The sequence below is a fragment of the Pristis pectinata genome, chromosome 8 (assembly GCF_009764475.1).
Source record: "Pristis pectinata isolate sPriPec2 chromosome 8, sPriPec2.1.pri, whole genome shotgun sequence".
Taxonomy (NCBI): domain Eukaryota; kingdom Metazoa; phylum Chordata; class Chondrichthyes; order Rhinopristiformes; family Pristidae; genus Pristis; species Pristis pectinata.
In genome coordinates, this window is record NC_067412.1 from 5,736,663 (window position 1) to 5,808,751 (window position 72,089).

Here is a 72,089-nt window from a genome sequence, read left to right on the forward strand (position 1 = left end):
CTTACAGTCAATATACTTACACCCGTGGTGGTTTGCTGTAGTCACAAACAAGTCCCTTGAGTTTGGTTAAATTAGTAAGAATTGGCAAGTCGTACATAGATCACAAATCTATGCAAGCACATAGTTTGCAGAAGCAGTCCATGGACATGGTCCATACACCCACGACTTTGTGGTTCCTTCAGTTTATTTGGGCTTACAGAGACTGAAAGTTCAGTGAATTTTAATAACCAAAATGAATCAATTTTGGCAAACAGCAGAAAAAAAAATAAAAGAACACCCCGAACCGAACTAAAAGTTCAAGTCGTAAATAAGAGATTGCAGTCCAGATTCTAAGCAAGTGGTTGAATCTTGTTAAAGCAAACTGATGGGCCAACTCTCAAATTGCCTCAGTGACATTTCAATGCTGCTACTCTGAGTATCCAGGGAGAATATCAGGAAAACACATTTACAAACTCGTAACTCTGCCAAATTACATTTATTTCTGAGCATTGTTGAGCTTCAATTGTCCATTGCCAATGCAGCGTTTGAATGTGTAAGGAAGTGAGCCTGACACTGAAATATTTAAAGACCAACTCATTGCCTCAAATAGACATTGGTTGCAAACAAGGTCTTGGGTATCAGAGGAAAACCTTTGCAATACCGTAGTAAATCCCCAAATACAAGTTCCTCGTCTGTTTTGTAAAGAGATTTCTTGTGTGCACGGTTGCTATCCAGCAAAAGCAACGTGTTTTATGCAGACAGGATAATCTTCAGATCCATTGTTGTTGTTAACGAACACATCTGAGGTGCTTGTGAGATATAGAAGCTTATAAAACAATGAGGGACATACAGTAGATAGGGTAGATAGTCATGGTTTTTTTCCTCAGGGTAGTGGAGTCCTCAACTAGTGGGTATAGGTTTAAGGTGAGGGGAAAGATTTAAACGGGGTTATGAGGGGTAAGTTTTTCCACCCAGAGGGTGGTGGGGATGTGGAATGAGCTGCCAGAGGAGTGGTTGAGGCAGGTACAATTACAATCTTTACAAAACATTTGGACAGGTATATGGATAGGAACGGTTTAGAGGGATATGGGCCAAACGCAAGCAAATGGGATTAGTTTAGATGGGCACCTTGGTCGGCATGGACAAGTTGGGCCGAAGGGCCAGTTTCCATGTTGTATAACTCTGTGAATCTACATGTGTCCTTTTCGCTTAAGCACTTAAAGCTTCATATTTATCCGCCAATAGTAGCAGCTGCTATCTGACATTTAATTAAAGTAAAGTGTAGGAACGTGGGTTTTCATTTATTTTCCACGTGGTTGAGTGTTGGACTCACAATATTTTTGTTATAATTTTATCTCCTGACATTTTTTCCTGACACTTATGGGATTGTCTCTTATTTGCAGTTCCAGGAGCTCAAATCCAGGCCTCAGCAACAACTTGCATTTCCTTAGTGCCTTTTACGAAATGAAGACATCCTAATAAAAATAGGAAATGCCGGAAATACTCAGCAGGTCAGGCAACATCTATGGAGAGAGAAACAGAGTTAACAGTTCAGCTTGAAAATTCATTTTAAATTTCAGATTTTCAGCATTATTAAACAAAAATTGCCAGTGGTTCAGTGGTTAAATTACTGGATGAGTAATTCAGAGGTCTGGACCAACAACTCAGAGACCTGAGTTCAAATCCCACTACAGCAGCAGCAGTAGAATTTAGTTTTTATTAATAATCTAACATCTAACAAAAAAACTGGTTATAAGTAATAGAACATAGAACACTACAGCACAGTACAGGCCCTTCGGCCCACAATGTTGTGCTGACATTTTATCCTGCTCTAAGATCTATCTAACCCTTCCATCCCACGTAGCCCCCTATCATGATAAACACAAAACTACTGGACTGTTGTTTAAAAAGAAACATCTACTTCACTAACGCCTTTTAGAGAAGGAAACCTGTTGTTCTTACCTGGTCCGGTCCCTGTGTGACTCCAAACCCACCCTACGTGGTTGACTTTGAAATGGACAAGCAACTCCCTCATTTCAAGGGCAGCTTGAAATGTGTTGGTCTTTTCAGTGAGCTCTATGTCCCGAATAAATGAAATGAAAGGAATTAGGGCTGGTGACCACAAAACATTGCCAATGATTTTCAGCAGGTCTTAAATGAGCAGCGAGAGGGATACTGCCACCTGGAAATTACCTTTCCACGTACAAGTTGCAAGTCTACATTTAACAGATTTAACTAGTCAAATCTTCAAACAATTCCAGTGGCAACTAGCCTCCAGGAGTCACCAGGAATTAAAGGTTAATTTCCTCCACACGACCAGGGGGCATCATTTTAAGGTGATCGGAGGAAGATATAAGGGGGATGTCAGAGGTAAGTTTTTTACACAGAGAGTGGTGGGTGTGTGGAACGCACTGCCGGCAGAGGTTGTGGAGGCAGATACATTAGGGACATTTAGGAGACTCTTAGATAGACACATGAATGATACGGAAATGGAGGGCTATGTGGGAGGGAAGGGATATTAGAGATATTAGATATTAGATAATAGGTCTTAGAGCAGGATAAAATGACGGCACAACATTGTGGGCCGAAGGGCTTGTACTGTGCTGTATTGTTCTATGTTCTATGTGCTTTGAGCAATCCCGGTAACAAATTCCCCCCCGCAAAAAACTTTTTGTTTTCATTTATACTTTCTAATATTTTGGCTTATCATTTCTACTATAGGTGCGGAATTGGTGTCTGATAGGGGGGTCAAGCGTTGACCAATCAGGTAAGCGTTGAAGTTCTAATTGATCACGGGAATGCGGGACAACACAAGGACGGACAGGTCAGCCAATCAATGGGAACAGAGCAGATGAAAACAGGAAGTAATGTAATTAAACCCCTGGCAACACGTCCAACCAGATTTGAGTTGGAGATTCTGTGCTCTTATAGGTCTCAGGCTTTGAAGGATACTTTGCAATAATTCAAATAAAGTTTAAAAGTAATGCTTTCAACTGTTTTACTGTCTATTATTTAGTATCTAGATCTAGTATTGCTTAACAATAAAGACCTAATTAATAATATTGTGATTAAAGTTCCTGATGGAAGAATAAGCATAATATAATAGAATTTTATATAAAGATTGATAGTTATTTAGTTCAATGCAAAGCCAGGCTCTTAAATCTAAACAAAGCAAATTGGAAAAGGATGAGTCATGTTGCTGTGGTAGGATAAGAAAATATAAGGTATGACAGTGCACAGGCAGTGGCTAACATTTAAAGATATTCATAGTTTATGAAAATCACACGTCTGTTTAAGGCATAAAAATTCATCAGGAAGTGTTGACCAGCTGTGGCTAACAGGAGAACTTAAATAGTCCTGGATGAGAAGAATGGGTTTTGTAATGTTGACAAAAATAGCAGTACGACTGAAGATTGGGAAATTTTCAGAATTCAACAGAGGACCCAACACCTTGAGAAGCAGAGAGAAAATTGAACATCAGAGTAATCTGTAATACCCCCGCCCTCCACCGTTTCCAAGGAAGTGCAGGTTGGTGGGTTAATTGGCCGCTGTAAATTGCCCTTGGTGCGTAGTAGGGTCTGGGGGGAGTTGTTGGGGGGAATAAAATGGGATCAGTGTGGATGGCTGGTGGACCAAAGGCCTTGTTTCCGTGCTGTGTGACTCTGTGACCCTCTGAGACACAGTGTCCATTCAGTGGGTGTCGATCTCCCTCTCCATCAGCTCACTCCAGAGACTGAGAAAGAGAAAGACTTCTTCTCCCCTCTCAGATGGATGCTAAAGATCTCCTTGCACTGTTCTGAAGAAGAGTAAACGTGTTCTCCCTATGATCCTTGCCAGTGTCTATCTGTCAATCAATATTACTGGATTATTCAATCATTATCTAATTGTGGGAGCTTGCTGTGCACTGATTGGCTGCAAGTAGAAACACCTCTATCACAGTGTTTTAAAAAGCCAGTGAAAGAGCCACAGGTCTTAGAGTCGTACAACATGGAAAGACTCCAAACTGAGCAGTGGACACCCGTAATAATCCGATCTTTCAGCATTTGGTAAGTGGTTTATTATTGTCACATGTACTGAGATACAGTGAAAAGCTTTTGTTTGCATGTCATCCAGACAGATCATTCCATACATAAGCACATTAAGGTAGCACAAAAGGAAAACAATTACAGAATGCAGAATAAAGTGTTACAGCTACAGAGAAAATGCAGTGCAGGCAGACAATAAGGTGCAAGGGCCATCATGAGGTAGATTGAAAGATCAAGAGTTCATCTTTAAGATAAGATAAGATATCTTTATTAGTCACATGTACATCGAAACACACAGTGAAATGCATCTTTTGCGTAGTGTTCTGGGGGCAGCCCGCAAGTGTCGCCACGCTTCCGGCGCCAACATAACATGCCCACAACTTCCTAACCCGTACGTCTTTTGGAACATGGGAGGAAACCGGACCACCCGGAGGAAACCCACGCAGACACAGGGAGAACATACAAACTCCTTACAGACAGTGGCCGGATTTGAACCCGAGTCACTGGTGCTGTAAAGCGTTACATTAAATGCTACACTACCATGCCTACAAGAGGTCCATTCAAGAGCCTCATAACAGCGGGATAGAAGCTGTTCTTGAGCCTGGTGGTACTTGTTCTCAAGCCCATAGCTTTCTATGCCTGGGTGAATCAAGGGTTCATCTAGACGAGGAATACAGAGCTTGCTGAATGTATTTTAGCAGCAGGTCTGTGTTTTCTGCAGTTTGGTCTCTGTTGTAACACCTGAACATGTGTGTTTAGGAGAGTATCAGCCAGTGTTCATCCCACAATGAGGTTTGTCAAGGAGGATGCATACAACCTGTCAAAGGCCCCAATGCTGTTGAAATCACAACACCGTCTCTGCATACCCAGGTATCTGGCAAGACCAGGCAGCATCTGGTCGGCACTCTGCCAAACCGGGTTGGCGCTCTGGGAACTTGCGAAGCTCCCTCCACAGGACACCCTGTGGGTCACAGCTGTGTTGTGGCACCATCAGACTGGGAAGAGCCTGAGACTGTTAATTCATGTACAGTTTCATCTGAAGTATCAAAACATTGAAAGAAATCAAAAGAGCAATCCCTCTGCAAGTGGCTACTTGGAGTTTAGTAAGTGCATATAACATTTTGGGATCTACAGCCCATCCCTGGATAATGACCAGCTTCCATTTTTACAGACATCCAGAAGTAGATTTTGTCTGTAAGTCAGAAAATGCACAAAAATCACTGGATACGGTAATCGTACCTCCACAGTATTGTGATGAGTGGCATCTGATGCAGATAAGACCAGAAGTAAAGAACAATAGAGCAACACAGCACGGATACAGGCCCTTCAGCCCAACCAGTCCATGCCGACCACGGTGCCCACCCAGCTAGTCCCAATTTCCTGCATTCGGTCCATATCCCTCTCAGCCCCGCCCCTCCTGGCAACATCCTCATAAACCTTCTCTGCACTCTTTCCAGTTTAACTGCGTCTTTGCTATAACAGGGCGACCAAGAACAATACTCCAAATGCGGCCTCACCAACGACTTATACAACTGCAATGTGATGTCCCAACTCCTGTTCTCAATGCCCTGAGTGATGAGGGCAATTACTAAAAGTGGATGGAGAGCGAGGAAACTAGTTCTGCTGTTCATAAGAATGAATGTGTGTACGTACGTCGGACTTTTGAGCTTAATAATATTATGGGAGCTGGTTTGTATGTAGGGGTGTCCGTAAATCAGACAGTCGTAACCAAGGGACAACCTCTACTTTGTGCTTCATTGGAAGGGCTGTCGGGTTATAACCACAACAATATCTGCAAGATGCAAGAGCTCTAAAACAAACTGTGTACCAAAACAAACAACGCAGTTGCAGGTATGGCTGCTCTCTCACAGCTCCAGTGACCTGGGTTCGATCCTGACCCCTGGTTTCTATAAGATTCCCCCCTCATCCATCTGAACTCCATCGAGTACAGGCCAGGGACATCAAACGTTCCTCATACGTCAACACTTTCATTCTCGGAATCATGCTTGTGAACCTCCTCTGAACCCTCTCCAGGGCCAGCACATCCTTCCTTAGATATGGGGCCCAAAGTTGTTCACAATACTCCAAATGTGGTCTGACCAATGCCTTATAAAGCCTCAGCATTATGTCCTTACTTTTATATTCTAGTCCTCTCAAAATGGTATTGGTATTGGTTTATTATTGTCACTTGTACCGAGGTACAGTGAAAAACTTGTCTTGCATACCATTCGTACAGATCAATTCATTACACAGTGCATTGAGGTAGTGCAGGGTAAAAGCAATAACAGAATATAGAGGAAAGTGTCACAACTACGGGGAAGTGCATTGCAGGTAGACAATAAGGTGCAAGGTCAAACAATTCCATCTCATCGTATAAGGGAACTGTTCAATAGTCTTATCACAGTGGGATTGAAGCTGTCCTTGAGCCTGGTGGTACATGCCCTCAGGCTCCTGTATCTTCTGAATGCCAACATTGCATTTGCCTTCTTTACTATTGACTCAACCTGCAAGTTAACCTTAAGGGAATCTTGAACTAGTGCTTCCAAGTTGCTTTGTATCTCTGATTTCTGAATTCTCTCCTCAATTAGAAAGTAATCTACATTTTATCTTCCTACCAAAGTGCATAACCCTACATTTCCTATGCTGTATTCCATAATCCCATTGATGAAGACCCCACTCCCGTAGGGTCTTCAGTGACTCCACACCCCAGCCATATCTCTCTGATGAATACTGTGTTCACAGACTCAGGTGGGAGATCTTTGGCTGTGCGCTCATGAGCCTGGACTGCTCTCACTGTGGAGCTCACATTTCCTTACCACATAAAAGTAGGCCTTTCTGCCCACCAGCTCGAAGGGCAAACACATCAATCCCATTCCCCCATGTACTTCCCTACAACCCTCTCCGACTATCTGACATCCTCTGACAATTCGCCTACATTGGGAGAAATTTACAGTGGCCAGTTAACTGATCAATCTCCACCAATAATACATGAAATTCATTTACCCTTGCCACATTCCCATCAACTCTGCCCAGATACCACTGTGCGACAACTTAGCTGGCTTCAAACTGCTTTTATATAGAGATGCAAGATGCTGGAACCTGCAGCAACAAACAATCTGCTGGAGGACCTCAGCAGGTCAGGCAGCATCCGTGGAGGGAAATGGACAGTCAATGTTTCGAGTCGGATGGGTCTCGACCCGAAACGTCAACGGTACATTTCCCTCCACAGAGGCTGCCTGACCTGCTGAGTTCCTCCAGCAGATTGTTTGTTGCCTTTTATAGATATGTTTTTTGTTAACTTCTTGGGATATGGACAGTGCCAGCAAAGCCAGCATTCATCGCCCATCCTTAATTACTTTCGATTCACCCTTTTAATTTAAGTGTCTGTGTTGGTCGAAACTGTATTTTTCCACAGCTAATTTTATCACAAGAGCCCTGTAACTATAAACGCTCCCAAAAGCTGGAACAGTTTCAGATCACTCAGGCCTGAAGGATTACAGCTGTTTTGTATCTCTGAAGTTGTAATTGGATAAAATGACGTACACAGTGTTACAAAAAAAATCCCCCATTTAATTGTTCATCTAAATCACTTAACTCCTGCATAATTGAACCATTCCTGCTTTGGTCCAAAAGCTATCCATGCTTGGTGGCCTGCTTCACAATTGTCACTGCAATGAGATTCCAAAGAGAAAATTGTTTTCAAGAAAGGAATAGTCATGAAATTATTCCCTTCCAAAACTGTCTGTTCAGAGTCATAGAGTTGCTTCACACAAAAACAGGCCCTTCGGCCCAAATCGTCCATGCCGACCAAGTTGCCTACCTGAGCTGGTCCCATTTGCCCATGTTTGGCCCGTATCCCTCCAAACCTTTCCTATCCCGGTACCTGTCCAAATGTCTTTTAAAATGTCTTTTTCTGAAGAGCTTAGTTAGAACCTTAAATCATTCCACCACTGGCATAAGTGTCAACAGTACGTACCACCTACAAATTCGGCCCATCAAGTCCGTGCCATCTGTCAAGCATCCATCCTACGTGAATCCTATTTTATTCTCCCCACTTCCCCATCAACTCCCCCCAGATTCTACCACTCGCCCACACATTAGGGGCAATTTATAGTAGGCAGTGTGGGAGGAAACCCGAGCATCCGGGGAAACCCACGCGATCACAGGGAGAACGTGCAGACTCCACGCAGACGGTGCCGGAGGTCAGGATTGCAATTGCTTGCCTGGGCGATTCCAACAGCACCTCCCAAACTCACGGCATCAGCCAGCAAGACAGATAAGTCCAACAGGCCCATGGGAACAGCAGCACCTCCAGTCTCCCCACCACGACACACACCATCCCGATATGGGAATATATGGCTGGTCCTTTGTTATGGCTGGGTCTAAACCCTGGAGCTCTCTCCCCAGCAGCACCAGAAAGACTGTGGTGGTTCCAGGAGGTGGCTCATCACCAGCTTCTGTTTAAAAGAAAAGTAAAATGGGATGGGCAATAAATGCTGCCCTTGAATGAATAACTACAAACTCAATCAGCAGGAAAATCTACCTTTAGGCTAAAAGACATGGCTTCAATTCATTAAGGAAGGGTCAGGGCTGACTCGAACTGAGGGGACCGACCCAAGGCAACAAGCTGAGGACATAAAGGAAGGTGCCTGCTGGAGGTCTCGTCTCACTGGCACTCTCAGCTCTGAAGGTTAGTGATTCGAGCCCTGGGACTTAACCCTGCGCGATATACTGAGGCGGCAGTAGAGTGATGCGTTACTGACAGCACAGCAGGTGCTGCATTACGGAGGCTGCAGTGGTGCTGAGATACTGAGGTGGCAGTGGAGCGCTGTATTATGGGCAGGCATGGTAGTGTAGTGGTTAGCGTTACGCTATTATAGTACCAGCGACCTGGGTTCAATTCCCGCCGCTGTCTGTAAGGAGTTTGTACGTTCTCCCCGTGTCTGCGTGGGTTTCCTCCGGGTGCTCCGGTTTCCTCCCACATTCCAAAGACGTACAGGTTAGGAAGTTGTGGGCATGCTATGTTGGTGCCAGAAGTGTGGCAACACTTTCAGGCTGCCCCCAGAACACTCTTTGCAAAAGATGCATTTCACTGTGTGTTTCGATGTACATGTGACTAATAAAGATAGCTTATCTTATCTTATTACTGAGGCTGCGGTGGTTGTTGCAATACTTGAGGCTGCATTGGAGTGCAGCATTATTGAAGCTCCAGTGATGTGCAGCATAACTGAAGCTGCAGTGGGCTGCTGTGTCATTGAGGCTGCAGTGGAGTGCTGCATCACTGCGGCTGCAATAGTCATTGCATCACTGAGGCTGCAGTGGTGTGCTGCATTACTGAGGATGGTTGCTACATGACTGTGAGGCTGCAGTCGTTGCTGCATTACTGAGATGGGTTTCAGCATTACTATAAGACTGTGGTGGTGTGCTGCATTACCGAAGATGGGTTGCTACATTACTGTGAGGCTGCTGTGGTTGCTGCATTACTGAGGATGGGTTGCTGCCTTACTGTGAGGCTGCAGTGGAGTGTGGCATTACTGAGAGTGCCTTTTTTTCTGTAGAGCAAGGGCATATTCACCGGATGCCAATGACTCCACAGCTCCATTCCCAAGAACCTTGTCGACTTTTTCCTTTACTGACACATGCATGGGTCCCAGCTGACAAACTCTTTGCCACTTCCAGTTGCTTTTTCCCGTAAAGCATCTGTTGTAGTTCGGACTTGCACCTTATTGTCTACCTGCACCGCACTTTCCCTGTAGCTGTGACACTTTACTCTGCATTCTGTATTGTTTTACCCTGTACTACCTCAATGCACTGTGTAATGAATTGATCTGTATGATCGGTATGCAAGACAAGTTTTTCACTGTACCTCAGTACATGTGATAATAATAAACCAATACCAATTTATGGGGAACCCTCCTTGACCTCAGCCCTCCCTGTCTCTGTAACCTCTTACATTCCTCTGCCATCCCTGTGCTCCTCCAGTTCTGGTCTCTTGCACACCTCCAATTGCACTCATCTTTCTGAACGGCAGTGCAGCTTCAAAGGGCCGAATGGCCTTCTCCTGCTCCCCTCTCACGCCCCTGAGTTCCCATGTACTCCACCATCAGCAGCCGTGCCTTCAGCTACCCAGGCCTTAAGCTCTGGAATTCCCTTACCAAACCTCTCTGCAAAATCCCCCTTAAAACCTACCTCTGACCATTCAGCAACCAACCCTCACCCCTCCAGATGTGGCTCGGTGTCACATTTCATCTGATAACACTCCCCTGAAGTGCCCTGAGGTGGTTTTAGTAAAAAGTTGTCTGTGAATGCAAGTTGCCAAAAGACATTAATGCAAATCTTCTCTCCCAACCTCTCTGCAAAACTCAAAGGATTTGTTGGATCATCAGTAAGTGAACTATTTTTGCAAACTGGAACTTAATTACACTTGGGTGCTGTTTCCCAGAACAACCTCCCATGAGGGCAGATGTTCAGGAACTTGAACCGTTGAAGTAATTCCTTGGGGTGTTAACGAGCCCAACCTTGCCTTCTACATTTTGAAAGGATTTGATCTGCATATGTTGCCTCAAGGAATGCAGGTGTCCCCAGTAACCACTGCCAGCTTTGGATTTAGCCGTGCCTTTTTAGTTGTGGCAAGATCCGATTGACATGGAGACTCTTCTCTTGGGGATGGGAACTCCCAGTTATGGAGAGCAGATCACTAAGCAGACGAGGCATGGTCTCCCCCCAACCCCCCCGCCACCCCCCCCCCAGGTGTTCCAGTTTCCTCCCACATCCCAATGGTGTATGGGTTGGTAGGTTAATTGGCTGCTGTAAACTGCCCCTACTGTGTAGGTGAGGGGTAGAATCTGGGGCGGGGAGTTGTTGAGAACATGGGAAGAATAAAATGGAACTAGAGTAAATGAGTGCTTGATGGTTACAGTACACAGTCAATGGGCCGAAAGGCCTGTTTCCATACTGTATGATTCCAGGACTCCATTAAGGAATACAAAGTTATGCTACTAGGGTAGATTGGTAAATTGGTTTATTATTGTCACATGTACCGAGGTACAGTGAAAAACTTTGTTTTGCATGCCATCCATACAGATCATTTCATTACAACAGAGCATTGAGGTAGCACAAGGGAAAACAATAGCAGAATGCAGAATAAAGTGTTACAGTTACAGAGAAAGTACAGCGCAGGCAGACAGTAAGGTGCAAGGCCATGATGAGGTAGCTCATGAGGTCTAGTGTCCATCTTATCGTATTGGGGGACCGTTCAATAGTCTTCTCCAGGAGCCAGGTCGGTAGTTCAGTCAGTCCTGGAGGTTGAAAGAATGCCAGACCTGTAAGCAGATTTAAAAGAACATTGCTAGTAATTCTTAGAGTCATAGAATTTAGATTTAAGAGATTATAATAGAAGTAATGAGTAGATCTGCAGAGAGCAACTTGAAATGAGTCACCACGCTCCGACGCCATCTTGCTAACTGTTATGTTGCAAGGGTGAGAGAAAGCAAGGTTGGGAAGAGCCTCGTGTAGAGGGTGAAGAACACTCTGTGCTTGATAGCATGAGTGGTCTATCTCTATGCTTTGGACTCAATGTTATCAGCTCCTTTTTCAAAGTAAAGTTAGCCTCAGCGGGAACAAATTGTTCCTCCCGTCACCGCGATGAGCAAGTGTGTGGGGGCAATTAAAGGTTGCTCTGACAGATTCCATCTGGGAGCTCTGAAAGGACAAGCCTGATGTGAAATTTATAGTCAAAATCAAACTTTTTTTAAAAATCCCTTGGAAGATAAGGATCAACAGCTGCGCCGGTGAAATCTGTTTCCTATTTGCATTTGGGTAAGATTTGTGTTCACTTATACTGTACATTTGAAAGAAAGTCCATCACCTTCAGAGAGTTACAAATCTTTCTACAGGAAGCAAGTGACTTTTGAAGGGCAAATAACACGTCATTTATTTTTAATTAACAGGGAATTTACTGTTTGATTTGATTTTTTTTACGTTTAGAAGCCTCCCTTTGCTGAATTGTTGGCGCAGTTACCACTCACTAACTGATCCAGTCTGCCTCCTTACTCCAGCTCTACAGTATCTTGCGTTTGTAGACTGTGAGGCAGAGTAAAGAACAAGGAGGTGACGCTAGTTCTTTAAGTAAAACCTTGCAAGGCGACAACACTGAGGTGATCACCACACGACCCAAAGGATGTGACTGTGTCGGAGACGAAATTCATCATAACATTTCCAAAGCTGGACAAGGATAGTTATGAGGAGAGATGTGGTTTGCTTCCTTTCTATGGAGATTTAATTGAGATGTACGAAATTATGAGGACCATAGGCAGCGTTAACAGGGAGGACCTTGTTAGCTTTGTAAAGAGGTCAATAGGACAGAGAATTAAGGTAATCAGCGAGAGAATTAGAGGGAAGTTTCTTCCAAAGAGGGGGTGGAAAGACTGGAACTCACGGCCTGGAAGGGTGGTGCAGACAGAAGGTTCAGGTTGAAAACGTCCCAGGCCGAGGACTTCACGAGCAAAAAGCTATAGTGCTGGGGAGTAAGGAAAGTGGTAGGAACACGTCGCTCTGCATTTGGCCCAGGTCGTTTGTCTTTGCACCCGTGCAGGCGCGTACGTGTGCGCGTACACGACTTGACGCGGACTTTGATGTGGACACAGGGAACGGAATGGTATCACCTGGGGAATGAGTAATCCACTAGAGCAAGAAATTACCTGGGGATAGGAGGAACCCCCAGGAGTGAGGAAACCCCTTTGGAAAGAGGAATTACCCCGAGTGTCAAATTACCTAGGAATGATAGGCATCTCCAGGAGGAAGGAATCTCCTGGGAATGAGGAATCTCCTGGGAATAAGGACTACATAGAACACAGAACTGTGCAGCACAGGAACAGGCCCTTTAGCCCACAATGTCTGTGCCAAACACGATGCTAAATTAAATTAAATCTCTTCTGCCTGCACATGATCCGTATCCCTCCATTCCCTGCATATTCATAGAGTCATAGAGTACTAATGAATGGAAACAGGCCCTTCGGCCCATCTAATCCATGCTGACCTGATCTTCTGTCTAGTCCCATCTACCTGCACCCGGACCATATCCCTCCAAACCCCTCCCATCCACGTACCTATCCAAACTTCTCCTAAAAGTTACAGTTGAATCCACATCTACCATTTCCACTGGCAGCTGGTTCCACACTCGCACCACCCTCTGAGTGAAGAAGTACCCCTTCAGATTCCCCTTAAATATTTCACCTTTCACCCTAAACCTATGTCTTCTAGTTCTAGTCTCACCCAACCTTAGGGGAAAAAGCCTGCATGCATTCACCCTATCTATACCCTCATAATTTTGTACACCTCTATAAGATCTCCCCTCATTCTCCTGCACTCCAGGGAATAAAGTCCAAACCTATTCAACCTTTCCCTATAACTCAGGTCCTCAAGTCCCGACAACATCCTTGTAAATTTTTTCTGCACTCTTTCAAGCTTATGGCATGTGTCTTTCTAAAAGCCTATTAAATACCACTATTGTATCTGCCTCCACCACCACTCCTGGCAGCCTGTTCCTGGCACCCACCATTCTCTGTGTAAAAAACTTGCCCCGCACATCTCCTTTAAACTTTCCCCCTCTCACCTTAAACGCATGCCCTCTAATACTTGACATTTCCACCCTGGGAAAAATATTCTGACTGTCTACCCAATCTCTGCCTCTCATAATTTCATAAACTTCTATCAGGTCTCCCCTCAGCCTCCAACGTTCCAGAGAAAACAACCCAAGTTTGTCCAACCTCTCCATTTGATTAGTTAAGGGGTTAACGGTTATGGCAATAAGGTAGGAGAATGGAATTGGGAAAAAAAATCAGCCATGATTGAATGGTGGAGGAGACTCGATGGGCCGAATGGCCTAATTCGGCTCCTATATCTTATGGTTTTATGGTCTCTCCTTAAAGCTCATACCCTCTAATCCAGGCAGCATCCTGCTAAACCTCTTCTGTACCCTCTCCGAAGCCTCCACATCCTTCCTGTAATGGGGTGACCAGAACTGCACACAGTACTCCAAGGGTGGCCTAGGCAATGTTTTACACAGTTGCAACATGACTTGCTGACTCAGTGCCCCGACCAATGGAGGTGAGTATACCATACGCTTTCTTTACGAATCTCCTGGGAATGAGGAAGCTCCTGGGAATAAGTCATCATCTCTGCATCATGAGGAGTGGGTCAACTGATGCCTGGGTGGGAACCCACGCAATATCCCTCTCACTCATATTCAAAGTCACTCAATCGCTTAACTGTGGTTTTATCACACGATCCTGTTTGCATCAACGGTACTGAGGTCAAAAAGATAAAGAGCTTCAAGTTCCACCAAAAGCCTGTCCTGGTCCAACCTCATGAACGCGACGGCCAAGAAAACTCACCAGTGCCTGTACTTCCTCAGGAGTCAAAAGAAATTTGGCATGTCCCCTTTGACCCTCATCAATTTATAATGATGCTCCATAGAAAGCATCTGATCTGGATCCATCACAGCTTGGTATGGCAACTGCTCTGTCCGTGACCGTAAGAAACTGTGTACATGTGCGCACAGGTGCAATGAAAAACTTATTTGCAGCAGCATCACAGGAACACAGCATCAGATAAGCGGCTTTCACAGGAAAAACATAAATTAAACATAAATTATGCACAATTTTTACAGGAAAGAAACACAATTAGAGCAAAAACAAACGAAGTCCATTTTAGTGCAAAGTGATCAAAATGGTCATAGTGCTGTTAAACTGTAGTGGTGATTAGGGTTTTGCCGGTTGGTTCAAGAACCAGATGGTTGAAGGGAAGTAGCTGTTCTTGAACCAGCTGGTGTGGGACTTCAGGCTTCTGTACCTCCTGCCCGATGGTAGCTGCAAGAAGCTGGCATGTCCCGGATGATGGGGACAGCTCAGCAAAGAAACCAGCCTCCCCTCCATGGATTCCATCTACACTTCTCGCTATCTTGGTGAAGCAGCCATTATAATCAAAGAGCCCACCCACCCCGGGCATTCTCTCTTCTCCCCTCTCCCACTGGGCAGGAGATACAAAAGCCTGAAGACACGTCCCACCAGGCTCAAGGACAGCTTCTACCCCGCTGTTATAAAACTATTGAAGAGAAACAAAGGACTGCAGATGCTGGAATCTAGATGAAAAACACTATGATGCTGGAGGAACTCAGCAGGCCGGGCAGCATCTGTGGAGAAAAGCAGGCGGTCAGCGTTTCAGGTCAAGACCCTTCTTCAGGACTGAAGATAGGAAAAGGGGAAGCCCAATATATAGGAGGGAAAAGTACGATAAGATGGACTCTTAACCTCACAATCTACCTCATTATGGCCTTATTGTCTGCCTGCACTGCACTTTCTCTGTAACTGTACCACTTTATTCTGCATTCTGTTATTGTTTTCCTTTGTACTACCTCAGTGCACTGATGTGATGAAATAATGTGTATGGATGGCATGCAAAACAAAGATTTTCACTGTACCTCCGTACATGTGACAATAATAAACCAATTTTCCAATTTATCTAATAGTGAAAACTGATCATTAACCTTTATTAAACCTTCACTCACTGCTGTAATGTAAAATCGGAAACCTTTCCCTGGCTGAGTTGTACCATTGGCCGTGTGTTAAATCCATCCCTCCTCACCACTGAAGTACATTCATTGTAGAAGCCTTTTGCTTTATTCCTTCCCCATTTCTTGCTCCAGTTCCCGGAAATGTTCTGGATTCTCAGCACCAGGGAAAGCATGGCTGCCTTGCTCTGCACATTCTGCTGTTTGTCTCTCTCCATAGCTGGCCTGAGATTAGTCAGGGAGGGATGGAGAGGCAGACTTTGATCTGGATGTCTTAAAATCCATTTTCTTTGCATTACCTCCCACTCCAAAATCACACATCACACACACAAAGGGCTGGAGGGAACTCAACAGGTCAGGCAGCATCTATGGAGGAAAACGAGTTCCCTCCAGCATTTTGGGCATGTTGCTGCTGATTTCCACCATGGGCAGTCTCTCCTGTGCCTTCACAACAGCAGCACAATGTTTTAGAAAGATCAAATGAGGTGACATAATATTCTGATTTAATACTGGCATTTAAGAAGCTGTTAGACATATGAACATGTACTGAATGGAGGGATGTGGAGAAAGCAGGCACCATAGCGCAGCGGTTAGCGTAACACTATCACAGCGCCAGCGACCCGGGTTCAGTTCCCGCCGCTGTCTGTAAGGAGTTTGTACGTTCTCCCCGTGTCTGCGTGGGTTTCCTCCGGGCGCTCCGGTTTCCTCCCACATTCCAAAGACGTGCGGGTTAGGAAGTTGTGGGCGTGCTATGTTGGCGCCGGAAGCGTGGTGACACTTGCAGGCTGCCCCCCAGAACACTCTGCGCAAAAGATGCATTTCACTGTGTGTTTCGATGTACATGTGACTAATAAAGATACCTTATCTTTTCTTATGTGTAGGCAGAAAAGGTTTAGTTTAATTTGGCATCGTTTTCCGCACAGACATCAGGGGCCTGTTCCTGTGCTGTACTGTTTGATGTTCTTGGAATGGTTAACCAACAATATTGAAGATAGAAGATGATCGCCTGGATTTATTTAGGTGGGGATCTGCTGTTGTATTGCAGAACAGTGTGTCTGAGCGGTGGCTGTCCCTAGGGGTAACGCTGGAAGCAAATAGCTTCCTATGTTCGTTCTCTGACGTGGGTCAAGGGGGGGGATCTGAATGAATCAGCTCACAACTCCAGTGGCTGTCAAACCAAAGGGAAATGTTTCTTGCACTGTTGTCAGAACCTATATTTTTATATCCTTCCTTCCAGCCTCAGTTTGAAGTTGTGACGTGTGCCAAGCATATTTTCCAAGATTCTTTGTCAGGTGAATTATCAGAGCTTTTGTTTCGTCAGCGTTAACCAGCCTGGGATGCTTGGGGCAAATCATCAGTGTGGTGGAGTCTCTGACAGAGGATGGAAGTATGTGTCGGACATATTCCCAACCCTCTCCCTCATTACCTACACCTCTCCCCCACCAAACCCAATGAGGAAGGACCAAAAGAATTTGCATTTGCAGAGTATTGGGAGCACTGAACACCTCAGCAGGACAGTGGTGCAGCCAGTCGAGCTTCTGGCTCACAGTTCCAGTCACCCAGGTTCAATCCTGACCCCAGGTGCTGTCCATGTGGTGTTTGCACGTTCTCCCTGTGACCGCAGGGGTTTCCCCTGGGTGCATCGGTTCCCTGCCACATCCCAACAACGCGCAGGTTGGTAGGCTAGTTGCCTGCTGTAAGTTCTCCCTGGTGTGTAGATGAGTGGTAGAATCTGGGGGGAATTGATGGGAATATGGGGGGAATAAATTGGGATTAGTGTAGGATTTGATGTAAATGGGTGGTTGATGGTTAGCTCAGACTCTTGACCTCACAATCTACCTCGTTATGACCTTGCACCTTATTGTCTGCCTGCACTGTACTTTCTCTGTTACTGTAACACTTTAATTTGCATTCAGTTATTGTTTTCCCTTGTACTACCTCAATGCACTGATGTAATCTGTATGGACAGCATGCAAAACAAAGTTTTTCATTGTACCTCGGTACATGTGATAATAATAAACCAATTTACCAACTAAAGCTTCAGGCGGAAAACTCCTCCTCACAACCTGGAAAAAAACAAGTTAATTTTACGTTGCGAAATAGCTGGGGGAGGGATGATTAGGACAAGGGATATACCCCTGATAGGGTGAGGTCAGGGTTACCAGGGTGATCTGGTTATTGGAATTGGAATTGATTTATTATTGTCACAGGTACCGAGGTATGGTGAAAAACTTGTTTTGCATATCATTCATACAGATCAATTCATTACACAGTGCATTGAGGTAGATATTTATTTATTCATTGGTCACATGTACATCGAAACACACAGTGAAATGCGTCTTTTTGCATTACTGAGAACATGCTGGGGGCAGCTCGCAAGTGTCGCCAGGCTTCCAGCGCCAACATAGCATGCCCACAACTTCCTAACCTGTACATCTTTGGAATGTGGGAGGAAACCAGAGCACCCAAAGGAAATCCACGCAGACATGGGGAGAACGTACAAACTCCTTACAGACAGCGGTGGGAATTGAACCCGAGTCGCTGGCGCTGTAAAGCGTTATGCTAACCGCTACACTACATTGCCTGCCCTTTGCCTTTGCATCTGGATGCTGGTGGGATGCAAGAGAAATCCTGTCCTGGTTGTCAGAATCATAACCATACAGCATGGAGACAGACCCTTAGACCCACCAAGTTTGCATTGACTATTGAAGTCAAAGTGGAGTTTATTGTCACATGCCAAGTACATGCGTGCACAGGTGCAATGGAAAACTTACTTGCAGCAGCATCACAGGCACACAGCATCAGATACACAACATTCACAAGAAAAACATAAGTTAGACATAAATTATACAAAATTATACAAGAAAGAACACAATTGGTACAAAAAAATTGTAGTGCAAAGCAGTCATAGTGTTGCTATCCTGAGATAGTGATTGGGGTTCAAGTCTTCCTTTACACTAACCCTATACTGATCTCATTTTATTCTCCCCCCCCAATCCCATCAACTCCCTTCAGAATTTACCACTTGCACACACATCAGGGACCAATTAACATATCAACTCTCCCGTCTTTGGAACGTGCAAGTTGCCCGCAGTCAGCACCGCAGGTCAGGATAGCATCTGGGTCGCTGGAGCGACATGCAGCGGCTCCACCAGCTGTGCCAGTGTGGGGGAGAAAGGGGCAGAAGTGGGGTGTGGGGAAGGGAACAGACATTACAAGAGGGCTGCCAACAGTGGAGGAGGGACAGCCATGGAGGAGGCACACCGGAAAGTCACCTGAGACCGAGAAACTCTGCGAAAGGAAAGGAATCCAGGGTAGGGAAGGGGTGTAGCCAAGAAAGATGTGGGAGCCCAGGGTCTATACTGGTTGCTAAGCTGTTCCCTGAAATGGAGGTAGGAGGTGTGATTGGTCTGCAGAATAGCACAGATCCTCCCCTTTTGTAGGCACACGAGAGACTGCAGATGCTGGAGTGTGGGGCGATAAGCAATCTGCTGGAGGAACTCAACGGGTCACCAAGTCTGTGTTGACTTTGGCTGCCTCCATCTCTCATTCACCTGTCTCCCAACTCCACCCCTTCTCCCCTCCCTTACCTGGTGCCACCTGCCTGTCACCTGCCTGGACCCCTCCTCAGTCCACCAATCGCCTCAGACTCCCATCTCACCCCTCCCCTTCTCCTCTTTACAATGGCCACCTCCCCTCCCCACTCTCAGTCCCGATGCAGGACTCGACCCGAAACGTCGACAGTTCCTCTCCCCCCACAGATGCTGCTCGACCTGCTGAGTTCCTCCGGCAGACTGTTTGTTCTTTCCCTTTTGTTCCCTGCATCCCTCCTCCCCTTCTCGCTGCGTTTCCAAATCTGTTTATCTCAAACTTTTCCCCGTTCTGCTGAAACGCTATCGACCTGAAACTTTAAGCGACAAACACTCTGCTGGAGGTTACTAACTCAGCGGGTTGAGCAGCATCTGTAGGAGGAAAAGAATTGCCGACGTTTCAGTGGAGACCCTGCATGAGGACTGAGTGTGGAGAGGGGAGATGGCCGGTATAAAGAGGGGAGGGGGAGTGGTGAGACAGGGGCCGGTAGGCAATTGTTGCACTGAGGAAGAGTAAAAGATCAGCCACCTCCGCTCTCCGCTCTCGGCCGATGCAGGGACTCAACCCGAAACGTCGACAATTCCTTTCCCCTCCCCACAGGTGCTGCTCGACCCGCTGAGTTCCTCCAGCAGATTAGTTGCTACTCCAGATTCTAGCATCTGCAGTCTCTCGTGTCTCCGATCTGAGCCCTTAACTGTTTCTCCCTTCACAGATGCTGACTGAGCCGCTGAGTGTTTACAGCATTTGCTGTTTTAACTCAGATTTCCAGTATTCTCCCATTTTCTGCTTTGTGGGACATAGGAACCAAGAAAGCTGTGACCACTGAGCTCTAGACTGTTTTGCTGTTCAATTAGATCAAGGCATTTCTGTTTCTTACACAATCCACCAGCCTTTGTTGTCCCGGTGATGCTTGGGGAGGTATTTTAATCCAGGTATTTAATGTTATTTATACTTCAATTAACCAACCACAAGCCTGCAAAGAATGTCTTCCATCAAAAACCATATGGACTAGATTTCATGGTACTACAGTGGCTGCTGCAAGCTTGGGTGGTAAGATCTCAAGTTTCCCAGGCTCTGGTCAAATGTTACCATTCTCCCAGATTCAGGAATGGCTTCATCTGGGATCTGTAGGGCAAGCTGCAAAGCATTCTTGGTCAGTGGACACTACAAAACAAATTTAGCAGGAGATACTCTAAGAGTTTTTTGAAGAGGTAACCAAAAGGGTAGAATAGGGTAGGGCAGTGGATACCAGAGAAACAAAGGACTGTAGATGCTGGAAACTAGATGAAAAACACAATGATGCTGGAGGAGCTCAGCGGGCCAGGCAGCATCCGTGGAGAAAAACAGGCCGTCAAACTTTCGGGTCGGGACCCTTCTTCAGGACTGAAGATAGGAAAAGGGGAAACTCGATAATTGGAGGGAAAAGCAAAGCAGTGATAGGGGGACAAAAGAGGGGAGGCGGGGTGGGCACAAGGTGGCGATAGGTAGATGCAGGTAAGAGATAGCAATAGGCAGGTGCGGGGGAGGAGGGCAGAGCAGATCCACCGGGGGGTGGGTCAAAGGTAAGGAGAGGAAAAAATGGGGCGTAGAAAAAAGAGAGAGAGACTAGGAAAGGGAAGAAGGGAAGAAGCGTGGTTGGGGGGTGTGGGGAAGGGGGGTGGGGATTACTTAAAGTGGGAGAATTCGATGTTCATGCCGTTAGGCTGCAAGGTTCCAAGACGGAAAATGAGGTGCTGTTCCTCCAGTTTGCACTTGGAATTCTCCTGGCAGTGGAGGAGGTCGAGGACTGACATATCAGTGATAGTGTGGGAGGGGGAGTTGAAGTGACTGGCAACAGGGAGATACAGATCGCGTTTACGGGCAGAGCGCAGGTGTTCTGCGAAATGGTCACCTAGTCTGCGTTTGGTCTCACCAATGTAGAGGAGGCCACACTTGGTGTGGATGTTGTCTATTTGAACTTTAGCAAGGCCTTCAACAAGGTCCCACATGGCAGGTTGGTCTGGAAGGTTAGATCCCATGGAATCCAGGGAGAGCTAGTTAGGTGGATTCAGAATTGGCTTGGAGGTTGGAAGCAGAGAGTGGTGGTTGAAGGCTGTTTCTTGAGATGGAGGCTAGTGACTAGTGATGTGCCGCAGGGGTTGGCATTGGGACCCTTGTTATTCGTACCCTTCGAATCCCCAGATTCTACCACTCACATCCACACTAGGGGGCAATTCACAGCAGCCAATTAACACATCAGCATGCCTTTCGAATGTGGGAGGAAACCGAAGCACCCAGAGGAAACCCATACAGTCACGGGGAGAATGTGCAGACTCCACACAGAGAGGTCCCGAGGTCAGGATTGAACCTGGGTCTCTGGCGCTGTGAGGCAGCGGGTCTACCAGCTGTGCCACTGTGCTGCACTGACCCATTATCAGTGGGTCTAAATCCTGGAACCCCCAAGCCCAATGGCAGTGAGCTCGTAACCGGAACAGTTCCCAAGCCAGAAATGAGGCCACAATCCAAATCGATCCCACCAGTCTCCCAGCGCTAGTTCCTACGTACGTGCTGTACATAAGTCGGGTGCTCATTAGCCATACAGTACCTTCAATCAATGTTGCTTCACAGAAGCAGAGTTCAAACAAAGGGGACATCGGTTTAAGACGAGCAGTAATAGGGTTAGAATGGATCTAAGGAAAAATATTTTCATGCAGAGGGTGGTTAGAATTTGGAGCGCACTACGTAGGGGGGTAGTGGAGGTGGAGACTGTCACAACGTTTAAACAATGTCTGTTGAGCACTTGAATCGCCAAGGTTTGGACCAAGTGCTGGTAGGTGGGATTATTAGAGACAGGTTGATGGTGGACATAGATATAGTGGGCTGCAGAGTCTGTTTCTGTGTTGTATAACTCTATGATTCTAAAGGTTGACAAGTAACTTACAGAGAAGCAGACAGGTAACTTCTCACAGCTACCATCAGGCAGGAGGTACAGAAGCTTGAAGTCCCACACCACCAGGTTCAAGAACAGCTAGAGAAACAAAGGACTGCAGATGCTTGAATCTAGATGAAAAACACAATGATGCTGGAGGAACCCAGCAGGCCAGACAGCGTCCGTGGAAGCCCAATATTGGGCTTCCCCTTTTCCTATCTTCAGTCCTGAAGAAGGGTCCTGACCCGAAATGTTGACGGCCTGCTTTTCTCCACGGACGCTGCCTGGCCTGCTGAGTTCCTCCAGCACCATTGTGTTTTTCATCAAGAATAGCAACTTCCCTTCAACCATTCGGTTCTTGAACCAACCAGCTCAACCCTAATCACTACCTCAGTATAGCAACACTGGGACCACTTTTGACCACTCTGCACTATAATGGACTTTTTTTTGTTCTAATTGAGTTCTTTCTTGTATAATTTTATATAATTTGTGTTTTTCTTATGAATGTTCTGTCTCTGATGCCATGTGCCTGTGATGCTGCTGGAAGTAAGATTTTTATTGCGCCTGTGCACACATGTACTTGTGCATCTGACAATAGACTCGACTTTGATGAACAGCAGCCAGAGTCCGACCGCAGCAGGCAGGAGGTGAAGGTTCTGTGTGTGACGCATCAGACATTCCAGCAGGAGTTACACAGCTGGCTCTCACTGACAACAGATCTAGTTAAGTGCCTGAACATCCCAAACACAAAAGCCTTCTCGGTGTCCTTGCCAAATAATGTTTTGACCGGCCCTGGTAAAGCATCTAAACTCAGGAACAGAACACCTTTGTGGACAGTTTAATTGGTTTCAACTCAAAAGGATCAGTCAGACCAGTCCAGGAATGAGAAGAGGCCCTTCATCCTGTCAAACCTCCTCTGTCATTCAGCTAGTTTAAGACTGATCCACAATTTACCGGTGTTTACCTCTCTGGGTTCCATTTCTCCGACTTCCCTTTCCTCTGGGAGCTCCTGTTTCTTCCCACATCTCAACGACATGTGAGCTTGTTGGTTAATTGGCCACTGTAAATTGCCCCTAGTGTGCTGTTGAATGGTAAAAGGGGGAGGGTGGGGAGGGGGACAGAGTTTTGGGGCTATGCAGAGAATAAAATGGGTTCGGGTAGGATTAGTGTAAATGGGTGGTTGGTGGTCAGCACAGACTCAGTGGGCTGAAGGGCCTGTTTCCACACTGTATGACTATAGCTCTAAAACCTTGGCAAAGTCAGTGTAGAACTGCTCAATTGGCCTTCAGTTGGTCAGGGGAGGGTTCCTCCGAGAGAAGGAAATGCTTCTGGACGTCTTTGGAACAGTCTAGTTCCAATCCTTGGTTATGTCCTCTTGTTCCACACTCTCCCCTGAGAGAGGGAGTGGTTTCTTTCTCTCTAATCCATCACATTTTATCATCACCTTCTTTAGATCACCTCTTGATGTTCCAGAGCCAATAAAATACAAGCCTTATTCACACAACATGAAATCGTGCTGCATCCCTCTAACATTGGAGATGTTCACTTTGGGATGTCAAATGTAAGGGAAAGGTATACAGTAAATAGCAGGACCCTTATGAGCATTGATGTATAGAAGGATCTTGGGGGTCCAAGTCCATAGCTCCCTGAAAGTGGCTACGCAAGTAGATAGGTGGTAAAGAAGGCATATGGCATGCTTGCCTTCATTGGTCGGGACATTGAGTATACGAGTCAGGAAGGCATTGCCTAGGCCGCACTTAGAGCATTGCTTAAAGTTCTGGTCGCCCCATTACAGGAAGAATGTGGAGGCTTTGGAGAGGGTGCAGAAGAGGTTCACTAGGATGCTGCCTGGATTAGAGAGTATTAGCTAGAAGAAGAGGTTGGACAAACTTGGATTGTTTTCTCTGGAGCATCGGCAGTTGAGAGGAGACCTGATAGAGGTTTATAAAATTATGAGAGGCATAGATAGGGTAGACGGTCAGTGTCTCCTTTCCAGGGTGGAATACTAGAGGGCATGGCTTTAAGGTGAGAGAGGGAAAGTTCAAAGGAGGTTTACAAGGCAAGTTTTTTTACACAAGGAGTGGTTGGTGCTCTTTCACCTTAAACCTATGCCCTCTAGTTTAAACTCCCCGACCTTGGGAAAAACACTGTGAATATTTCACCCAGTCACAGGAGCAGGAAGGGTTGACTTTCCCTTTTGGATTTAATACTTGTGCAATTTTGGAATACTGCAGTAGCGGGGTTTGTTTACTGGATGCTAACAAGTCTCTCGGTGTATTTTAATTGCTCGGTAGCTTTCTTTATAAGGTTTTCGTACAGAGATACAGGAACAAACTGTAACAGGGAGAGCCCCAACACTGTGGGCTCCCCTTATATTGTCACACAGGAACTCTACCTTGCATTTGCCGTCCACTTCTGATGATTACTTGAAAAACACCGGGTGACGATGGGCAGCGTTCGTTTCCGTCTTTGTCGTACACAAGAAACTAGGAGCAGGCGTAGCCTGTCAGATCCTTCAAGCCTGTCCCAACATTTAATATGATCGTGGTTAATCTATGTTGGCCTCAACTCCTCTTCTGTATCATTTCCCAATGCCCTCAATTTATCAAATATTTATCCACCTCCACTTTACATATTTCGAATGCTCCAGCTTCCACCACCCACTGGGGCAGAGAAGTCCAGAGATTCACCACCCTCTACGAGAGGGAATTTCTATGTACCTCAGTTTTAAATGACCAGCCCCTTATCTTGTCGTTATGCCCCCTTACTCAAGACTCTCCCACCAGTGAAAACATCCCAACATCTACTCCTTAGTATCTCATAAGTTTGAATAAGGTCATCCCTCATTCTTCTAAACTCCAAGGAATACAAACCCAAACTACTTGGGAGGCACAAGAGATTCTGCAGATGCAGGGATCTGGAGCAACACACACAAAGCGCTGGAGGAACTCCCGCACTGAAATGTCTATCCACGGCCTCCTCTACTGCCACGTTGAGGCCAGGCGTAGGTTGGAGGAACAACACCTCATATTCCGCTCTGGGAGTCTCCAACCTGACGGCATCAACATCGATTTCTCGAACTTCTGGTGACTCCTTCCCTCTTCTCTCCCTTTTTTTTCCCTCCCCCCCTCCTTTGTCTTCCCTCATTCCTGTGGCCCCCTCCCCCTTCTCTTTCCCCTTCTCCCACCCTCATGACCTGCCCGTCTATTCCCCACCTCCTTCCCTTTATTCCGTCCACTGCCCTCTCCGACCGGATTCCTCCTTCTCCAGCCCTTTGCCTCTTCTACCGATCACCTCTCAGCTTCTTACCTCTCCCCCCTCCCCCACCCACTTACCTTCCCCCCTCTCACCTGGACTCACCCATCACCTGCCGGCCTGTGCTCCTCCCCCTCCGCCCAACCTTCTTATTCGGGCTTCTGCCCTCTTCCTCTCCAGTCCCGATGAAGGGTCTCGACCTGAAATGTCGACTGTTTATTTCCCTCCATAGATGCTGCCTGACCTGCTGAGTTCCTCCAGCACTCTCTGTGTGTTGCGCCAAACTATTTAGTCTCTCTTGACAGGACAACCCTCTCATCCAGGAATGAGTCTGGTGAATCTCCCTTACCCTGCCTCCAGTATTACTGTATCTTTTTTTAGTTAAGGGGACCAACACTGTACACATTATTCCAGGTGAGTCCACACCAACACCCTGTACAATCGCAAAAAAACCTCCTTATTTTTAAATCCAACCCCTTTGTAATCACGAACCCTCAGGTCATTGCAATAAGATCTGGTCAGCGCAGCCTGACTAAAGCTCTGATGGACCTTGGTAGTAGAACAGCAAGATCTGTGACCTTAGAAAGGGAATCAATTCTGCAATAACAACTTGGCACTTAAGCCAGCTATTGTTCAATATTTCTAATCTTGTCTTCCTTCAGGAACAGCTATAAGGAGAGGTTGGACAAACCTGGATTGTTTTCCCTGGAGCATCGGAGGCTGAGGGATGACCTGTATGTACAATTATGAGAGGCATAGATAGGGTAGATAGTCAGAGTGTTTACCTCCAGGTGGAAATGTCAAATACTAGAGGGCATAGGCTTAAGGTGAGAGAAGGAAAGTTTAAAGGAGGCAGGTTATTTACACAGAGAGTGGCAGGTGCCTAGAACACACTGCCAGGGGAAGTGGTGGAAGCAGATATGATAGGAATGTTTAAGAGGCATTTATACAGGCACAGGAACAGGCAGAGAATGGAGGGATGTGGATCATGTGCAGGCAGATGGGATTAGTTTGGATTGGCATCATGGTCGGCACAGACATTGTGGGCCGAAGGGCCTGTTCCTGTGCTGTACTGTTCTGTGTTGTTCACAGTACATGTACTTAATGCTCATAGTGTGTCCTGCCCCAAATCTGCCACCCCACCCATCAACATAACCCCGATACTATAGCATGTGCAGTACTATGCAGCAACCCCCTGTGCCATACCATGTTCTATGAATGATCCTTATCACTGTCGTTATGTATCATACTACCCTGGTCATTATTGTCTGGATTGGAACTGGAAAGGCACAAAGATCCATTCATATTCTTGTTCAATTCAAAGGGCAAATTCTCAATATTGACAGAGTCAGGTCAAACAACCAACTTCGCATAGTGAGACTACTAGTTCTGGCCAGGATCAGAGCATAGGCCAGGAGTAGGTCATGTGACCCTTCAACATTCATCAGGATCATGGCTGATCTACCTCAATGCCATTTCCCTGCATTTCCATGATTCCTGTAATATCCAGAAACCTTCTGTTTTTTGAAGGTAACCAATGCGCAACATCCCGCGACACTGCAAGGTAGAGAATTCTAAAGGTTCACCACCCTCTGAGTGAATGATTTCTCCTCACCGCAGTTCCAACTGGCCTACGGCTTATTCTAGCACCGTGACCCTTGCTTCTGGCCTCTCCAGCCAGGAGAAATATCCTCCCTGCCTGCCGCTGGTCGTGCCCTGTTAGAATGGAGCTGATTGGGCAATCCCCCCATGAGTCAAGTCTGAGGATTCCTCTGTGATTGTGACAGGGGTGGACTTCCACATGTAATTTGGAAGTAACTATCTTCTGTTCACTGCAGAACGCTGGAGTAATAATCCTGCATCTGTCAGGAAGCTTTGCTGTAGTTTCAGCCAAAGATTTTGTTCACTGAACAATGTTGAAATAAAGTCTGTAATTAGATGCACTTTGTCCTTGTTGTAATAAAGGGTGTATGTTCTGCCCTGCATCCAACTCACTGGGTTGGGTCTGTGGCAATGGTCCCACAACATGGCACTGATTGCTTGACCAATAATCCACACTGTGATGGGTCTCACTCTCACTGCATGCTTCACCCGATAATGAATGGGAGACATTGTACTTGTTCCAATCAACAGCACTGCAATGCATCAATGACCTCACAGTCCAGGCTTCCAGTGAATTGCTCAATCTTAAAGTGTGATATGCATTAAACCCCAAAACAATGAGCAAGGATCTTAGTTCGGAGCCTTGCATCGGAGCCCTCTTTCAGTAACTTTGCTCCATGAAAATGTTTGGACAGGCACATGGATAGGAAAGGTTTAGAGGGATAGGGGCCAAACACGGCTGAGTGGGACTAGCTTAGATGGGCACCTTGGTCAGCATGGACAAGTAGGGCTGAAGGGCCTGTTTCAGTGCTGTATTACTCTATGACTCCATGTTCCTCCCATGTCTCAGAGTTCGCGGGCTTTTTTCAACATTGACAGCTGCGACCCACTGGAATGAATTGATGAACTGCCAGACATCGATTGAGATTGAGTTCCCCTCAATTAAATTAGGTTCATTGTGAACATTTTATATTTGGTACAAACCTTCATCCTCCACATGGAGACATGAGAGACTGCATCTGCTGGAATCTGGAGCAACAAAATATCTGCTGGAAGAACTCAATGGGTCAGGCAACATCTGTGGAGGGAAATGGACAGTCAACGTTTTGGGTCCAAACCCTACATCTGAACTGTCCATTTCCACTGTCGGGAGACCAGATGCAGGGTCTCAACCCGAAATGTCAACTGTCCATTTCCCTTCACAGATGCTGCCTGACCCATTGAGTTCCTCAAGTATTTTGTTTGTTACTTTATCTGCCATATCTTGCAAAAGTAGTGAGATTAACATTTTATTAATAATACAAATATTTTCTCATATTCATTCAACATGACAAGATAATACTGAAAGTTGTTACATCCACTTCTCAGCCCACAAAATCTGCACTGAACACGATGCCAGATTAAAGTAATTCTCTTCTGTCTATACGTGATCCATGTCCTTCCATTCCCTGCATATTCATGTGCTTATCTAACAGCCTCTTAAACACCACTCTTGTATCTGCCTCCACTACCACCCCTGGAGCCCATTCCAGACACCCACCACTCTCTGAGTAAAAAACTTGGCCCGCACATCTCCTTTAAATTTTCCTCCTCTCAACTTAAAATGGCCTCACAGGTGGACAGGGTGGTGAAGAAGGTTTCTGGCAGTCAGTCAGGGCATTGAGTATAGAAGTTGGGATGTTATGTTACAGTTGTACAAGACGTCAATGAGGCTGCATTTGGAAGATTGTGTTCAGCTTTGGTCACCCTGCTATAGGAAAGATGCCATTGTGGACACAGCCTCCCCTCCTTGGACTCTTTACCTCTCGCTGCCTTGGTGAAGCAGCCAGCATAATCAAAGACCCCACCCACCCGGGTCATTCTCTCTTCTCTCCTCTCCCATCAGGCAGAAGATACAGGAGCCTGAGGCACATACCACAAGGCTCAAGGACAGCTTCTATCTCACTGTGATAAGACTATTGAACGGTTCCCTTGTACGATGAGATGGACTCTGATCTCACAATCTACCTTGTTGTGACCTTGCACCTTATTACACTGTACGTTCTCTGTAGCTGTGACACTTTACTCTGCACTGTTATTGTTTTTACCTGTACTACCTCAATGCACTCTGTACTAACTCAATGTAACTGCACTGTGTAATGAATTGACCTGTACGATCGATATGCAAGAGAAGTTTTTCACTGTACCTTGGTACAAGTGACAATAATAAACCAATACCAATAATTTAAGCTGGAGAGAGTGCAGAGGACATTTACGAGGTTGTTGCCAGGACTTGAAGAGCTGAGTTATGGAGAGAGGTTGAGCATGTTAGGACTTCTTTCATTGGAGCGTAGGAGAATGAGGGGTGATCTTATAGAGGTGTATAAAATCATGAGGGGCATATATAGGGTGAATGCACACAGTCTTTTCCCAGGGTTGGAGAATCAAGAACTATTTGGCACAGGTTTAAGTTGAGAGGGGAGAGTTTTAATAGGAACCCAAGGGGTAACTTTTTCACCCAGAGGGTGGTCAGTATATGGAACGAGCTGCCAGAGGAAGTGGTTGAGGCAGGTACATTAACAACATTCAGAAGGTACTTGGACAGGTACATGAATAGGAATGGTTTAGTAGGATAGGGGCCAAATGCGGGCAAATAGAACTAGCTTAGAGAAACAAAGGACTGCAAATGCTGGAATCTAGATGAAAAACACAATGATGCTGGAGGAACTCAGCAGGCCAAGCAGCATCTGTGGAGAAAAACAGATGGTCAATGTTTTGGATCAGAACACTTCCTCAGGACTCATTTTGGATCAGAACCCTTCCTCAGGATGGAATCCTGGTTGGCATGGACCAGTTGGGCTGAAGGGCCTGTTTCCGTGCTGTATGAGTCTATGACTATCTGGTTCCCTTTGAGAATGGTCCAGTTACCTCTGTTCCTACCAGACAGACGGAAGACACTGGTCTATGGCAGGTCCATTACTACCGATCCAAGCATGAGTTTCTACACTTGTACCTTATACAAACAACTAGATTATCCAACATTGTTAACCGTATCTGGAGATTGGCCAACTCCAGCTATGATTTACAGAGTTACTCTTCCCATGAGTGTACCTCCTCCTTTGGGAGCCTGGAATTGCTCAATTAATCGTCCACACTCCTGAAAAGTATCAAGGAAGAACCTGTGGCCTTATGGATGCTGATCAACATTTACCCCCCAGTTCCTCTCTCTCCCCCTCAGGGCAGTTCAACTAAGGCTCAGAGACACTGACTCCCACAGTAAGTCACACAGCCTCAGAACTGTGAACTTTCCTAAATCTCTTTCAATGAGTTGCTTTGGATAATTCAAGCACTGGGTTGGCTATGTTACCGGACTTAATACAGGGAATGTGAATTCAAACCCAGCAAGAGGGAAGATTTACTTAGAACTTGAGGGGCAACCATTTTACACAGAGGGTGGTATATATGTGGAATGAACTACTAGAGAATGAGGCAGAAACTTTTAACAATCAGTTGGACACGTACATGGATAGGAAAGGTTTAGAAGGTTATGGGTCAAATGCTAGCAAATGGGACTAGCCTGGATAGGCAACTTGGTCAGCATGGACCAGTTGGGCCGAAGGGCCTGTTTCCATGCTGTATGACTCTATGACTCAAAGAGGATTGAATTCGGATTAAAATGTACAGAAATTGGACTTTGGTCACCATTGATAATCAGGATAGCTGTGAGCGCAGTACTCTAAGGAATTTTATGAACATGTTGCCAGGGTTGGAAAAGTATTGCTATAAGGAAAGATTGGATGTTTTCTCCGGAACAGAGGAGGCTGTTGGGAGAGATCATTGAGGTGTGTAGCTGCTGCCTCACGGCACCAGAGACCTGGATTCAATCCTGACCTCCAGTGTGCCTGCGTGGAGTTTGGATGTTCTCCCTGCGGTCATGTAGGTTTCTTCCGGGTGCTCCGGATTCCTCCCACATCCCAAAGAGTTGGTAGGTTCATTGTAGATTACCCTGAGCATGTAGGCTCTGGGGGTTAGAGCGGTGTGGATGGGAATGTGGGGAGAATAAAATGAGTTAGTGTAGGATTATTGTAAAAACGGTCAGTTGATGGTCGAGACGGACTCAATGGCCTGAAGGACCTGTTTCCATACTGTATCTCTCTGTGAATCTTTGACTCCAAATAGTGGTTGTGACGTAAGGCACAGCTTAAATAAGGAAATTAAAGTTGCCTGTAATCAGGATAATACAGTAATGCTGGGGGACTTTTATCTACATATAGATAAGATAAGATAGCTTTATTAGTCACATGTACGTTGAAACACACAGTGAAATGCATCTTTTGCGTAGAGTGTTCTGGGGGCAGCCCGCAAGTGTCGCCACGCTTCCCGCGCCAACATAGCATGCCCACAACTTCCTAACCCGTACGTCTTTGGAATGTGGGAGGAAACCGGAGCACCCGGAGGAAACCCATGCAGTCACAGGAAGCACGTACAAACTCCTTACAGACAGCGGCCGGAATTGAACCCGGGTCACTGGCGCTGTAATAGCATTAGGCTAACCGCTAGATCAAATTAATACTAACATTATAAAGGATGAATTCCTGGAAGGTACATGAGATAGATTTCTAAATAAACATGTTCAGAAGTTGACTAGGGAATCAGTTACTTTCGATTAAGTACAGGCAGTCCATAAGTCAATTCCTCTTTAAGTCAGAAACGTCCATTTACTGTAGTAACCCACATCATATCGTTCTGCATACTCTTGCCATACTTCTTTCACTTCAGTGAATACTCACCCTAACATCACTCATAACTAAACTAATGGAATATATACTGTATCCAATTGTGAATGAATATCATAAAATGTTTTATTATGACTGGCTTGAAAAATGTGGCAGATTGAATAAAATGTGGAAAAAAATGTGGGGTTATCCACTTTAGTGAAATATCGGAAATACTGAATGATTTTTTAAAATCCGGTGATTGGGAAATGTTGACACTCAAAGGAACCTGATTGTCCTTTTACACAAGTCACTGAAAGCTAACATGCGGCAGGTACTTAGGAAGGCAAGTGGGATGCTGAGCTTCAAACAATCTGCTGGAAGAACTCAGCGGGTCAAGCAGCATCTGCAGTCTCTTGTGTCTCAATTCGTATGTCAACCTTTGTTGCAAAAAGACATAAGTAGAAGAGTAAAGATGCCTTGCTATAATCACTAGGAGCCTTGCTGAGACCACATCTGGCGTACTGCATACAATTTTTGTCTCCCTTTTGTAAAGAATGAGATCCTACCACAGTGGTTTCACCCGACTGGTTCCTGAAGTGACAGATCTGTCGTATGAGGAGGAATTATACAGCCTGGCCCTCTGTTTTTTTACCATTTAGAAGAATGACCTTATTCAAACATACAAAATCCTTGGTGGGTGCAACAGGGAGGATGCAGAGGACATTACTCCTGGCTAAGGAATTGAGAACTAAAAGTCACCGTCTCAAATCAATGGGTAGGCCATCCAGAACTGAAATCTCTTCACTCAACGTATGCTGAATGTTTGGAGTTCTCTGTCCCAGAGGTTTGTGGAGGCTTAGTCATTGATCGTATTCAGAACAGAGATATTGAAGGAATATCAATGGGATATTGAGATATTAAAGAAATTAAAGAAACAGGAATAAGGCAGTAAAATGGTGGAATAAGCCAGCCATGATCTCATTGGATGCTGACAAAGACCTTCTCTTATTTCTTATGTTCAAAGTCAAAAGTCAAAGTCAAGTTTATTTCATCTGCACAAGTACATGTGTGCACAGGCGCAATGAAAAACTTACTTGCAGCAGCATCACAGGCACATAGCATCAGATACACAACATTCATTAGAAAAACATAAATTAGACATAAGTTATACAAGAAAGAACACAATTAGAACAGAAAAAAGTCCATTGTTGTACAAAGTGGTCAAAGTGTTCGTAGTGTTACTATACTGAGGTAGTGATTAGGGTTGTGCCAGTTCCAAAGACGTACGGGTTAGAAAGTTGTGGGCATGCTATGTTGGCGCCGGAAGTGTGGCAAAACTTGCGGGCTGCCCCCAGAACACTACGCAAAAAGATGTATTTCACTGTGTGTGTCGATGTACATGTGACTAATAAAGATATCTTATCTTAATCTTGGTTCAAGAACCGAATGGTTGAAGGGTTCTTATCTGAGGATACATTCACTGATGACCACTGTTGTGATATCAGTGAACCTCTTGTCTCTAAATCCCTAGGGCTTGATTCCTGACCTTGACTCCAGGACTATTCTATTCCCTCTACCTTTGGAATATGTTTGTGGAGGGTTTCATGGTCCTCTGTGGCTGGAGGACATCTCTTCTGGTTTTCACCTCTTCCACCAAGGTCTCTGGAAGCAGTGGAGCTCAGACCCTCGAGTGGTCCGGACCGGCTCCCCCTGTGGGATCCCAGATGGGATTAAACCTGTGCCGTTCCTCAATGACACCATCACCCTGCTGGGCCATCCAACTGGGGAGCGGCACAGTGAGAATTGTCCAAATGTTTCAATCGTGGACGTGAACATGGGGTTTGAATGTCACCGATCGCCACTGAACAGGCAAGGGTTAATAGAGGTCTACAGCACAGAAACAAGCCCTTCGGTCCAACTCATCCATACCGTCCATATCTGAGCCACTCCTATTTGCCTGCATTTGGCCCATAACCCTCTAAACCTTTCCTATCCATACAGTGTCCAAGTGTCTTTTAAACATTGTACTTATACCCCCCTCTATTGCTTCCCCTGGCAACTCATTCCATATACACACCACCCTCTGTGTGAAGAAGATGCTCCTCAGGTCCCAATTGAATCTCTCCCCTTCACCATAAATCTATGCCCTCTAGTTTTCGACTCCCCTACCCTGTGACTATTCACCTTGTCCACACCCCGCGTGATTTAGGAGAGCCATCAAATCCAGCCCAGTCAGATTTGGTATCACATTGTGTTAATTTGTCTCCCCTCCTCCCCAGTCAAACCTTCCGACCTTTTCTCTTCAGTAGGACTTTACTTTTCAAATAAGGCTCGGTCCAGCTCTGTGTTGGTGCAGAGATGTATTATCTGGAATGTCTCATTTAGTTACGATGGGACATTTGCCAGATGACTGAGGTTCTTTCCCTAACCAGCATAAACCCTGGGAATGTGTCTAGTTGTTCTCAGAAGCCTATGGGGATGCATTAGATATCTATTATTGTTAGCCTGTGTACTAAAGGATTGGCCCATTACAGAACCTTGTTCTCATGAATCACACACAGTTAAATTGTGATAGCTCATAGCTGGGAGTGTTCAATAACACTGTCTGAGAGGAGGGAACCGTACTGACGGCTTTTCGCATTATTATTCACCCATTAGCGAACCCACAGGAGCACGTATAACCCCAAGACACTCAAAGGTCTGTTCTCCTGCAGAAGTTATTTACTATGCTGTGCTGTGTCCAGTGAACACTGTTGGTTTTGCCATCGTTAGCACAGCATGCATAATTCCCTAATAAATATTCTCAAAGAATATCAAGAAAAAAACCTGATTTTATGAGCATCAATATGTCACTCTCGACAATAGTCTTGTATAATACTTTGTATCATTGTATAACACATGCCTTCCACAGACGAGCAGATTTTGCAGATGATTACTTCTCCTTTTTATAATCAAACACACTTTTATTTCACTCTTTTACATGTCAAACAGTAGTTTAATAAATCTTCCAGTGAACCCGTTGAGCTTAAAGGGAATGGGAGTCTTTATTAGTCACATGTACATCGAAACACACAGTGAAATGCATCTTTTTGCGTAGAGTGTTCTGGGGGCAGCCCGCAAGTGTCGCCACGCTTCTGGCGCCAACATAGCATCCCCACAACTTCCTAACCCGTACGTCTTTGGAACGTGGGAGGAAACCGGAGCACCCGGAGGAAACCCACGCAGACACGGGGAGAACGTACAAACTCCTTACAGACAGCGGCAGGAATTGAACCCGGGTCGCTGGTGCTGTAATAGCGTTACACTAACCGCTACACTGCTGTGCTTGCCCAGCACTCTGTGGACTCTCGGTTCTGATATAAACCCACCCACATTCCTAACCCTTGGTGTTCTGGACCCCTGTCCCAGCTTTGGAACCACACCCCACCCACAGTCAAGACCCTGGCTCTGGCCACACACACATATCGTTCACTCTCTGGACCCCCGGATCACACTCCGGACTAATGAGTGAGCCAGATGCCAGACCATCAGGATTTCCGAACAATCGGATGCCAGATTATCAGAGTTTTACTTACTACCTTCTGTAAAATAGATGGGTGAGGGTTGGAAGGGTATGCGCTAAGGGGTTGCTTCCTCAGGCTGGAGTGTCCCGAAACATGGGCTCACGATAAGGGCTGGTCATTTCGGATTGGGGTGAGGAGAAATCTATATAGAATTATGGAGTTCTCCAGCATAGAAGCAGGCCCATTGGCCCAACTCGTCCATGCTGACCAAGTTGTCCACCTGAACTAGTCCCATTTCCCTGCATTTGGCCCATATCCCTCTAAACCTTTCCTATCCATGCACCTTCCAGAATGTCTTCTCAACTTCATAACTGTACCCACCTCTACCACTTCCTCTGGCAGCTCGTTCCATATACTCACCACCCTCTGTGTGAATAGTTGCCCCTCAGGTCCCTTTTAAATCTTTCCCCTCACACCTTAACCCTATGCCCTCTAAGTTTTGGATTCCCGTACCCTGGGAAAAAGGACTGTGACTATCCATTTTATCGATGCCCCTCATGATTTCATAAACTCTGTAAGGTCACCCCTCAGCCTCCTACACTCCAGGGAAAACAGTCCCAATCTCTCCAATCTCTCCTTCTAATTCAAGCCTTCCAGTCCCAGAAACATCCTCATAAATCTTTTCTGCACACTTTCCAGCTCATGAAGCAATGAAGTAAATCTATTTATTCGTGGTGTGTGAATCTCCACCCCTGATGGTTCTGGATGCTCAGCTGTTGAGCTTATTCAAGGATGAGTTTGAGGGATCTTTGGCACCTGAGGGAATCAGGGAATGTGGGGGGATATGGCAGGAAGGGGAACCTGGGGTAAGAATCAGCCACAATCTCATTAAATGGTTGCTCAGGATCAAGGGGCTGAATGGTCTACTCCTGCTTCTAGGAAGTTGTGGGCGTGCTACATTGGAGCCAGAAATGTGGCAACACTTGTGGGCTGTATAGACTGTATGGTCAACTCCTACTGTTTTGTTCTCATAATACTTTCAATGTAGCATCCTTTGTGTCCACTCATATAACTCTCTCTCTCTTTACGACACCTGCTATATATCATTTCCTTTATATGAAAATCAAACAAAATATGCACACTCTGAAAAGCTTAAATAAAAACAGAAGAAACTCAGCAACACACACAAAGTGCTGGAGGAACTCAGCAGGTCAGGCGGCATCCGTGGAGGGAAACAAACCGTCGACGTTTCGGGTCGAGACCCTTCATCGGGACTGGAAAGGAAGAGGGCAGAAGCCAAAATAAGAAGGTGGGGGGAGGGGGAGGAGCACAGGCCGGCAGGTGGTAGGTCTGTTCAGGTGAGAGGGGGAAGGTAGGTGGGTGGGGGAGGAGGGGGGAGATGTAAGAAGCTGAGAGGTGATCGGTAGAAGAGGCAAAGGGCTGAAGAAGAAGGAATCCGGTCGGAGAGGGCAGCGGACCATGGAATAAAGGGAAGGAGGTGGGGAATAGGTGGGCAGGTTATGAGGGCGAGGGGTGGTGAAGGTGAAGGGGTGAGGGGGCCACAGGAATGAGGGTAAAAAGAGGGGAAAGGAAATAAAAAGGTGAGGTAAAGAGGGGAGAGGTTACCAGAAGTTCCAGAAATTGATTTTGAGGCCATCAGGTTGGAAACTACCAAGGCAGAATATGAGGTGTTGCTCCTCCAGCCTGCATCTGGCCTCAACGTGGCAGTAGAGGAGGCCATGGATAGACATGTCAGTGTGGGAGTATGAAAGAAACTCAGGTCAGGCAGCATCTGTTGAAGGAGAGACAGTCAACTTGTTTCTTCGACATGGAAGACAAATTTGGGTAGGATTTTCACAGTGAAAAGTATAGCACTGGGGAGTGTTGCAGAACAGGGGGACCTAGGAGTACAAGTACATAGTTCCCTAGAAGAGGCGTCACATGTAGACAGGGTGGTGAAGAAGGCTTCTGGCATGCCGGCCTTCATCAGTCAGGGCACTGAGTATAGAAGTTGGATTTGGAATATTGTGTTCAGTTTTGGTCACCCTGCTACAGGAGAGATGCCATTAAGCTGGAAAGGGTGCAGAGGAGATTTACGAGGATGTTTCTGGGACTCGAAAGACTGAGTTATGGAGAAAGGTTGAGCAGGTTAGGATTTTTTTAATTGGAGCGTAGAAGAATGAGGGGTGATCTTATAGGGGTGTGTAAAATCATGAGGGGCAAAGATAGGGTGAATGCGCACAGTCTTTTTCCAAGGGTTGGGGGATGAAGAACTAGAGGACATGGGTTTAAGGTGAGAGGGGAGGGATTTAATAGGGTCCTAAGGTGCAACCTTTTCACCCAGAGGGTGGTCAGTATATGGAACGAGTTGCCAAAGGAAGTGGTTGAGGCAGGTACATTAACAAAATTTAAAGGGTACTTGGACAGGTACATGGATGGGAAAGGTTTAGAGGGATATGGGCCAAATGCGGAAAAATGGGACTAGCTTGGATATGTTGGGCCGAAGGGCCTATTTCCCTGCTGTATGACTCCATGGGACATTAACTGTTTCTCTCTCCACAGCTGCTGTCTGACCTGAGTTTCTCTTGTTTTTATTTGAGAGCTTTTTTTCACATTTTCAATTTTTATACCACTTCTTTTGTAATCCAACATAATATTTCCTGACTAACACCCATTCCCGATGAAGGGTCTTGGCCCGAAATGTCGACTGTCCATTTCCCTTCACAGATGCTGCCTGACCCGTTGAGTTCCTCCAGCAGCTCGTATTTTTTGCTCCAGATTCCAGCATCTACAGTCTCTTGTGTCTCCTAGGGATCTATATTATTCAAGGAACAAGTCAGTTGTTCATTGTTATTGTACTCTCTTACTCACTAATGTGTTTTATTCTGTGTGGAACACGCACATTGTATCCCTGGGCTACACACAGCCTGCGGCCTGAAAATAAGAACAGCAACCCACAGATATTTAACGATCTTAAGGTGTAAGTGCAACAATCTGCTGGAGGAACTGTGTGGGTCAGGCAGTATCTGTGAGAGGAAAAGAATTGCTGAAGCTTCGAGTCGAAACCCTGCATCAGGACCTGAAACGTCGACAACTCCTTTCCCCCCACAGATGCTGCTCGACCCGCTGAGTTCTTCCAGCAGATTGTTTGTTGCTCCAGATTCCAGCGTCTGCAATCTCGTGTGTCTCTTTCAGGCTTAAGTGGCCATACAAGTAGATAGGGTGGTAAAGAAGGTGTGTGGGCTGCTTGCCTTCATAGTGCGTTAAGTATAAGATTGAGGAAGTCATGTGGCAGCTGTATAAAACTTTAGTTGGGCTGCACTTGGAGTATTGTGTGCAATTCTGGTCACCCCATTACAGGAAGGATGTGAAGGCTTTGGAGAGGGTGCAGGAGAGGTTCACCAGGATTCTGCCTGGATTGGAGGGTATGAGCTATAAGCAGAGGTTGGACAAACTTGAGTTGTTTTCTCTGGAGCGTCGGAGACTGAGGGGAGACCTGATAGAGGTTCATAAAATTATGAGAGGCACGTCAGAAACTTCTTCCCAGTGTAGAAATATCAAGAACTAGAAGACGTGCATTTAAGGTGAGAGGGAGAAAGTTTAAATGAGATGTGTGGGGCAAGTTTTTTACACAGAGAGTGGTGGGTGCCTGGAATGTGCTGCCAGGGGTGGTGGTGGAGGCAGATACGATAGACGTGCTTAAGAGGTGTGCAGGAAGTGGAGGTATATTGATCGTGTACAGGCAGAAAGAAGAGATTAAGTTTAAACTAGACTCTAGACCTCGCAATCTGCCTCGTCATAGCCCTGCACCTTATTGTCTGCCTGCACTGCACTTTCTCTGTAACTGTGACACTTTATTCTGAATTCTGTTACTATTTTCCCTTCTACTGCCTCAATGTACTGATGTGATGAAATGATCTGATTGGATGGCATGCAATGCACAGCTTTTCACTGTACCTCAGTACATGTGACAATAATAAACCAATTTACCAATTTACACAAGCCCTGATGAGGGTTTTAATCCGAAATGTCGACAATTCCTCTCCTCCCACAGATGCTGCTCGACCCGCTGAGTTCCCCCTGCAGATTGTTGTTCCATATTCCAGCATCTGCGGTCTCTGGTGTCTCCGGAGATTTAGCTTAATTTGCCATCGTGTTTGGCACAGACATCGTGGGCCAAAGGGCCTGTTCCTATGCTGTACTGTCCTACGTATGTTCGACGTAATTTGGAAACAGAACTCTGGTAATGACAAGATGTAACTTGGCAGCCTTATGAGAAAAATAGTACATACAGAGCCTTGTGGCATGGTGTCATGGCAACAACCTTTCCCTCAGTGTCAGCAAAACAAAAGAGCTGGTCATCGACTTCAGGAAGAGGGGCAGTGCACATGCCCCTGCATGTATCGATGGTGTTAAGGTGGAGATGATTAAGAGTTTCAAGTTTCTAGGTGTAAATATCGCCAATAGTTTGTCCTGATCCAACCATGTAGATGCCACAGTCAAGAAACCTCACCAACTCCTCTATTTCCGCAGAAGGCTAAGGAAATTCAGCATGTCCCCGTTGACCCTCACTAATTTTCATAGATACACCATAGAAAGCATCTTATCCAGATGCATCACGGGTTGGTACAGCAACTGCTCTGCCCAGGACCACAAGAAACTGCAGAGAGTTGTAGACACAGCTCAGCACATCAGAGAAACCGGCCTCCCCTCCATGGACTCTGTCTATACTTTTCGATGCCTCGGTAAAGCAGCCAACATAATCAAAGTCCCCACCCACCCTGGTTATTCTCACTTCTCCCCCCTCCCATCGGGCAGAAGATACAAAAGCTTGAAAACACCCACCACCAGGCTCAAGGACAGCTTCTATCCTTCTGTTATCAGACTCTTGAATGGATCTCTTGTACAATAAAGGTGAACTCTTGACCTCACAATCTACCCTGTCATGACCTTGCACCTTATTGTCTACCTGCACTACACTTTCTCTGTAACTGCGTTACATACCAACAACAACAGAACCACAACGAGCAAGGTTTCAACATTAAAATCTATTTATTAATAACTACTTGTAATAAGAAAAACATTAGATATCAGACATTGACCAAAATAAACCAGAGTGTGTGTGTCGCTGGTTCCCAAACCACCAAGTCCAGGAACAGTTCTCAAAGTTTTACGATGGTAAACCAGTTCAGTTCAGCAAGTCACAAAGCAAAACGATGAACAAAGGCTTCTGAAAACCACTTTAGAATGTAGAGTAGAATGTCAAGGGAAAGAGCTTACGAAGTTCACAAGTTCCACGTTGGAACCAATACGATGCCCCAATCGCCGAAGATCTCCATTGCTTTGTTCCAAAATAACTGCCACTCCAAGGGCACTCGATACGTGGCCGCCCACAGATATACCTGCTTCCCGGTACAGGCTAGCGACAATGTGAACTCAACAGATCGCTCCAGAAATCCATGTATGGATTGCAAAGTGACAGTCACACAACTAATGGGCTTCATGCATAGATACAGACGCTGGCAGTCAGTGCTACCAACTCTCACGTCTCACGTCTCTCTCTCTCTCTCTCTCCCTTTCTCTGTATAGCGGGGTTCGGGAATCAGCTCACAGGTATCTCTGCAGTTGCCAACACTTCAGTAAATCAGCCTTCAGACACCTGTAGCATTCCAATTATCCCAGTCATAGATGCTCTCTGCTCCCACTCACAGCAGTCAGACAAAGCCACACGCTACCTTTCAGGTGCCTTAAAGGGACACTCACCAAGTAGCAACCTGGGCTCGTAACAACTGTAATACTATATTCTGCATTCTGTTATTGCTTTTCCCTTGTACTACCTCAATGTACTGATGTGATGAAATGATCTGTATAGATGGCATGCAAAACAAAGTTTTTCACTGCATCTTGGTACATGTGACAATAATAAATCAATGACCCGATTACATAGTTAACATGAATCTTGAGCCTGACTGTAAAGATAATCAACACTGCCCTTGTACCAGTGGGTGAAAGATGGCTGTGATAACCAGTGCGTTCCACCAGTGATGAACTGGGAGATCAATATCATGGAGGTTTGAGACGCGAACTGATGTTCAACAGTTTTCTGAAAGGCTCAGACGACGAATTAAAGGTCAGTTTGTAGATGGGAGTGTAAGGATGAGATCTTTTCAACAGATGGGAAACCTTTGAGTCAGAGAATAGAGTTCAGATGAAGGGTCTCAACGTGAAACGTCGACCGTCCACCTCCCTCCACAGGTGCTGCCTGACCCGTTGAGTTCCTCCAGCTTCTTGGTCACGCAAGAGACTGCAGATGCTGGAATCTGGAGCAACGCAAAAAGCACTGGAGGAAGTCAGGCAGCGTCTACGGAGGGAAATAGACAGTTGACCTTTTGGGTCAAGATCAAAAGATAGACAGGAGATAAAAAGGCAGAGGGAAGGGGTGAAGCAAGAGCTGGCAGACGGTAGGTGGATCCAGGTGAGGGGGGGGGAGGGGGAGGGAAGTGATGGGCAGATGGGTGAGGGACTCCCTCCCCTCTATCATTCAGTCCAGATGAAGGGTCTCCAGCCAAAACATCGACTCTCCACCTCCCTCCACAGGTGCTGCCTGACCCGCTGAGTTCCTTCAGCATCTTGTTTGTTGCTCCAAAAGTCCTGACTAGATCTTCGACCAATTCAGCTTACACCTGGAGCTGAAATCGAACCTGTGAGTTTCAAATTCTGAGCTGGATGCCAAACTGGAGCCTTCTCTTTAGTGTGACATCCAACCATTCCAAGTGTACATTCTAGCTGTTGCTTAACCTTGCCGTAAACAAATACTCCCTTGCTGTCTATTTCAATCTCTTCCCTCACATCCTTGCTCAATGATAGATCAAGTTTCCATTATCCATCATTATCTAGTGATTGCTTGAACAATTATTAACTAATACTTCAGCTTAATTTCCTTGCCTGACTGCCCCAACATTGCATTACCACTAGTAATTGCAACAAACCCAGAGGCATGCAAGCGCTGAGTAACCAACGTGCATGATTTCTGAGCCCAGGTACCAGGAGTTACGCTTACTTTTTTTAATGCCAACACACACAACTAATTGTGCAATTTTGGAGCTGTACAATCAGTGAAATAGGATTCAACAGTTATTTAATAATCCAAGGTATTAGTTGTCAGCATCTATCACATGTGTACAACAATATGTAGCATTGTACAATGTACCCCTGCATTACAGAGGGGTCGCTTTCCTATAAAACTGTCCGTAACACGATTTTCCATTACACAAGCCCTTTTTTTCCATTGAATCCCATATCAGTTTGCATTCCTGCAGGAAGTTTTCGTCTCGTGGATACAGGGTCTATAGACGAGGGAATTCTGATTGTATTGTAGGCAAAAGAGAAGGGTTGCTGTTTTAATTAACTAGAAATGAATGTTACATTGTTTGACAAAATATCGTCGTGCAGGTATCAATAGAAGAGATTGCCGTGTCAGTTTCCAAAGCAAATCCCTTCAGTGGCCTCTCGCTGTGAACCGGCAGCCTGTTATTGTTGTCCCTGGTAAACTAGTTCAGTTCCTTATGTGCATTTTGTGCATATTTATTTTTTCACATGAATTCCATAAGAGTGAATTTTTATTCCATACCTCAGATTTTTTGGTAGTGATTTGTGAATTCTGTAAGAGTTGATCTCTGTTGCCAGAACTGCCATAACACAGGTGTACACGGTATTTTCTTGTGTCCATTGATAAGTAAAAGATGGTTTGGTTGACCAATTTATGTCCAAAATATTTGCAAGGCTCACAACACTGGAGGTCAGATCCTTGACAGTTGAAAACACAGCCACCAATGGTGGAACATTTACATTTGGGGATGATCCAAAGGCCAGAGTGGAAGAAGTGTGGATACCTCGGAAGTGGTGATGGTGGAGGGGATTGGAGAGACAGGGAGGGGCAGGGCCATGGAGGGAATTGAAAGCAGGGGTGAGGATTGTAAAGTCAGGAGGTTGCTTAATCAGGAGCTAGTGTGGGATGGCAAGTGAAGAAAAATTCGCAAGGCTACGGAGGAAGGGCCAAGGTTCGAACTAGTAAATTGCTCTGGTACAGACACAGACACGATGGGCTGAATGGCCTCCTTCTGTGTCAAAACCAATCTGTGATTCTATTCTACAAGAACAGGACACGCGGTGCGTTAGGACGTTGCTCACTCAATGACCTGGTCATTAAAATGGAGGAGTAAAGTTCTTTAGAGTCATAGAGTTAAACAGCACGGAAACAGGACCTTCTGCCCAACTGGTCCATGCCGACCAAAATGCCCATCTAAGCTAGTCCCATTTGCCCGTGTTTGGCCCATATCCCTCTAAACCTTTCCTATCCTATCCAAAGGTCCTTTAAATGTTATTGTACCCGCCTCCACCACTTCCTCTGGCAGTTCGTTCCACGTACCCACCACCCTCTGTGTGAAGAAGTTGCTCCTCAGGTCCCATTTAAGTCTTTCCCCTCTCACTTTAAACCTATGCCCTCTAGTTTTTGATTCCTTTGCCCTCCCTTGACGGAGGACAGGTGATTGAATGAAACTTCCAAGCAGAGAGAACAACGCTGAACGGTTTACAGTTTTGCAGCCACAGTTTACTCTGTCACAAATGAACCAGTACACTGCTGGTAACCCACAGCAACCCCAAATTCTGCTGGTGTATGCAGGGATGAAGTTATTTTTTTAAACAATACAGAAGTTTATTTAGCTAAAAGCACTAAAAAATGACACACATAGTCAAAAACTACAGCAACTAGTACAATAGTCACGACAACAAAAAGAACTATGCAGACACAAAACTACATCAGATGCTAACTAAACTATCGCAAAACGCACTGCTTCAAATCAAAATACCATTAACACCGTCCACAACACACGCGACCCCCTGGGAGGCCCACGGATCCTGGAATTCAGCCAGAGTGCCCGCAGATACTGCATGCTCCCTCTCCAAGGACACCACGAACGGACGTAAGCCTGGAAGACGGGCAGGCAGGCAGCTGGACCCGTGGATGGCCGGCTTGGCCAGGCCCAGGAGAAGACCCACCGGGAGATTCCCCCGAATGACCCGCGCCCCCCCACCCCCAACAACCCCCGCACTGGGTGACCGTAGATCAGTAGCTCGGGGCGGAAATGCAGCCAGAACTTGCGGAGCACCGTCTCCTCCCGCCCACAGAAGTGACAGGCGGCCGGGGTGTCAGTGAACCAACCCAGGAAATGGTTGCACGGCACTGCCCGGTTCAACACCACCCACCCCAGGCCCCCGATGTAAAGGGGAAGGACTCCCGTGCAGAGAGACCTCCACTGGGGACACTAAGTGATCGTGGAATCACGCTGGAGTTACTCCTAATTGAGTCAAACCTCAAGTAAAACCTACCTGCCTTCCTATCTGCGGAATAAAACCATTGTGATTCATTTACTTGAAATGAACAGAAATGGAGATTGACAGTGAAAGATCACCAATTTACATCAGCCCACTCTTTACCCTGTTGCTGTTCGTAATTGTCTTTCTAGTTTTATTTTACAGTGTGGTTTGTAATTATTTCTCTCTTGAGGGTTCCAGTAGGTATTGAACATCTGGGCTATTCCGAAAAAGAAAACAGAAAATGCTGGAAGCCGCAGAGAGTCATGGACTCTGCCCAATACGTCACGGGCACATCCCTCCCCGCCATCGGTAGTATCTACAGGAGCCGCTGCCTCAAGAAGGCAACATCTATCATCAAAGATTTCCCACCATCCAAACCATGGCAGCTTCTCGCAGCTCCCATTGGGCAGGAGGTACAGAAGCCTGAAGTTCCACACCACCAGGATCAAGAACAGCTACTTCCCTTCAACCATTCGGTTCTTGAACCAACCGGCACAACCCTAATCACTACAGTTTAACAACACTGTGACCAATTTGATCACTTTGCACTAAATTCGACATATTTTTTCTGATTGTGTTCTTTCTTGTAAAAATTGTGTATAATTTATGTTTAATTTATGTTTTTCTTGTGAATGCTGCTTATCTGATGCTATGTGCCTGTGATGCTGCTGCAAGTAAGTTTTTCATTGCACCTGTGCACACATGTACTTGTGCATGTGACAATAAACTCAACTTTGACTCTGACTTTGGTCAGGCTGCTTTCAGTTGGAATCCGTGTGGGATGAGTTGTAGAGTTGTAGTTGGAGTTGGAGTCGGAGACATTGGCTAAGGAAGGAGATTTGGCATTGGAAGTGGGTTTTTTAAAGATCTTTATTATCCACATGTATATCGAAACACACAGTGAAATGCATCTTTGCGTCAAATGTTCTGGGGGCAGCCCGCATGTGTCGCCACATTTCCAGTGGCAACCTAGCATGCCCACAACTTCCTAACCCGTACGTCTTTGGGATGTGGGAGGAAACCGGAGCATCTGGAGGAAACCCACGCAGACACGGGGAGAACGAACAGACTCCTTACGGACAGCGGCCGGAATTGAGCCCGGGTCGCTGGCGCTGTAGTAGCGTTACAATAACCGCTACAAACACCTTATCAAAGACAAGATGGGAAGGAGACACCACTGAGGGTGAATAAAACGAGAGACAGGTGGAAATCTTGTCAGAGAGCAGAGAAGAGTTTCTTCGGTTTGGCATTCTTGGAAGAGAAGGAGGCAGTGAATTCAACAAGCAAGTGAACATCAACAAAAAAACTACAGATGTTGGAAATCCAAAATAAAACCAGGGCTTTTCTCTTAGGAGCGATGGAGGATGAGAGGTGTATAAGATTATGAGAGGGATAGACAGAGTGGACAGCCAGCACCTCTTCCCCAGGGTGGCAATGGCCAATACCAGAGGTCATCCATTTAAGGTGCATGGAGGAAAGTGTAGGGGAGATGTCCGAGGTGCGTTTTTTCACACAGAGAGTAGTGGGTGCCTGGAACGCACTGCCGGGGGTGGTTGTAGAGGCTGATACAATAGGGACATTGAAAAGGCTCTTAGGTAGGCACATGGAAGTAAGAAAAATGGAGGGTTATGGCTGTGCAGGAGGGAAGGGTTTGATTGATCGCGGAGTAGGTGTTTATATAGGTCGGCACAACATCGCGGGCCGAATGTTCTGTACTGTGCTGTACTGTTCTACGTTCTATGTTCTAAAAACAGAAAATTCTGGAAATACCCAACAGGTCGGGCGATTCCTACATTTGGGAGGAAGGTTTTACTCGCCATCGCTGATCTGAGGTCTGCAGTCCCTCCCAATGTTCCCCAGTGAAATGGCTAGTCTGCTAGTTGACCCAATCCCTCTTCATACATCAGACCTGCCCTTCCAGGAATCAGAATGGTGAATCTTCCCTGCAATCCCTCCATCGCGAGAACATTCTTTCTCAGACAAGGAGGCCAAAACTGTACACAATTCTCAGCGTGTGGTCTCACCAAGGCCCTGTAGAACTGCATAGAACATAGAACACTACAGCACAGTGCAGGCCCTTCAGCCCACAATGTTGTGCCAACATTTTATCCTGCTCTAAGATCTATCTAACCCTTCCCTCCCACATAGCCCCCTATTTTTCTATCATTCATGTGTCTAAGAGTCTCTTAAGTGTCCCTAGTGTACCTGCCCCCACAATCTCTGCCGGCAGTGTGTTCCACACACCCACCACTCTCTGTGTAAAAAATTTACCCTGACGTCCCCCTTATACCTTCCTCTAATCACCTTAAAATTAAGCCTCCTCATGTTAGCCATTGTCGCACTGGGAAAAAGTAATACGTTCCTGCTCTTTCATTGGAATCCTCTCACTATGAAGGCCAGTAAGCACCAGCCTTCTTAACCCTTGCTGCACTGCGTGCTTACCTTCATTGACCAGTGCACGAAGCCACCCAGGTCTTGGTGTACCTCCCCCTTTCCAAATCTACTGCTGCCTCATTCCCAGTCTGTCTTGCTGTTTCTGCCACCGTAGTGGATGACCTCAGTTTTACCCACCTTATACAGCAGATGGTATGCATGTACCCAGTCACTCAACCTGACCAAATCACACTCTTGGCATCCTCCTCATAGCTCACAGTCACAGCATTGTGTCATCCACTCATGTGCAGAGATGACATCTAATTCCCTCATCTAAATCTCACACAACCATGGAAGAGTTGAGCATTCATACAGCTAGTGAGAGTGCAGAGGAGGTTCACCAGGGACATCGCCTGGATTGGAGGACTTTAGTTCTGGGGAGAGATTGGAGAGGCTGGGCTTGTTCTCCCTGGGGCGAAGGAGGCTGAGGGGTGACCTGACAGAAGTATAGAAGATTATGAGAGGCATAGATAGGGTAGATAGTCAAAATCATTTTCCCATGTCAGGAGTATCAAAAACAAGAAGGCAGAGGTTTAAAGTGAGAGGAAAGAGGTTTAATGGGGATTTGAGGAGAAAGTTTTTTTTTACGCCAAGGGTGGTTGATATCTGGAACACTCTGCCAGAGGAAGTGATGGAATCAGGTACAATTACTGTGCTTAAGAGGCATCTAGACAGACACTTAAGTAGGCAAGGAATGGAAGGATGCAATCTTAACATGGGCAAATGGGATAAGTACAGGTGATTCTGCTATAATGTGTATTTCCATAATGTGGATTTAATTGGTTTAATTAATTAGTTTATTGTTGTCACATGTACTGAGATACAGTGAAATGCTTTGTTCTGCATGCCATTCAGACAGATCATTCCACACATATGTACATCGAGGTAGTACAAGAGGAGAAACAACAGAATGCAGAATATAGTTGTAGTTGGATTAGGGAACGCTCTTTGCATTACGCAGACCCCATTGGTTATAGCATGATCGCTATTGGGAAGACCTGTTTAAACCTGTGCTTCGAAGGCAACTACAGCCTTATCTGCAATAATACGACTTTCTATAGCATGAGACTTCTTCAGAATATAACTATCGCGATATAGTTTAGGAATATAACTATTGCGATCTACCTGTATAGATGGACAAAAAGGTTTGCATGGATATGGTGGGCTGAAGGGCCTGTCTTCTGCTGTATACCTCTATGACTCTGTGATAAATTATTAGTACATATTGGGGCCAGAACACTATCACGGTGGTACTCAAAACAAGTCAAGTTGAGCTTATTGTGATCTGCACAAGTACATGTATACACAGGTGCAGCAGCATCACAGGCACATAGAATTAAAGACAGAACATTCAAAAGAAAACCATAAATTAAACATAAATTATACAAAAATTATACAAGGACACAATCAGAATAAAAAAAAGCAAAGTCCATTGTAGAGCAAAGTGTTGCTATACTGAGATAATGATTAGTGTTGTGCTGGTTGGTTCAAGAACCGAATGGTTGAAGGGAACTAGCTGTTCCTGAACTTGGTGGTGTGGGACTTCAGGCTTCTGTACCTCCTGCCCGACGGTAGCTGCGAGAAGATGGCACGGCCCGGATGGTGGGGATCTTTAACGATGGATGCCACCTTCTTGAGGCAGCGCCTCCTGTAGAGACTACTGATACTACTGATGGTGATGGTTTGTGTTCTCTTGTGGGAGGATTTAGAACTAGGGGCAACTGATTAAAAATAAGTGGTCTCGTTTAACTCTAGAGAGAGGGGAGAAATGTCTTCATCTCAGAGGGTCATTAAACTGGGAAAAATGCAAAGGGGATTTATGAGAATGTTACTAGGACTCGAGGGGCTGAGTTATAAGGAGAGGTTGGGCAGGCTAGGACTTTATTCCTTGGAGCCCAGGAGACTGACAGGTGCCCTTGTAGAGGTGTATAAGATCATAGATAGGGTGAATGCACACAGCCCTTTTCCCAGGGAAAGGGAACCAAAAGCTAGAGGGCGTAGATTTAAGGTGAGAGGGGAAAGATTTAAAAGGGACATGAGGAACATAGTCTTCTACTTCTTGATGATTCAAGTGCTCATTGAGATACTTCCCAAGTGTTCCAGGAGTCTCTGCCTCCACCACAGCCTCAGGCAGTGTGTCCAAACTTCAACCACCGTTTGGATGAAAAGTTCTTCCTCAGATCCCCTTTAAATCTTTTTCCCCTTACCCTCAACCTATGCCCTCTAGTATTGGACACCTTGGCTGTGGGAAGTGACCTTGGAATTGGAATTGGTTTATTATTGTCACATGTACCGAGGTACAGTGAAAAACTTGTCTTCCACATTGTTCAGACGGATCAATTCATTACACAGTGCATTGAGGTAGTACAAAGTAAAACAATAACAGAATGCAGAGTAAAGCATCACAGTTACAGAGAAAGTGCAGTGCAGGTAGACAATAAGGTGCAAGGTCATAACTAGGTAGATTGTGAGGTCAGGAGCCCATATTATCATATTAGGGAACCATTCAAAAGTCTTATAACAGCAGGATAGAAGCTGTCCTTGAGCCTGGTGGTACGCGCTTTCAGGCTTTTGTATCTTCTGCCCGATGGGAAAGGGGAGAAGACAGAATGTCCGGGGTGGGAGGGGTCTTTGATTAGGTTGTCTGCTTTACCAAGGCAGCGAGAGGTATAGACAGAGTCCTTGGTTTTCATGATGTGCTGGGCTGTGTCCTCAACTCTCTGCGGTTTCTTGCGGTCCCGGGCAGAGCAGTTGCCGTACCAAGCCATGATGCATCCAGATAGGATGCTTTCTATGGTGTCAAAGAGGACATGCCAAGTTTCTTTAGCCTCCTGAGGAAGTAGAGGCACTTTCTTGGCCATGGATTCTCTCTCCATTGATGCTGCCTGACCTCTTTTTCATTCATTCAAGGGGGGCTTCGCAGGCTCAGCCAGCATTTAATTACCCATCCCTAGTTGCTCTTGAGAAGGAGATGGTGAGCTGCCTTCTTGAACTGCTGCAGTTTTTGAGGTTACACTGTTAGGGAGGGAGCTCCAGGATTTTGACCCAGCTACAGTGAAGGAACGGCGATATATTTCCAAGTCAGGACGGTGCATGGCTTGGAGGGCAACTTCCAGGGGGTGGTGTTCCCCGGGCTTCTGCTGGTAGAGGGTCGACGGAGACATGCCAAATTCCTTTAGCCTTCTGAGGAAGTAGAGGCGCAGGTGAGCTTTCTTGGCCGTGGCGTCTACATGTTTGGACCAGGACAGGCTATTGGTGATGTTCACTCCTTGAAACTTGAAGCTCTCAACCCTCTCGACCTCAGCACTGTTGATGTAGACAGAAGCATGTGCACCGCCCCCCTCCTTCCTGAAGTCAATGACCAGGAGGGAGTTCTATTTTCCGTTATCCTCCGATATCTCCATTGATATGTGATTTTAATCACATCTTCTGGACTACCCTACCAGACGAAGTCATTTGCACCTCTCTCCCTCCATCTTAAACATCCCAATTAGTTATTGATTATCACCTCTACCCAGCTACGTGATCTGCCTTTGTAACAACCCATTGAACCCTGCTCTGAAATCACTCACTCTTCGCTGAAACATTCCCAAACATCAGCCGCTTTCAGTGAGTCTGGTGCTGTCCACCGGGACATACTCAGCAATAGCCAAAAGAAGACAGTTCCATGGTTTGGAAAAACTCTGCTAACCTGTTATCCAATTGTTTGGAAATCCCGATGGTTTGGCGTCTAGCTGATCGGAGTCCTACCCTCTCACCGGGGCACAATGCCACATTCATTATAAACTCACCGTGTCCCTGGTGCCCTGTCTCCCACACTCCCTTTAACCCCACTGGGGCCCTGTTCATATGCTCCTTATAAGCTGACTGTGACCCTGTTTCCCACACTCTTTAAGCTCATTGAGTTCACTTAAAAATGTATTATGTTACTGTATAACATCCAAAAACAAGAATTAAAAGTGGGCTGGGGTTATTATTAAGAGTAACTTCCTACAGTCTGGAAAATTCACCAGTCCGGTACTACCAAAGTCCCGAGGGTGCCGGATTATCAGAATTTTACTGTATATAGCAGTTAGCGTAACACTTTACAGCACCAGCGACCCAGGTTCAATTCCAGCCACTGTCTGTACGGAGTTTGTACGTTCTCCACGTGTCTGTGTGGGTTTCCTCCGGATGCTCCGGTTTCCTCCCACATTCCAAAGATGTACGGGTTAGGAAGTTGTGGGCATGCTATGTTGGCGCCGGAAGCGTGGCGACACTTGCAGGCTGTCCCCCAGAACACTCTACGCAAAAGATGCATTTCACTGGGTGTTCCGATGTACATGTGACTAATAAAGAAATCTTACATAAAAAAATGGCCACTCCGAGCCACTATCTCACCAGGCAGGGCACTTCCATTGGCTGAGACTCATTTGACCTCTCACTCCCACTTTGACTTGGGACCCATACTAAAGACTTGAGCAGCCACTCCCAGCACCAGCTCCCGAGGACCAGCGCCCTGTCATGGCTGCCGTCCTTCTGATGAGCTGTTAGATCCAGGACCCTGAATGCAGAGCATGGCCCTGTTTCCAGGAGACCCTGGGGTGGAGGGGTTTGGAGCCTGAGGAAGAAGGGAGGGATGCCAACAATCCCCCTTCAACCAACATCCGTAAAAGAAAGCAGACAATCAAATTGCTGGCTGTGGGATCTTGCTATGCTCATTCGCTGTGATGCTTCCCAGATTATCAACCCACCCAACTGGAGCACTCTCTATTCTCTTCAGTAAACCAAATCCCCGAGGATGTCCCACTTCAATAGGTAGCAAGCATGTCTACCCATGTACGATCAAGGCTCCAAGCTGGATTTGAATGAACCATCAAACAAAATGCTGAGACTGCAGGGTCTCAGCAGAAATGTCAGCTGCCCATTTCCCTCCACAGATGCTGTCTGACCCGTTCAGTTCCTCTTGCTCGTTGGTCCAGATTCTGCATCTGCTGTCTCTTGGTATTTGTATTGGTTGATTATTGTCACTTGTACCGAGGTACAGTGAAAAGCTTGTCTTACAAACCGATCGTACAGGTCAATTCATTACACAGTGCAGTTACATTGAGTTAGTACAAAGCACATTGACGTAGTACAGGTAAAAACAATAACAATACAGAGTAAATTGTCACAGCTACAGAGAAAGTGCAGTGCAATAAGGTGCACGGTCACAACGAGGTAGATCGTGAGGTCAGAGTCCATCTCATTGTATAAGGGAACCGTTCAATAGTCTTATCACAGTGGGGTAGAAGCTGTCCTTAAGTCTGGTGGTACGTGCCCTCAGGCTCCTGTATCTTCTACCCGATGGAAGAGGAGAGAAGGGAGAATGTCTCGGGTGGGTGGGGTCTTTGATTATGCTGGCTGCTTCACCAAGATGACGAGAGTCTTGTGTCTCCATTCTGGATTTGTATGAAGCCCATTTTGTTCTCATCTCTGCCTTTCCTTCTGATGGGATCTCAGCAGTGGAGTAAAATCACAGGGTGGGTTCAAGATCAGAAGATGCATTCAAGTTCAACGGCAGACGAGTTTTACAAGTAGACATTAAATTAGGATTATTAGTGGGTGTAGTTTGGAGGGTGGAGTAGCAATTGATGACTCTGTGAAGCTTGTATGTAGAGGTCTTGTAACTCACATATCAATTACTTCATACACAGCCTAATGATACTCTTGTGAGTGGAACAGTGGCATAGCGGGTAGAGCCACTGGCCCAAAGAACGAGAGACCCAGGTTCAATTCCGACCTCCGGCACTGTCTGGATGGAGTTTACACATTCTCCCTGTGACCCCGTGGGTTTCCCCCGGGTGCTCCGGTTGCCTCCCACATCCCAGAGACGTGCGGCTTGGTGGCTTAATCAGCTGCTGTAAATTGCCCCTGGTGTGTGGGTGAGGGGTAGAATCTGCAGAGAGTTGACGGGAATGTGGGGAGAATGAAATGGGATTCGTGGAGGATTGGTGTAAATGGGTGGTTGATGGTTGGCCTAGATTTGAGGGGCTTATTCCTACTCCGTATGACTTGAGGACTCTCAGTATTTTGGGGACAGTTTCCAGGGAGCGATTGGAGAAGATGATTTCAGCCACATCTGCCAGCTTTTATAAGTGAGAGGAGTAAAACTATGCTGCTTCACACTCCTTAAATTATTGATGGACAGGAATAAAAATAGCCCCTAGAAAAAGCCGAAGGAAGAGATTTTTCTCACATGACTGTGCCCCTGCTACAAGAGGAGAGAATGACAAGAGGAAGCCAGATCCATATTAAATAAGCTATAAGCAGCTGCAGTAATTTATGTCATAATATAAATATAATTGAATGTATGTCATTGATTATTGTTCTCCTCAAAGCCAGCAGACATCATGTTGCTTGTGGGGGCTTCCCTTGTGTCGCTGATTTGTTCTTTGATAGACGCCATCTTGTTCGCGGACATGTGCACCCAACGTGGTTGAAAGAAATAAATAATTTTGTACAGGATGAAACAGCCTCCACCGATCTTTATAGAAAGATATTGTAGCAATTCTCCCAGTACTTAAGACCTGTAGAATACAGTCCCATTGCGGAACCTTTACTGCCTACTGAGGGAGTGCTTCACATTCAGAGGTGCCGACTTTCAGATATAACGATACCCTGCTCCCCCATCTCAGGATAATTCTGGCCAGTATTATTCCTCAACGTACATTGATTGTCTGTTCATAGTCATGCTGCTGTTTGTGGGATCTCACTGTGCATAAATTAGAACTTAGAACAGTACAGCACAGGAACAGGCCCTTCAGCCCACAATGTTGTACCAAACGAATTAAATTAGTAAACTAGTCCTTTCTGCCCACATGTCTATATCCCTTCATTCTCTGCACATTCATGGGCCTATCTAGGAGCCTCTTAAATACCTCTATCGTATCTGCCTCCACCACCACCCCAGGCAGAACATTCCAGGCACCCACCACTCTCTGTGTGAAAAACTTGACCTGCACATCTCCTTTGAAATTACCCCCTCTCACCTTAAATGCATGCCCTCTAGTATTAGACATTACGAACCTGGGAAAAAAAATACCGGTTGTCTATTCTATCTATGCCGCTCATAATCTTATAAACTTCTATCAGGTCTCCCCTCAGCGTCCATGACCTCAGAGAAAGTAACCCAAGTTTGTCCAAACTCTCCTCATAGCACATGCACTCTAATCCAGGCAGCATCCTGTTAAACCTCTTCTGCACCCTCTCAGGGGCAGGCACAGTACTGTAGGGGCAGGCACAGTACTGTAGCGGTTAGTGTAACACTATTACAGCGCCAGACAGAGACCTGGGTTCAATTCCGGCCACTGTCTGTAAGGAGTTTGTACATTCTCCCCCTGTCTGCGTGGGTTTCCTCCCACATTCCAAAAACATATGGGTCAGGAATTCATTGGCAACGGAAGATGGGCAACACTTGCGGGATGCCCCCAGAACACTCTACGCAAAAGATGTATTTCACTGTGCGTTTCGATGTACATGTGACTAATAAGGATATCTTATCTTATCCAAAGCCTCGACATCCTACCTACAACGGGGCAACCAGAACTGAATGCAATACTTCAGATGCAGCCTAACCAGATTTTTATAAAGCTGCAACATAACTTCCTGGCTCTTGAACTCAGTGCCTCAACCAATAAAGGCAGTCATGCCATGTGCCTTTTTTACTGCCCTATCAACCTGTGCAGCCACTTTCAGGGAGCTATGGACTTGGACCTCAAGATCCCTCTGTACATCAACACTGTGCTGTCATTAACTGTGTACCGTCCCTTCACATTTGATCTCTCAAAGTGCAACACCTCACACTTCATTGGATTAAACTCCATCTGCCATTTTTCCGCCCATATCTGTAGCTGATCTAATTGGCCACCTTGCTTCCTGCATTACAGCAGTGACTACACTTCTAAAGTCTTTTGGGGCGTCTTGTGAAAGATGAGACACTACTTTCTTCCACTCACCCAGTGATGGTATCAGCCAGTCCCATGTCAAGTCATACATGCGTAGGTCAGTTTCACTTCTTAGATGTGCAGTACCAGAGAAGATGCAAGCAAAGGCTAGCAGCCTGGATATTTTACGACTGCACTTCCATTTGGCACGTTCTTGTTAGAATGCTGTGCTCATGATTAAATCAAAGTGAAAAGCTGTGTGTATTGGAAAGCTGACAGGAACAATCAGAAATGCACGGACTGTCATTCATCAGCAGTGAAGATTGTGATGGTTCAGCTGCTCCTTGTTCACCATCTCCACGGAGCGTTAGATCTCTAACCTCTGAGATAGACAAATATTTGAAAGATCAAGGAACTGAGGTTGATGGGGAATGGAACAGAAGAGGAGTTGAGGCCAGCATAGATCAGACACGATCATATTGAATGGTGAGGCAGGCTTAGCGGACCTAGAACATAGAACATTACAGCCCTTCAGCCCACAATGTTGTGCCGACATTTTATCCTGCTCTAAGACCTATCTAACCCTTCCCTCCCACATAGCCCTCCATTTCTCTATCATTCATGTGCCTATCTAAGAGTCTCTTAAATGTCCCTAATGTATCTGCCCCCACCACCTCTGCCGGCAGTGCGTTCCATGCACCCACCACTCTCTGTGTAAAAAACTTACCCCTGACATCCCCCTTATACCTTCCTCCAATCACCTTAAAATTATGTCCCCTTGTGTTAGCCATTATCGCCCTGGGAAAAAGTCTCTGACTGTCCACTCGATCTATGCCTTTTATCATCTTGTACACCTCTATCAAGTCACCTTTCATCCTCCTCCTCTCCAAAGACAAAAGCCCTAGCTCACTCAACCTATCCACCTGGTAGCCAACTCCTGCCCCTACTTGTGTTCTTGTGTCCGACATGGATTTGTGACTGTGGGTACAGGGAAACCTCCTCTCTGTTAAAAACCCAGACTCCCAGATGCCCTGACTGTATGTTAATTATGTTAAGGAGTGTGTGAGGGCCAGAGATAAGGTGAATGTACTCAGTCTTTTTCCCGGGGTTGGGGAATCAGGAACTAGAGGGCGTAGGTTTAAGGCGAGAGGGGAGAGATTTAATAGGAACCCGAGGGGCAACTTTTTCACCCAGAGGGTGGTCAGTACGTGGAACGAGCTGCCAGAGGAAGTGGTGAGGCAGGTACATTAACAACAGTTAAAAGGCACTTGGATAGGAAAAGTTTAGAGGGATATGGGCCAAACACAGGCAGGTGGGATTAGTTTAGATGGGAATCTTGGTCAGCATGGACCAGTTGGGCCAAAGGGCCTGTTTCCGTGCTGTATGACTCTGTGACTCTAGGTGTGTGAATGTGACCTGTGCTATTGATGATCCTTCACCTCCCTGATACTAACTCATCACATTTAGGAGGTGCGCACATCTATAAAAGTAATTGTATGCTTCATATGGCCCTTTATATTTGCCTGTACGTACGTGCCTGTAATGCTGCCGCAAGCAAGTTTTTCGTTGTACCTGTACCTCACCATACTTGTGCACACAACAATAAGCTCAGCTTGACTTGACAAAAGTGGTCAGTTTTAAATTCCCACAAGTTCCACACACTCCCCCCCCCCCCCCACCCCACCAATGACAGAAGAGATTTTAAATTAAGAGCTAATATAATTAAAAGCACAGCTCAATACTGTATACCAGCAGGGTCACTCATAAAGACTCAATATAAAGGCTCAGAGGTTCTTTAGATCACAGCCGAAACACCGGTTTAATTCACTCAAATCAAAGGGAGCCACCAGCCACCCACACCAGACAGATGATCTCTCATCTCAAGTCAGTTACAAACAAATCCGCCAGTTTGAATTGCAGTCTTTTGAGAAATTACAGTTTTGCAGATTAGGGAGTCCAGCACTTTTTCCACAACAAACTCAGATATCATAGCTTCAGATGAATTAAATCAAGTCTACAGCTGGAAGGTGGAATTAGGCTGGGGCTAGCAGACACACGTTGGGCCATATGCTCTCCTTCTCTAATATAAATATTCTATGATAAAGCATATGGCTTATGCTTGCCTGGTTATGATTGGCTGGGGCACTCTGTATTAAACTTTCTTCACCACATGGAAGGAAGCATTTTTGTTAATGAGGTCAATGGTTAATGGAATTCCAATAACTTTTCTTTTCTATTTCCCATGTCGGAATTATAAAGTCCGGCTTGTTGCGATGGTACCTTTGGAGTGTAGGTTTAACTCTGGAATACATGAGACTGGTATTGATTAGTGTAATTAGGTGTCATTAGCTTAATTAGTTCAGCACAACATCGTGGGCCATAGGGCCTGTTCCTGTGCTGTACTGTTCTATGTTCTAAGGCTCAGACTGAAGCCTGGGAAGTGGGGTCGCACCTGCCTCACAGCTCCAGAGACCCTGGTTCAATCCTGACCTCCAGTGCTGCCTTTGTGGAACATAGAACATAATAGCACAGTACAGGCCCTTCAGCCCACAATGTTGAGCCGATATTTTATCCTGCTCTAAGATCTATCTAACCCTTCCCTCCCACATAGCCCTCCATTTTATGAATATTCAATGTGCCTGTCTAAGAGTCTCTTAAATGTCCCTAATGTATCTGTCCCCACAACCTCTGCCAGCAGTGCGTTCCACGCATCCACCACTCTCTGTGTAAAAAAATTTACCTCTGACATCCCCCTTATACCTTCCGCCAATCACCTTAAAATTATGCCCCCTTGTTTTAGCCATTTTTGCCCTGGGAAAAAGTCTCTGACTGTCCACTCGATCTATGCCTCTTATCATCTTGTACACCTCTATCAAGTCCCCTCTCATCCTCCTTCTCTCCAAAGAGAAAAGCCCGAGCTCACTCAACCTATGCTCATAAGACATGCTCTCCAATCCAGGCAGCATCCTGGTAAATCTCCTCTGCACCCTCTCTAAAGCTTCCACATCCTTCCTATAATGAGGGGACCAGAACTGAACACAATACTCTAAGTGTGGTCTAACCAGAGTTCTATAGAGCTGCAACATCACCTCGCGGCTCTTGAACTCAATACCCCGACTAATGAAGGCCAACACACCATACTCCTTCTTAACAACCCTATCGACCTGTGCAGCAACCTTGAGGGATCTACGGACATGGACCCCACGATCCCTCTGTTCCTCCACACTGCTAAGAGCCCCGCCATTAACCTTGTATTTCACCTTCAAATTCGATCTTTCAGAGTTTGGAATTTGGAGTTTGCATGTTCTCCCTGTGACTGCATTATTTTTCCATGGGTGCTTCGGTTCCTGCCACATCCCAAAGATGCACTGGTTGGTAGGTTAAGTGGCCGCTGTAAATTGCCCCCAGTGTAGGTAACTTGTAGGAGAATCAGGGTTGAGTTGATAAGCATGAGAGAAAGAATAGGTTACTGGGATATGTGGGGGAATGGGAATGATGGGATATGAGATCTAGCATGGACTCGATGGCCTGAATGGTCTCCTTCTACATCATAGGAAAATATTATGACAAATAGGCCATTAACTGTCCTTGAGTGAATAGATCTTTGAAAGTAAGGTTCATCTTGGTGAGACGCACTCGGAGGCTGAATCTAAAGCAGGGTGTGGTGTGAGTTACAACCACAATGTACGAGGATAAGGGCACAGTGTTGTGAAGTATAAAACACAAGCTGAGAAGCAGCTAGAGCACAGTTGGAAACAAAGATAGACAAGGAATATTAACAATACCTATAAATATACATCAACTATCAATTTTTATAAATGTCACAGAAAGGCAGCATTAGACTGACTGGGGAGTTCAATAAATATATCCTGTTCCTTGCATTTATAATTCATAGAGGATACATCATGTAATCACATGAATCCAGATGTACTCACTATGTCAGACCGACATCAGATGTTGGCCCTGAACAAGCCGTTAATATCAAAAGTCTATTGTAATACTTCTGGATTTTGAGGAATGATAAACCACTAAACTTCCTCAAACCCAATCACTTCCAGACTGTTGGAAAAAAATTCCTCTGGCAGTTATCCAGGATCGGGTTTCTATATATCCGTTGACATAATGGTGATAAAGTACATGAACTCTTTTCCACTGCATGTTGACATTTGCCAGGCATAGACTCCCGCCAAGGAGTGCAGTTCCAAAAGTCCACAAGTAGGTCAACACCATTCAGGACAAAGGAGCCCACATGTTTGTGTCACAATGTCAAGCAAAGAGCGAGCTCGCGGAGAACCCAAATGCAGTGCACTGGTACGAGACTGGAGTCGGGATGCTTCCTCAGAACCAAACGCAGGCAGCAGCGGGAAGGAATCTTGCCTCGGGGCTTTGAGGTGGGGTTCCAACACAAAAACTGGATATCCTAAGAGGAACAGTGAAACCGGGACTGCTCTAGAGTTGACAACTCTAAGCAGCCAAGAGCCAACGTATATCCAAACATTGACCAATACTCTGGCAACTAGTACTAGTGAAACCAGGGCTCTTATGTTAGTCTCCTGATGGGGCTCAGGTGTGTGTTGCTATGCGGTTAGTAGTCCATGGACTCCATGTGCTGCACAACGAGGTACCATCAATGGAGCTGAATCGAGGGCCAGCACTCGGAACCATGACAGCTTGGGTCCTGACCCACCACCCCAAATGTTCATTCCCTCCACCACCAGCTGCAGTGCGCACTGTCTACAAAATGTTCTACAGTTACTTGCCCAAGCTACTCCAACAGCACCTCCAAAGCCCCACGACCTCTAAACCAGGAAGGACGAGGGCAAAAGGTGCATGGCAACACCATCCTCTAAGCTGTGCACCACCTTCCCTGGTTGGACATAGATCCTGGAACGCCCTCTCCAACAGCACTGTAGAAAGATCTTCACCAGAAGGACTACTGCAGTTCAAGAAGGTAGCTCTCCAACTTCTTCTTGAGGGATGGGCAATAAATGCTGGCGTAGGTGCCTAGATCCCTCCCAAAGTCAGATGATCAGCTGACAGTTGTGAGCCTGAAAGTTTCTGCCTCCCTAAGATGGCTCAGGACATGTGACAGGGTTTCCCAGCACAAGCCTAATCTGTAGAAGACGGCCACTAACAATAGAGAAGGAATAAGTATTTCAGAGGCATTAAAATTATGTTTTTATTAATTCTCTTTGAAGTCTTTTGCTTATTATTCTCATTGCCTCAGTAAAACAGTGAACATAATCAAAGACCCCACCTGCCCTGGATATTCTGTCTTCTCCCCCCTCCTATCAGGCAGAAGATACAAAAGCTTGAAAGCACGTACCACCAGGCTCAAGGACAGCTTCTATCTCGCTGTTGTAAGACTATTGAATGGTCCCCTAGTACGATAAAATGGACTCTTGACCTCACAATCTACCTTGTTGTGGCCTTGCACCTTATTGTCCGCCTGCACTGCACTTTCTCTGTAGCTGTGACACTTTATTCTGCATTCCGTTATTGTTTTCCCTTGTACTACATCAATGCGCTGATGTGGTGAAATGATCTGTATGGATGGCATGCAAAACAAAGTTTTTCATTGTACCTCGGTACATGTTTCAATAATAAATCAATTACCAATTATTAATCATAGAACTACCAAACAGGGGTGAAAAAGGGTTTGGACTTCAGTATCAATTTGCATTTATATAGCACCTTTAATCCCAAGACATTTTGCAGGATCGTTATTGTACAAACACGAATAAACAACATCATCATGAGGTATGGGGACTGATGACTAGAAATTTGGTCAAATAAATTCTGAATGTCTCAAAGGAGGAGAGAAAGAGAGATGGAGAACGTAAGGGATGAAAGTCCGGAGCTTGGGACCTTGGCAACAGAAAGATCGGCTACCTTTGGTGGAACGATGATATTTGGGCAGGTGTACGAGGCTCAAGTTGGAGGAGAGCAGAGCTCCCAAAGGAACGTGGGGCTGGAGGTGATTAGGGAGGGTTAACTGATATTCAAGGGGAATTTGGAAGGATTTTGATCATTAAGAGTCAACCAAATGGGTGAAGAAGAGTCAGGGGTCTTTCTGATTGGTAAGCTAAGGGTATGCAATGACAGACTTATTGAAATGACCATGGCAGGAATTCATCCAAGTCAGAGTCTTTTCCCCAGGGTGGAAATGTCAAATACTGGAGAACATAGTGCTAAGGTGAGAGGGGGAAAGTTTAGAGGAGATTTATGAGGCAAGTTTTTTACACAGAGAGTGGTGGGTGCCTGGAACAGGCTGCCAGGGGAAGCAGATACAAAAGAGGTGTTTAAGAAGCATTCAAGCAGGCACACGAAAAGGCAGGGAATGGAGGGATATGGACCACGTGCAGGCAGATGCGATTAGGTTGGATTGGCATCATGGTCAGGGCCGGTTCCTGTGCTGTACCATCCCATGCTCATTCAGGTGCAGTGTCCCAGCTCACTGTTGGAATAGAGGCAGGTTTGGTACGTTAACTAATTCAGGGTTCAGTGATATCATTGAATTGTAGATATGCACGGCACAGAAGGAGGCCATTTGACCCATCCTGTCCATGCAGACCAAAAATTGCCTCATTTATACTCTGAGAGTTTCTGCTTCCACTGCCCTTTCAGTGACTCCCAGATCCACAGCACTTTTTGAGTGTTCGTCAACTTACACCTAAACTTCCCACCAAATCTACATATCAGCGGCTGACAGGTCGAATCAGTGTGGAAACATTGAACATTAGATACAGGAACCTGAAGACACATACCACCAGACTTAAGGACAGCTTCTACCCCACTGTGATAAGACTATTGAACGGTTCCCTTACACGATGAGATGGACTATGACCTCACGATCTACCTTGTTGTGACCTTGCACCTTATTGCACTGCACTTTCTCTGTAGCTGTGACACTTTGTACTGTTATTGTTTTTACCCTGTACTACCTCAATGCACTCTGTACTAACTCAATGTAACTGCACTGTGTAATGAATTGACCTGTACGATCGGTATGCAAGACAAGTTTTTCACTGTACCTCGGTACAAGTGACAATAATAAACCAATACCAATACCAAAACATTGATCCTGGATAAAAAATGAGAATTCTGGTAAATATTCATCAGGTCAGGCTGCACCTGTGGACCAAGATTCTTGTGCATGAGATCGATGCTTGTTCAGGGGATAAGTGAGAAATCCAACATATTTTGAGTTGCAGAGATGGGGGCGAGGATGGAGAGAGCAAGGAGAGTGTCTGTGATGGTGGTTTGGGGGATCAGGTCAGAGTTAATTCCGGGAAAGCATGAGGCGTTGCACTTTCGGAAATCAAACATAAAAAGACAGTACACAGTTAATGGCAGGACCCTTAACGACATTGATGAGCAGAGGGATCTTGGGGTCCAAGTCCATAGCTCACTGAAAGTGGCCGCACAGATCGATAGGGTGGTAAAGAAGGCATATGGCATGTCTGCCTTTATTAGACGAGGCCCTGAGTTTAAGAGTCAGGAAGTTACGTTGCAGCTTTATGAAACTCTGGTAAAGCCGCATCTGGAGTATTGTATTCAGTTCTGGTCGCCCCATTACAGGAAGGACGTGGAGGCTGTGGAGAGGGTTCAGAAGAGGTTCACCAGGATGCTGCCCGGATTAGAGGGCATGTGCCAGAAGGAGAGGGACAGACTTGGGTTGTTTTCTCCGGAGCGGCAGAGGCTGAGGGGAGACCTGATAGAAATTTATAAGATTATGAGAGGCACAGACAGAGTAGACAGCCGGTATCTTTTTCCCAGTGTTTTTAATGTCTAATTCTGGAGTCTAAAGAAATTTGGCATGTTCCCTTTGACCTTCCCCAATTTTTATAGATGCACCATAGAAAGTATCCTATCCGGATGCATCACGGCTTGGTATGGCAACTGCTCAGAAACTGTAGGGAGCTGTGGGCACAGCTCAGCACATCGTGGAGACCAGCCTCCCCTCCATGGACTCTGTCTACATTTCTTATTGTCTTGACCCACCCACCCCACACCTTCTATCTTCCCCCCCCCCCCCCTCCCATCGGGCAGAAGATACAAAAGCCTGAAAGCACGTACAACCAGGCTCAAGGACAGCTTCTATCTCGCTGTTATAAGACTATTGAACAGTGTTCTAGTAAAATATGACTGCACCTTATTGTCTGCCTGCACTGCACTTTCTCTGTAACTATAACATTTTATTCTGCATTCTGTAATTGTTTTCCCTTGTACTACCTCAATGTACTGTTGTGATGTAATGCTCTGTATGGATGGCATGCAAAAAAAGTTTTTCACTGTACTTCGGTATAAACCAATAATAAACCAATTTACCAATGCATTTAAGATGAGAAGGGGGAAAGTTCAAAGGAGATGTGCTGGGTAAGCTTTCTTACACAGAGAGTGGTGGGTGCCTGGAATGTGCTGCCTGGGGTGGTGGTGGGGGCAGATACGATTGAGGCATTCAAGAGGCTCTGAGACGGGCACATGAATGTGCAGAAAGTTGAGAGGAGCTGCTGGAACTATAAGAGTCACACAGGAGAAGCGAAACAGTTCAGAATCAGAATCAGAATCAGGTTTATTATCACTGACATATGATGTGAAATTTGTTGTCGCAGTACAGTGCAAAGACATAAAATTACTATAAATTAAAATATAAATAAATAGTGCAAAAAAAGAAGGAATAACGAGGTTGTGTTCATGGGTTCATGGACCATTCAGAAATCTGACGGCGGAGGGGAAGAAGCTTTTCCTGAATCGTTGAGTGTGGGTCTTCAGGCTCCTGTACCTCCTCCCCGATGGTAGTAACAAGAAGAGGGCATGTCCTGGGTGATGAGGGTCCTGTGTTTCACTGGAACAGAGTCAGTCAATGTCACCCCAGGCTCCGGTTACACAACCAGCAATGGCAACGATTATGTGTAACCTGCATCAGAGTGACCCGAATGGAGGTCAGGGTTTGAACCGGGGTATCCATCGACCTCCATGCAGGAGGCGAGGATGATAGGCTGATGGTGGGGTGTGCATGGGGGAATGGGAAGGGGTCGGGACTGCCATCTGTAATTTAACAAACCACATGCCCTGTGTCCAATCAAGATGAGTACGTTTACCTCAAAGCTATCTTGTTGCATCTCACAACCCAAAAAGTTAAAACTAAACTGCATGCATTCGCTGAACTGAGTTCTTTGTATAAACAACTAATCTGGCTCTTGTACAGAGAATGCTGGATACAATTGCAGTGTCAAAGCACAGGAAATCATTGCTTCAGTCAAGATCTTATCTCTCCCAATTCTGATTTCTTCCTTTATGGCATTGAGCTGGACAGACACAAAAGCACGTTCCCAAAACTCTGTGTCACAGATGCCTAACCCATGCGATCGCCTACGGTTTATGTTTGCCCTGAAGGGGTTCCTGTTGTTCTGCATTGAAATGATATCACATGCCAGCTTTGCAAAGCAGGTATAAAAAGAGCTTTAGGGAGCTAATTGAAACACAGTGTGAGTGCTCACTGTAATTCAGCGAAGAAGAAAAGCCATGAAAACACAGTTTATAATCCTCCACTCTAATGGAGATCACTCCTTCCCTTATATGAAAAGGATTTGTCACCACACAATCAAGAAGCCTGAATCCATCCTTTTTCCCAAGCTAAGTGGGTCAGAGAATAAAAATACAAAGTATTTATTAACAGTGCAGTTAATGAGTGGGAGATATGGCAGATCCTACGAACCAAAGCAAATCGTACAGCAAACAAGGTCAGTTTAACTAGGAACAGAGAATGTGTAAAGAGCAGAAAAAACAGAAACTACAGCAACTTCTCCCAATAAAACAGGGCAATTTTGTAAATTGGTAAATAAAAGTGATTTATTATTGTCATGTTTACCGAGCTACGGTGAAAAACATCTTAAAATTAAAATTTTATTTATAACGTGGTAACAGGCCCTTCTGGCCCAACGAGTCCGCGCCGCCCATTTTAGACCCAAATTAACCGACCCATACATCTTTGGAATGTGGGAGGAAACCGGAGCACCCGGAGGAAACCCATGCAGACACGGGGAGAACGTACAAACTCCTTACAGGCAGCGACGGGAATCGAACCCCGATCGCTGGTGCTGTAATAGCGTCACGCTAACCACTACGCTACCGTGCATGCCCCTTGCATACCGTTCATACAGATCGATTCATTACAACGGTGCATCGAGGTAGTACAAGGGAAAACAATAACAGAGTGCAAAATAAAGTGTTACAGTTACAGTGCAGTGCAGGTAATTTCTCCAGAGATACATAAGTGATAGAACATAGAACATAGAACAGTACAGCACAGGAACAGGCCCTTTGGCCCATGATGTTATGCCAATCTAATTAAACTAGTAGTTAAAAGCCTAACTAAACCAGTCCCTTCTAGCTATACAATGTCTCATAATCTTATCAGGTCTCCTCTCAGCTTCGCTCCAGAGAAAACAACCCAAGTTTGTCCAACCTCTCCTCGTAGCTCATGCCCTCTAATCCAGGCAGCATCTTGGTGAACCTCTTCTGCACCCTCTCCAAAGCCTCCACATCCATCCAATAATGGGGGAACCAGAATTGAATGCAATACTCCAGAAGCAGCCTAACCAGTGTTTTATAAAGCTGCCACATAACTTCCTGACTCTTGAGCTCAGTGCCTTGACTAATAAAGGCAGGCATGCCCTACATCTTCTTTACTGCCCTATCAACCTGTGCAGCCACTTTCAGGGAGCTATGGACTTGGACCCCAAGATCCCTCTGTACATCAACACTGTTAAGGGTCCTGCCATTTACTGTGTACTGTCCTTTCACATTTGATCTGCCAAAGTGCAACACCTCACACTTGGCTGGATTAAAGTCCATCTGAAAATTGTCCGCACATATCTGCAACTGATCTACATCTCACTGTATCCTTTGGCAATCTTCTATGCTATCCACAACACCACCAATCTTTGTATGGTCTGCAAACGTGATGTATGTGAAATTTCTTTTACCCACATAGTCAGCAGGTTTGATGGACGAGGGAATTGCCCAGTCACTTTTACTTTGGATGACCATGGCACTGATATTGATATTGATATTGCCATTATATGCAGTGGTAAAAACTTAATAAAATGCATTAACCTTCACTGCGATGAATGCAAATGATTACCTGTATGAATGAAAATCAGGTGAGGATTAACATTGACTGCACCTTCAAGTTCAAGTTTATTATTGTCATAGGCATACAAACAGGGTATAAATGCCATGAAAATTAGCTTTTTACGGCAGCAGCACAGTACATGTCAAACACGAGTTAACATAAATTACACATAACTTACACAACAAGATAAACGTAACAACACTATTGCAAGATTGAGAGAGGGAAAAAGGTACTTGGTATTGGTTCATTATTGTCACTTGTACCAAGGCACAGCAAAAAACTTGTCTTGCATTCCGTTCATACAGATCAATTTGTTACTCAGTGCATTGAGGTAGTACAGGGTAAAAACAATAACAGAATACAGAGTAAAGTGTCACAGCTACAGGGAAGTGCATTGGCAGGTAGACAATAAGGTGCAAGGTCATAACAAGGTAGATTGTGAGGTCAAGAGTCCATCTCATCGTATGTAGTCTGTCATAGTGTTGGGGTTTCTCAGGTCAATTCAACAACCTGATGACCTACAAGTGCTTCAATTTCTTAAGGTTATACAACTCCAGGGAAAAATTCACATTCTTCTTCCACACTGCGATCTCTTATGACTGTCTGAAAGATGAGTGCCAGTTTAATACCCTCTCTGATAGACACTCACAGTTCTCCCCCTGTACAATAGCTTGAGCATTCTGCTCTGATCTCTAGGCATGGGATTTGAACATATACATTTCTTAGGGGCAAATGTTTCACCAACTGAACTATGGCACAAAACAGGAACACAGCAAGGTTTCATGACTCAAGCTGCTTAACAGACAGTGCCATAGTATCCCTGTTTTACTTATCTGAATGAACTCCTGTAATCTTTTTTCATCCCATACCTCTTTGCCCTGATAATTCATTTTTAAACCGACATGCTAATGCAACTTATTATGAGGGTGTAATGTAGTGAATTAATCTTTAGCAAGTTTTAATGCTGTCCTTGATAGCTTTAATATTTAAAATTTTCAATGTCTTTTCTTGGAGCATAAGCTGTTAACTAATTTTTTTGTCTAAATTGAATCCTATATAATCTTTTATTACAGAAGTAGAATTACATTTCTATAGCACCTTTCAAGATCTCAGGACACGGCGTTGTGCTTTACAGCTAATGAGCTATTGTGAAGTGTGGACATGTTGCAATGTGGCAGCCAATCTGCGCACAGCAAGCTCCCACAGACAGCACATGATAATGATCAGGTTATCTCTTTTTGTTCCATTGTGTTGACTGAGGGGTAAATATTGGCCAGAACATAGAAAGGGCACCTATGCTCATCTTCGACATAGTGGGCGTGGGATCTTTGCATCCATCTTCTTACTGATGCAGGTATGGACGTGGACATCATTGGCAAGGCCAGCATATATTACACATCCCTAATTGCCTTTGGGAAGCTGGTGGTGAGCCGACATCTTGAACTACAGCAGTCCTGGTGAAGGTGCATCCATGGTGCTGTCGGGGAGAGGGTTCCAGTGATAGTGAAGGAATGGCAATATATTTCCCCATCAGAGGGAAACTTTCACTTCAATAAGGCATTGGTAAAACTGCATCTGTGGTTCTCCTTATTTATGGAAGAATTGGTGATTGGTTTATTATTGTCACATGTCCTGAGATACAGTGAAAGGCTTTTGCTTGTGTGCCATCCAGACAGATCATTCCTAACCATTGACTCTATCTGCCAACAAATCACCAGTGTCTCTCAGTCCTGGAACTCCTTCCCCAACGGCACTGTGAGAGCGCCTTCCCCACAAGGACTGCAGCAGCTCACCATCTCCTTCTCAAGGGCAATTACGGACAGGAAATAAATGCTGGTTTTGCCAGCAAAATCCCTGTGATTGACTAAAAAAAAGTGAACTAAAAAAGGGTAAATATTCGTTTTGAACAGGGGTTAATGTTTTATTTGAACAGAAGATTTTTAAAAATTCAGATAAATGCTTTAATGCACCCCTCACGTTGATATTCAATTATTCTAAGTCAACGAGTCAACAGCTCGCTGGAAATCTGTGAAAGTATTCCAGTTCCCTTCCATGCCAGACTGCAGGCTGAAGGAATTTGATGTTTAGTCAATACATGTGCCTTGTAGTTTTTTGTTCGTTTTGCTGTGCAGTGAGGGCAGCTTTTCACAGAGAATGGCACATTAAGATATTACTGTGCAATGGCATTAAACCCAGTTGCCTGTCTCATGATGCAAGGGTTAGATATGCAGATGGAACAATGCCATTCTTGGGGGGGGCATCATTATCAGCATTCTATCAAATGACCAGGCTCGTGGGCAAAGGCTGATTACAGAACACTAACCCAGTCACCGTGGCGATAAATGCCCCTGTTTTTAAGTTTAAGTGGTCTGGTGAAGCTATATCCAGTGTTACTGTGAGCAGCCCCTTTAAGAGGGCACCACTAATTAAACTGGAAGAAGTGAAGTTCTGCTGAATCGCACATATTTACTTTTTCTAACTAATCGATAAAGAGACATTAGCAAATGGCAGATATTTTTTCTTCATTGCATGCATTAAGTGCACAAAATAGAGGCACTAATAGCTGATAATCTACTTCTGAAATCTGAATTGGTCCCGATGCAGGGTTTCGACCTGAGTCGTCAACAGTTCCTTCCTTTCTGGCCACAGAAGCTGCCTGACTGATTGAGCAGATTGTCTGTTGCTCCAGATTCCAGCATCTGCAGTTTTACTGTCTCTTCTGGTTTCCCTGAGTCAGCACAGTGGGTAAGTTACTGGGTCGTGGATCCAGAGCCATGCATCTGAATGGTGGTTTGGAAGTTTAAACCCAATTATTAAAATTAATCTTTAATAAAAGACTGGCATCTGGAGTGTCAGGGTTTTTTTTGGTTCAGTTTTGGTTTCTGGACATCACCAGCAAGGCTGGCATTTATTGCCCATCCTTAAATGTCCTTGAGAAGGAGGGGGTGTGCCACCATCTTAAACCACTGCAGTCCTGGTGAAGGTGCTCCCATTGTGCTGTTGGGGTGGGAGTTGCAGGATTTAGACCCAGAGAGGATGAGGGACAGATGGTATATTTCCAAGTCAGGGTGGTGTGAGAATTGGAATTGGTTTATTACTGTCACTTGTACCGAGGTACAGTGCTACACTTGTCTTGCATACCGTTCATACAGATTGATTCATTTTACGGTACATTGAGGTAGTACAAGGTAAAACAATACAGAATGCAGAGCAAAGTGTTACGGACAAGTGCAGGTAGATAACACAGTGCAAAGTCTTTCTTTCTTTCTTTTCCAATCTTTTTATTAATTTTCAAATTAATAAACATAACAGTAGTAATTATACACATGATACAAAGAGATCAGGATTACAATAATAAGCTAATGTATACAGACACAAAGAGTAAAATGTGTACTCTGAACCTCCCAATCTCTTGATAATTGAGCGTGAAAAAGATTTAAAAAGAGATTTGATTATATGAAAAAAAAACCAAACCAAAAAAAAGAACGATAACAAACCAAATCATAATACTAAACAAAAACTAACCAAAAACTGGGCTGTCGTATTTCATCAGTTAAAAGCATTATTACGTCATTAGCTCCTCTCCTCTGTATTCGAACAGAAAGTTATTGAAAAGGATTCGGAAAAGGCCAGCTTACATCATATGAAAATGCTGAATAACTGGGCTCCAAGTTTCTTCAAATTTAACCAAAGGCTCAATAGTACCACTCTTAATTTTTTCTAAGTTTAAACATGTTATAGTTTGGGAAAACCATTGGAACGTAGTAGGGGGTTTAGGATCTTTCCATTTAAATACAATGGATCTCCTGGCTATTAATGTAACTAATGCAATCATCGACAAGCTGAGGCAGATAAATGGCCAGAATCCATCATTGGTAACCCAAAAGTCGCAGTAATAGGATGAGGTTGCAGTTCAAGGTCATAACGAGGTAGATTTTGAAGTCAAGAGTCCATCTTATTGTACTAGAACACCATTCAATAGTCTTATAACAGCGGATAGAAGCTGTCCTTGAGCCTGGTGGTACGTGCTTTCAGGCTTTGTATCTTCTGCCGGATGGGAGGGGGGAGAAGAGAGAATGAACCCACAGGTGGTGGTGCTCTTACATCTGCTGCCCTTGTCCTTATTGGTGTAGTGGTTGGGGGGTTTGGGAACTGCTGTCGGACTAGCCTTGGTGAGTGACAGCAGTGTGATTTGTAGATGCTGGTGGTGGAAGGGGTGCCAAGGGGTGCCAACCAAGCAGGCTGCCATCAAATATCAAGGGTAGGTGGATAGGCTGTCTCTTGTTGGAGATGGTCAATGCACGGCACTTCTGTGACACAACAATACTTTCTGCATCAGGACAAACCTGAATGTTGCCCATAACACTAATTCATTAGTTCATTAATCTTCATTGAAAAGGAAATATGTTGACCTCAACTTATTTGGCTAATAGTGACTTCAGACATTTCAATTCAGTGGCATTTAAGGATGAACAATAAATTGCCAGTAATGTCCAAATTATGTAAATAAATTTAAAATCTCACTATGGGGAATCGACAATAAATTTCTACTGCAGGGCATAGTAAAGTAAAAGTCCCCTCTAGTCTTGGGTGATACAAGCAACAAAAAACTAAACCAAAAACAAAAGAAAAGCTGATAAATTTAAAATAATACTACTTTCAGTGTCTGCTACATACACCAGTTTCCCTCTACACTGGAGGATTATACAGTGCCAAGTTACAAGAGCCTGAAGACCCACACTCTTAGGAACAGTTCCTTCCCCTCTGCCATCAGATTTCTGAATGGTCCCTGAAGCCAAGAACACAACATTGTTATTCCTTTTGTTTTGCACTTATTTTTATTTTGTGATTTATGGTAGTTTTTAATCTTTGCACTGTACTGCTGCCACAAAACAACAAATTTCATGTCGTATAAGTCAGTGATGATAAAACTGATTCTAATTCTGACACAGAGTGCCAACCATCAAACAGTGTGTGGCTAGCTTTGGTGCCATGAACTGTACGAGTATCAGGAATCTTTCAAAAGAAAATCAAGGAGTCTTGATGCTGGAAATAACTTCTTAAACTATTTCAAGTGGACCTGTCACCGTAAAGTTTGGTCTATGTTATAAACAGACAACATCAGTAAGGGATGTGGTTTACCAACTCTATCCCACAGAGGCCAGTCAACCCAGTGGCCCCTTTCAATGATAGACATCAATGGTGTCCTTCCAATCTAAATGTCACCAGTCTCCATAAGTGATGTCTCTTCTCTAAGTGGTGATATACAATCTGTAATTAAATGCGTCTTGCTTTTAGTAAATGGGAAAGGGAGCAGTAATCAGGTCATTTGTTTCCTGATACGCAGGGCTTTAGATGTATGGGTTGATTTTCAGTGGTTGGTACTGAGCTTAGAAGAAGACACAAACATTTAATTGCCACGAGTCTCTTTCCTTTCGTACATTCATTGTTATGCTGCTGCCAAGCCCAGCATTTATTCCACTATCCTGGACAACAAACAACCTGCTGCAGGAACTCAGTGGGTTGGGCAGGACTTGTTGAGGGGGAAGGAATTGTAGACGCTTTGGGTCAAAACCCTGCATCAGGATTGGACCCCCGACCCACTGAGTTCCTCCAGCAGATTGTTTGTTGCTCCAGATTCCAGCATCTGCAGGGTCTTGATTTTTTATTTCAAAAATAATCTTTTTTATAATAAAATGTATGTACAAAAAGAGTAAACACCATGTAAAGCTCTTTACATTCTTAGTGTCACTTGGTCAATACATTCAGCAGTGTTAACACATTTTTAACACAGCACCATAGCCACTCATGTGGCCCCCTGGGGTGATACACCCTTTCATTGTTTGAGGGGCTTCTCCACTGGATTCAGCCCCTTCATGTCCAGTAGCAGCAGGACCCTTGACTGCGGTCCTTCCCCACAGAACCTTAGCATTGGCTGCACCGAGCTTCAGTGCGTCCCTCAGCACGTACTCCTGCAGCCTGGAACGTGCCAATCGGCAGCATTCCCTTACGAACATCTCGCCGTGATGAAAGACCAACAGGTTTCAGGCAGACTAAAGAGCGTCTTTCACTGAGTTGATGATCTCTTGTGTCTTACACAAGCAT

The 72,089-nt window shown here is 45.3% G+C and overlaps 1 long non-coding RNA gene across 1 annotated transcript; it reads right to left on the reverse strand.

Moving 5' to 3' along the window:
* Window positions 1-11,008: 11,008 nt before the first annotated feature.
* LOC127573732 (uncharacterized) lies at window positions 11,009-24,593 on the reverse strand. The gene is made up of 2 exons (XR_007956807.1): window positions 24,468-24,593; window positions 11,009-11,326 (listed from the first exon to the last, which is right to left on the reverse strand). It is a non-coding gene; the product is annotated as an uncharacterized LOC127573732 (long non-coding RNA).
* Between the last annotated feature and the right edge of the window lie 47,496 nt (window positions 24,594-72,089).